This window comes from Prionailurus bengalensis, chromosome B1 (assembly GCF_016509475.1).
Source record: "Prionailurus bengalensis isolate Pbe53 chromosome B1, Fcat_Pben_1.1_paternal_pri, whole genome shotgun sequence".
Lineage (NCBI taxonomy): Eukaryota > Metazoa > Chordata > Mammalia > Carnivora > Felidae > Prionailurus > Prionailurus bengalensis.
The window spans coordinates 18580644-18652732 of NC_057344.1; the positions used below are offsets into that span (position 1 = coordinate 18580644).

At 38.5% G+C, this 72089-nt stretch overlaps 1 protein-coding gene and 2 pseudogenes across 1 annotated transcript; 1 reads left to right on the plus strand and 2 right to left on the minus strand.

Moving 5' to 3' along the window:
- Positions 1 to 4128: 4128 nt before the first annotated feature.
- On the minus strand, positions 4129 to 39740 carry LOC122468584 (annotated as a pseudogene).
- LOC122479322 lies at positions 14316 to 14407 on the plus strand (annotated as a pseudogene).
- Positions 39741 to 41736: 1996 nt separating the features above from the next.
- Positions 41737 to 57334, minus strand: TRIML2 (tripartite motif family like 2). Its single transcript, XM_043559450.1, has 7 exons — positions 56677 to 57334; positions 56306 to 56401; positions 53286 to 53474; positions 51559 to 51699; positions 49092 to 49114; positions 48822 to 48922; positions 41737 to 42411 (listed from the first exon to the last, which is right to left on the minus strand). Exons 1-7 carry the CDS (start codon positions 56863 to 56865, stop codon positions 41822 to 41824), a joined length of 1329 nt encoding a protein of 442 aa, XP_043415385.1. The 5' UTR covers positions 56866 to 57334; the 3' UTR covers positions 41737 to 41821.
- Positions 57335 to 72089: the final 14755 nt, after the last annotated feature.

Consider the following 72089-nt stretch of genomic DNA (forward strand, 5'->3'; position numbering starts at 1 on the left):
GGGAGTAGGGGTTCACTTCCTTACTGTTGCTGGAGTCTTGCTGGTATGAATTCAGGTATTCCTGCTAAAGGATGAGACCAGTGCAGGAGACCTGAGGTACCCTTACCTATAGACAGCCACTCCCAGAAAAGTGAGTGAGGCCACCTGGGTAAACCAGCCCCAAGCTAGTCCACTGACTGACCACAGAATGAGCAACTGACCACAAATGCATGAGTGAGCCCTTCCAAGGGCAAGAGAAAACTTGTCCTTATCAGCAGAGCCCAAAGTGATGATCCAAATTGTTTCCAAATGGTTTATTACACAGCAAGAGATAACTGATAAGAGTCACATATACCACCCAGAATGGTGACAGGAATCTAGTTAAGTATTCCAAGTTTCAGAGATAATGCTATATTTTTGTTTTTCTTTATTAGTGAGATTAGACTACAGTTTAAAATGAGAACAGTAATCCCAAGCAGTCCCTAACCTGTTCCCAAAAGCCTCTACCCTAGCCATCTAGCTTCCTACAAAATTCTGATGGTGATTTTCTGTCCAGTAATTATTCCATGTTATCTATTTTCCTATTATTGAACAATTGTGTATGTGCATGATCTGGGTAAAGAGTGCCTTCATACTACAAAGCCCCTTTTCAGGAGAAAAACTGATCTGGTTGTTCTTCCCCAGAGATGAGATGTTTTTGCTGATCCCAATCTAGAAAACAAGTGATTCTGACTTTGAAAGTGTCATATGTGATCACTGTAATTACAACAAGAGAATGCTGTGTTTTTTCTCTAAACAGTCAAGTTAACTTGTCCTGCAAAGCACAGATCTTTCCAATGAAAGGAAGGAGTGCAAGTTGGTGATTCCTAGCCCTAAGAATAACATGGATCCAGAAGGTAAATATGAGTCAGCATCACTGGGCCCCCACTGGGGATACAGCAATAACAACTACAAGCGGCCCAACACCAACTCCTCTGGAGTTAAATTGAGGGTACAGGGTACTAGTCCCATTGAAAATGGTAGTTGCGGCATGGCATGGCATGATAATAAATCTATGAACAGAATGGATGGGAAACAATACATCAAATGAGAGTTCAAAGGCTCCACAATAAGTGTCTCATGCTTATTCCAGTATGACTGCCATTGCTTAAAACGTTGAGCTCTTCATGGGGAATATTATGAGGAAGCTGTCTTATCATGATACAGGCAGGCATCATACTGGGAAGTACACTCGAGATGCAATGAGATGGGGTGCCTGTGGCTCAGTCAGTTAAGCGACCAGCTTCAGCTCAGGTCATAATCTCAAATTTCCCGAGTTTGAGCCCCAGGTCAGACTCTGTGCTGAAATTCAGAGCCTGGAGCCTGCTTCAGATTCTGTCTCCCTCTCTCTCTCTCTCTCTCTCTCTTTCTCTCTCTCTCTCTCTCTGCCCCTCCCCCACTCATGCTGTCTCTGTCTCTCAAAAATAAATAAACATTAACATTTTTAAAAAAAAAATAAAAGATTCAATGAGAAAGTCATTCTTGTAAAGATCAGTGGCAGAGAAAAGAGGTGAATTTTTTCACTCTCCTCCACCTTCAGGGGGAAAAAAAAGGAAGGAAATAATGACTATCCCATTAATAACTACCATAGATTACAGTCCTCCTGTCGACTACACTATTCATCATTACAGTTATTCAAAGTATGTTCCATATAATGGCAATAGATGCTACTTGAACAAACCCAATTTGTTTGCTTTGAGAGGTTCAACCTCTCAGAATAATTGCTTATGCACCTTCTCCCCCACCTCTTTTCTGCTACAAATACAAAATCACCCAACAACTACTCACAAATAAACATTACTGAGTTATTAGTTCATCAGTAAGATCAAATGGATCAATAGGGTGATAGGACTTAAAACTCCACTTTGATTCAGAAATCCAGTTATTCAATTATTACCATCCTATTGTGTGTCTACCCTTTGGGTGAGTTGTTTAGCTAAAACAGAATTTACTTGAACTAAAAGGAAGAGAGGGCTTTTCCCACCACATCATTTAAAATTGGTTAGAATTCATTATGTATCTCTAGAGATTAGGAAAAGCAATAAATTGGATATATGATCAGCTCTGGAAGCTAATGAGCTAGAGAGTGGGTGGGAATCCAATAGGTATAGATTAAGAATAGTTATGAATGTCAACCCTGTCCTGGGTGGTGACTATATCAATAGATTACATGCTAAAGACTGGTTGTTCTTTTTTCTAAACTGGCCTGACTCTATTTTCATTAAAATATACAACAAAAACACTTGTTAGAAAGGTATGGTTTTCAAGATGAGCCTAAATTTGAGACAGAACCCTTAAAAATAATGTTTGAAATATCAGATGTAGAATTTTATACTCACTACACAGGGGAAAAAAAACATTAATTTTTCAAGCACACATGAAGTATTAAAATTTGTGCGTGTAGTTAAGGACCCAAGAAAGCCTCAATACATTCTGAAGATCAACATCGTATACACTGCATCTGCTGATAAAGCAATCAATTCAAAATCACGAACAGGTAGGTAATTGATTTAAGATATTGCCTAGAAAATTAACAACATGCTATTAGAAAGCTCCGGAGGGGTTCCAATTCAAGATGGCGACACAAGAGGCCACTGAGCCCACATCTTCCCACCAACACACCTTATCCGTTCTCAGAAAAAAACCCTAGAACTGGTAGACCGACTCCTAAGCCAACAAGAGATACAACAACAACAAGAGAAGGTCCACATCTGAGCAGGTAGGAGAGGCTGGGGCACAATCAAGTCATAAACCCCCCCTATCCCCGCCGCGACGACTGGGAGGGAACGTAAACCCTGAGCTTCTCTCTGAGGAGCGAAGGCTTCAAAGACCACGACCATCACCCCAAGTTTTAAGACCTGCAACTAAATGCCCACCCCCCAAAACATCTAGGTTTGAAAAGCAAGCAGACTTTGTCCACGAGAGGAGAGCCAGGAGGCTATAATCTGAGCAAACAGCCCTTAAAGAGCTCGCGCGCTTGGACTCACCGGCCTCAGTGCCCAGCGCGGAAGCGGCTCATTGAGGAGCGAGGGGCGTGCAGGCTCCGTGTGGGAGACGCTCATTTGCTTTTTCCTTGTCTCGGAGCTTCGGCCTGAGCGACAGCCATAAGATTTCGCACACATTTGGAAGTCGCTGGGGCTGTCCCCAGGGAGGGAGGTCCTGGCGGGTCGCCGTCTTCGGCCTCCCGTCCTGGGCTCTGGAGCCAGTATCTCCCGCCGGAGCTCCCTCAAGGGTGTGGTGCGCAGGGCATTGCGGCTGCGCACAGAGAGTGCCCCTTGAGGGCCTGGCTCTGATGGCTGCCGGGTGGGAGCTTACGGTCCTGGGTCCCCGGGGGCTGTAACCATCAGAGAAATCATTCTGGGCAGGCTACCACCCCACCTCCCCACCCCACATTGCACAGACTGACATACCCCAATCTTTCCGTAAAAAAAGCCCTATTTGCTTGTCCAGGAGCTTATGCCTGAGAGGCGGACTTCAGGTTTGACTCACTGGTAAACACCTGCAAATCTTTGTGCTCTCGTGCTCTCAGGAAACGCTAGGCTGGTGCCCCCCGTCTTTGTCTCTCCTGCCGCCTTGCTACAGCTTACCAGTATGTCCCAGACAGGAGCTTATACACTCATCCGGAGCCCCGAGGTCTGTGACTGTTGCCCAGGGGACAACTCTATTGCCCGGCACTGGTGGTTCGCAGGGTTCCAGTCCCACTGGGCTGTCTATATTGGCCTACTGTAAAAGGTGCTGCTTGAGGATCTGGCTCCCAGTCAGCCTGACTCTAGGTGCTGAGATCCTCCCCATTGGCACACTGACAGGCTTTGGTACATTCTCAACTCCTGGAAGCTATTAAAAATAAAATGGGCTGCTCCGACAATCACAGGGGTTTGAGAGACAACCAAGAGCTAGGGCAAGGTTGAACAGTAATGATCATCTCTTACATGAGGCCACCACTTCCACACGGGAAGACGTGGACATTTTATCTAATGCCTAGAAACCAACACAGTCAAGCCAAATGAAGAGAGAGAGAAATACGTTCCAACAGAAAGAATAAAGTAAGATCTTAGAAAGATCTCTTCCTCATGAGGATAGGCTACTAGGGACAGAAAAATGTATCAATAGTCACCTGGAAATTTCAATAAAACCATTTAGTGGTTTTATTTTTCTAACACCCGTAAGCTGACTGAATCCTCTCCTCATTGATGCCATCTCCATCTCTCTGTTCCTGAATGTGTAGATGTATAGATGACTGGGTTTAGAAAAGGAGTTAAAGCTACATCAAATATGGCTAGAAATTCATCCAGATGTGTTGAAGGAGAGGGCCACACATAGAAAAAAATCAGTAGGCAAAAAATAAAATCAGGACAGTACAGTGAGCTCATGATAGAGTAAAAGGAGCCTTGGCTGAACCTCCAGAGGTGGCCAAGATGAAGATGTAAAAGGATGAGAAAGCAACCAAGGAAACAAACCTACGATTAGCAGTGCCTGTGAACTTCAGTTATAAGTGTCTGTGAAGGCAAGTTTGATGAGCCAAGGTATGTCACAGTAAAAGCTGGTCTAATACATTAAGGGCTACAGACAGGCAAGTTTACCACAGAAGCCAATTGGCCCAATGAGTGAATGAGACCAATGGTCTAGGCAACCACTAAAATCAAAATGCACGTTCATGGGTAGAGAGGCTTACATATGGCCCTATAGCTGCCAAAGGCCATGGCTATGAGCAGCACATCTTGTTGCCTTCAAAACGGCATGGCTAAAGAAGACCCAAGCTATATAGTCCCCAAAGGAGATGACTTTCCATTTCTTAAAAAGATCACAAATCATCCTGGGTACTGCAATGGAGCAAGATATCAGATCAGTGATGGAGAAATTGGCTAAGAGAAAACACATGGGAAAATGTAAGTAAGGGTCAGAGGTCACAGTAACCATTATGAGGACATTTCCCATTAGATACAAAAGAGAAGGAAAGAAAAAAGAAGCTGGATCTCCTTAGAATTGGAGAGTTTCAGGAACACAAGCTCCGACACCACAGAGTGGTTGGCTCCATCCACTGGCTCATATGGTAGGTTCACTCTAAACCTTCGTTACCTTAACAAAGAAAATGACACAATTTTGGAAGGATGAAAATGAAATAATTCATATTAACACTATTACATTTTATATAATACCCTCTATGGAAAAGAATATACATTTTAGAAGTCAAATATTACCTGAGCATTTCACAAAAATCAAATAATTCTTTTGGATTATGTAGTTACATATGACAGTAACTGAGTTGCCAAATTGCCTTGCTAACACAGGGAATGGTGCCTAGGAAAATTTATTTAAATGACAAGTCTTTCATACCCTATATAAATTACTTTTTCTGATCACTTTTTGGGGGCAGCAGCTAACTCAAATGTAGGCGTTTAAGCAACTAGGAGTTTTGACAGTATAAAATGCCAAATAAATTTGGAACATCTGGTGCTATCCAAGTATAATGAGCCTAAATGAGATACATCGGAAGGAAGAAATGGACAAGGAAACTGGAGAAATAGGGAGTCTGGAAACGAGTCCAATAATCTAAAAAAGGAAAAGAAGCAAAGCAAAGAGCTGCATACCAGAAGAAAGTAACATGTATATGGTTTGTGTCTTCAAAGTTTCAAAGACAAGATTTGATCCTGGTTGAATACACAAAACCAGAGGAAGATATCCAATTGCCCCTGAAAGAATAATACTTGGTCATTTTGTGTTCTGAGCAAAGTAAGAATAATTTCAAACAATTTAGAATTAAACAAAAACATCCCATGTTAATATTTGTGGAACACAGAGCAGTATCTAGGGGGAAATAACTTGAAATATATTAATTAATATATAAGAAAGATTCACAACAAATAAATTAAGAATTAATTTTTTAGTTATCCTGTGCTGATAGAGTAATTCCTGAAGTACAATTCCTACAAAAAAAAGGATAAATGCTTCATTATTTTTCTTTATTTACTAGACAATAGAATAATATATTGATTAAATAATACTTCTCATCTCAGGATGGTAGGATTATGAATGAATTTTTATTTCATGTATACCTTTATTTATGAGATATTTTTAAATGAAAAATGTCTAACCTTAAAACCATGTAAAAAAAAGCATTCCTTTTGAAAAAGCAATCAGGCAATAAAGATATCTTTGCAACTCAGTAAAATTCCTCTCCTCTTCTGAAGTATTAAAACTTCTGTATATACATTTAAAAAAATTTAAGACTTCTCATGAAATCTGAAACTGAGGTCGTTCCTGGAGGTTTTTTATGAAAGAATCTCCTACTAAAGTTAAGACCTCTGTTTTATGTCATTTTCAAAAAGATAGCCCCTCTTGTGTGGGGGCATTGGGTCAATATTCACTCAGAGGAATGAACAGCACTTCCTGAATCACCATTGCCTTTTTCTACAGAACCTGGATTTTCCCCTAGAGATTTCCTATCCACACATACGCAACACTGACAATACTCAGAGGTTATAAAACCTGACAAATCACAGCTTGAGGTGAAAAAGCTTTAGGACTGAAAAATATCAAGAGGAATTAGAAATGAAAGATGAATGCAATTATATTCATTTATTTTATAGCTAAATTATAATTGGAAAAAAATAAATACTAATATGTTTTAAAATCTGAAGACTGATTATAACCATTAGCAGTATCATAATGTTGACCTGTGTTACATTAAGAATATCCTTTTTCAATGAGATGTTAAATTTAATAAGCTAATGAAGGAATGACTTTTCAGAAAAGGTAATAGGGGAGTTTTTCATTTTCAATTTCAAACCTGTGCTTCACTTTCTAGAATGCTTTTATTTAGAGGACAGAGGTGTTAGGAAGATTGTTGGTATGTTATTTTCCTTTCCCAGACAGGACTGACAAAACTTAACTAACATAGTCCAGCTTCTGGAAGAACAACAAAGTTCATTCTATATAGCATCTTATAAAGTTTGTATAAGTAATTTAGCTAACAGTACATATGAAAATGTTTCTCATTCTCAAAATAATTTGATTTTAGAGAAGTATATGGGAACCAGCTAGGTCCTCATTTTTCCACCAACTTTTTATTTTGAAAATGTTCAAATCTACAGGAAAGTAACCAGAACAATCCAGTGAATACCATCTCTATGGGCTGAATTGCATCCCTCCAAAATTTATGTATTGGAGACTTAACCCCTAGTACATCAGAATGTGGTTGTTTTTGAAGATAGAGTTTTAATTAGTGGGAGGGTGGAAAAAATAAGATAAAAACAGAGAGAGAGCAAACCATAAAAGACTCTTAAATACAGAGAACAAACTGAGGGTTGATGGGGGGGGGGTGGGAATAGGTGATGGGCATTAAGGAGGACACTTGTTAGGATGAGCACTGAGTGTTATATGTAAGTGATGAATCACTGGGTTCTACTCCTGAAGGCAAGACTAGGAAATACTGTATTTTAGCTAACTTGAGAATAAATAAATTAATTAATTAATTAATGAGCAAGTTAAGAGAAGGCCATTGGATGGGCCCTAATCCAATCTGACTGGTATCTTTATAAGAGGCAATTTGGACCCACAAAGACACCAAAGGTGTAAATGCACAGAAGGACAACCATGGGAAGAGGCAGAAAGGAGGCAGCCATCTACAAGCCAAAAAGAGAGGCCTCAGATGAAACTCACCCTGCTGACACCTTGATCTTGCACTTCAGCCTCCAGAACTGTGAGAAAATAGATCCTTGTTGTTTAAGCCATCCACTCTGTGGTTTTTTATTATGGCAGCTCTAGTGAACTCCTTATTTACTTTTCATAGAGAACTAATCGTTAATATCTTGCTCATTTGCATACTGTCTGTCTCTCTCTCTACACACACACACACACACACACACACACAGACACATTTATATATATATATACACATATATACATATATATAACCACATGTTTGGCAGAACCAGAGGAAGGGATGAACCATTTGAGTATTAATCACAGGCATCATGATACTTTTCTCTAAATACATCAGTGGGCACTTCCCAAGGATTATTATATTTTCTCATATAACCACATCACAGATTTCACATTCCGGAAATATAGATGTGGGGCACCTGGGTAGCTCAGTCAGTTAAGCGTCCAGCTCTTGAATTCGGCTCAGGTCATCATCTCACGGTTTGTGAGTTCAAGCCCCACATCAGGCTCTACGGTAATGGGTGCTGAGGCTGCTTGGGATTCTCTCTCTCCCTCTCTCTGCCCCTTCCCTGCTTGAGTACGTGTGCATGCGCGTGCTCTCTCTCTCTCAAAAATAAACTTGAAAAATATTTTAAAAAGGAAATATAAATGTAACATATTTATTAAATATACTGTTATATTTAAATATTCCCATTTGCCCTAACATAACTAGGTTTTTTTGTTGTTGTTTTCTCTAACCCAAAATTTAATCAAAGCACACACATTACATGTAGTTGCCCCATCTCTTTAATCTAGGGTTGTTAGTTTGTTTTTTGGGGGGAGATGTTTTTTTGTTTTTTAGGTCTTTTATGACCTCAGTCTTTTAAAAGAGCAGTTGTTTTGGAAAATACCTCTCAGTTTGAATTTGTCTGATGGTTTCTTCATAATTAGATTCAGGATAAACATTTCAGGCAGGAATACCACTCATGTGATATGTCCTTCTCAATTTGTCACATGAGGAAGCTTATATCAGTTTGTCCTATTATTGAGGATGTTAAATTTGACTATTTGGTTAAAATTATGTCTTCTGACTTTCATCATTGAGAAATATTCTTTTATCTTTGTAAATGATAAGCTCTCTTTTGTCTGATAATTTGACACTAGGTGACTATCATGTTCCCCAGTAATCTTTCACTCGTAGGTTTTAGCTCATTGATGGTTGTTGTCAGAATAAATTATTATGATGGTGGTTATAATATCATGATTAAACACTCTGATTTCTCTTCAAATTGTATGATTATTGAAATATATATCATTAGTTGGAATTTTTCTTCAAAAAAGGACTCTTTTTCCCTCTTTCCCTTTAATTTTTTTTTCCTGCCAGAGGGGAGTCATGAATTTTTTACTTTATTTTATTTATTTTTAAATTGAAGTATAATTAACATACAAGTTATCTTAGTTTCAGGTGTACAACATATTGATTCAACAATTCTATCCATGACTCAGTGCTCACCATGACAAATGTAGCCACCATCTGTCACATAATAACATTATCACAATATTACTGACGACACTCCCTATGCTGTATTTTCAACTCTGTGACTTACTTATTTTGTAACTAGAAGTTTGTATATCTTAATTCCCTTGACTTGAATTTATTTTATTCACTTTTTCTGATATATTTCTGTCATTATTCATTTGGATGTTCAAATCGTCCCAAATTTCACAAGCAAGAGTGTTTTCAAGTTGACTCCTCCTAGCTCCTTGGTTTTTGAGCATGACTTTGTTTTCTGGCATAAGAAGATATTTGTTTAAACCAAAACACAGTAAAAGACAAGCTTTCCCATTTTGTTGTTAAGTCTCTCAGGGTATATTTTAATCTAGAAGAGTTCCCTTCTCTTTACTCTAAAATCATATTGACATATTGAAGAATCTTATCTAGTTGCTATAGTTTTCCACCTTCTAGATTTTGTCTAATTGTTTCCTTGTGATATCATTCAACTTTCTTTATCACGTGTATTTCTATAATGTGAGCAAGAGATGGAAAGATTTCATTAGCTACAGGGTAAATATTTTTGGCAAGTGCATTTTATAAGTCTTACTATATATTATATCACATTAGGAGCCATATAATATTTAGTTGCCCTACTATTAAATTTAATAGACACCCTATTATTAAATTGAGATGTAATTTCATCATCCGTGTGTATAATAAAATGTTTTTACCACATTCACAAAACTCATGTTTTATTTTTTATTGAAATAAGAGATTATTACCTAATGATTGTAAATGAGATTTTATTGATTCCAATAAATGTAGTTAATAGCTTCTTGAGGCTATATCTTTAAATATCAGAAAATTGCAAGTAGAGTAAAATATCAACACATTTCAAAACTTAGATTCTAAAATTGGCATTTTCCTTTGTGGCCTCACCAATTCTACAACTAGAGATATTCTACAGTCACTTGTCAAGTTCATAAATATGATATAGAAGGATATTCAAAACAGGAATATTTATAGTCACAAAAATGTAAAAACAACCAAGGATTCATTCTCAGGCACCTGGGTGACTCATTCAGCTGAGTGGCCGATTCTTGATTTCAGCTCAGGATGTGACTCTGTGTCAGTCTCTGTGCTGAATGTGGAGCCAGTTTGGGATTCTCTCAATCTCTTTCTCTCTTTCTCTCTCTCTCTCTCTCTCTCTCTCTCTCTCTCTCCCTCTCCCTCTGCCTCTCTCTCCTGCCCATGTTCTCTCTCTAAAAAAAAATAAAATTAAAATAAAATTAAATAAATAAAACAATAAAAAATGTATATAAATATATACCTTTTTTTAAAAAAGAGAGGATTTGCTCAATTTACTGTGAAACATTTAAAATATAAATACTATGCAGGCATTAAAGTCCATTAAGTAGATCTCTTCGTATGCATACAGAATCCTGGGCAAGATTTATTTAGAAAAGAAAGCAAGTTTCAGAACCCTTTATATAGTGTAATTCCATTTATGTTAAAAAAAAGTTTTTAAATAACTCATTAAATAATTAGAGAATATTTGAAAACATACACAATGAACTTTTACCTAACAAGAAAATGTTAGGTAATAACTTTGATAAGGTTAAACGAGGATTTCTTTTTTAAAAATATCTATTTTAGGGTGCCTGGGTGACTCAGTGGGTTAAGTGTCCAAATTTGGCTCAGGTCATGATCTCACAGTTCATGGGTTGGAACCTTGTGTTGGGCTCTGCACTGACAGCTCAGAGCTTAGAGCCTGCTTTGGATTCTGTGTCTCCCTCTCTCTCTGCCCCTCTGCCTCTCGTGATCTGTCTCTCTCTCTCTCTCAAAAATAAATAAACATTACAATGAATAAATAAAAATATCCATTTTAGGGGCATCTGGGTGGTTCAGTTAAACATTGGACTTCGGCTCAAGTCATGATCTTATGGTTCATGATTTCAAGCCCCCATATAGAGCTCCACATTAGCAATGTGGAGCCTGCTTGGGATTCTCGCTCTCTCCTCGCTCTCTGCCCCTCCCCCTCTTGTGCTTTCTCTCTCTCAAAATTAATTTAAAAACTTTAAAAATAAATAAAACTAAAACTATCCATTTTGAATAAAGATTTATTCAGGTTGACTTACTTCTGACTCTTTAAATTTTTCTGGATTACTTTTCAAGTATATATGGCATCAAGTCTCTATATCTAACACTCCTCAAATTTGTAAGAATACAAAATTGACTGTCTTTTGCAGAAGTCAATACTATTTATTCAGTATAAGAAAAGCAAACAAGTTGTGTTGAGTTTATATGTGAGCAGGCCAACCTTAGGGCACTCTCTGGCTAGTCTATCTAACCACAAATATGACTTCAAAGCTGAAGATTGACCAAAGATCCCTGATCTTGTTACAGAAAAACTGAAGCCAGAAGAAATCAGAATTTATAGATGTGAAAACCCGGATTTCATGAAAATAAAAATCACAATAATAACAACCAGAGCAAATAATGGGAAACAATTCTCTTGATAAATAGGAGAGTAAATAAGCAGACCACCATAACCAAATGATTGTACTTCCTTAGATTTGAATTGAATGACCACCGCCAGCAACAACAACAAAATTAGTTAAATTAGTAGCATACCTCTAGCTAAAGGAAGGTTCTGATTTCAAACAAACAAACAAACAAACAAACAAACAAACAGAACCATTATCTACAGAAAGGATATATACACAGAGAGAGAGACTGACAATTCTGATTTCAAGAGAATACGCTTTCCAGTTTGTACATTCTTGTAAATGACATGTTCTGCTAGCCTGCAGGAACTACTAGCTCTTTATATTTCCCAGCAATGGTCTGTCCCTTTCTCTTTGGGAAGCACTTAATGAGCCATGTACTCCTGGAAGTGAAAAGAGAGCACACAAGGGCTCTGGTTCTGCTGACAGAGTCATTTCCACTGCTCCTGACGGTTTTTGGGTTTCACATTGTATTCACTTCACCTTTAATTACAGAAAGTGAGACTTGTTTCTTTGTTTCCCTTTGATTTTGGTCATCTTCTCCAAATTAACTTGAGGCTCTGTCTCTCAAATAGGAGGTTAACATTCATTCAAGTCAAGAACGTGGGAGTAAGCTTTTTTTTTTCTCTCCTTACAGATATTCTTAAGCTATTCAGCAAAACCTGTACCCACATTCAAAGCCTGTAGATTTAATTATATAGTTGAAAAAAATTAACAGCTAAGTAATCGCTGGTCACCTTCAGATATGGCTAACAAAGCCATCTTTCTTGCTTATAGATGTGATCCTTCAAGCTAGCAATGGACAAAACTGAACCCTCCTTTTATATCAGATCAATTGTACAGACACCCAATGCCCCCAAGCTTTCCAAGAACTGTAATGTTCAAGGACACTGCAATGACTCAGGCCACCTCCTGGCACTTCCCCAAAGAAATTTTGCTAAGCATCTCTCCTCTCAGATTTCAGGACACAACTGGAAAGTCACCTAACAAACATTCCCTCCATCCATATTCATGTAAGTTCTCTGTGGTCTAATTTAATAGAATTCATCTCCCTATTCAATCTAATTTTAACACAAAAACAAATACATTTCTACTTCAAGTAAAGGAAGGATAATATGCCTATGCTTTGCTTATCTCCGTGGGCTATTGCATTGTATTCTATCATAAGGAAACTAGTCTTTTGGGGAATACATAGAAATTATAATGGAGCAATTAGACAGCTCAATAAAATAGAAAGGAATTTAATTCAATCAACAGAACAAGGAGAATAATCACATTAAATACAGTACTAGTGTATAGTGTGTGGAATATTATCCCAGTAATTACAAGCCTCTTGATACACCACAAAGCACATTCAAGTTAAGATACTTTAGCTCAGCTAACTGATCTGCAAGAAATGTATGAAACAAACATTCCTTAGGTCATTTCTATTTTAACCTCATAAAAATCTATATTTCTACTTTACTTTCTTTCTGTCTTCCCCGGTAGCTCACTGTGTAACTTCTAATAAAATGCCTCCTATTCTCAGAGCCCTTCCAAAATGTGCCTTTCTAAAGCAAATATCTCAGATGGCACAACTAGTGACTGATTTTCCTTTTATCTATCCCCTCTTCACCCTGCACAATGACCCCATTAACTGTATTTATCCTTACAAAACTCACCTCCCTGGTTTCTTTGTCTCTCAAGTCCTTGTTTTCTCCCTAATCCATTTGTTGCTGTTCTATCTTCATTGGCTTCTCTTGTAGGTTTTATCCCAAAAGGAGCATCTTCTTCCTGTGGGCCTGACCTTGGTGATCACATAGTCACCTTGTGTGTGAGTGAAACACCAACCAAATTTCAAACCCCAATCCATCTGCTTTCCCCCATCCTTGATTCTCATTCTCAGCTATTTCTAATTATAAATCTTAAAATCATCTGGAACTGAACATATCCCAAATGGAGCTCCACATTTGATTCTCCCTCCCATTCTAGCACATTCTACCACAGAGTCAAGAAGACCCAAATCTTTATGATCATGATTGAGATCTTGCTCTTGAAACCTCTACACCCAAAGGTTGGATGACTCTATTCGGGTTATCTCTCTTTGCTCCTGCTTCATCTACACTATCTCCTTTGTTCTCTTGGGTTCATAAAACCTGTTGAAAACTCTACTATGATAATTTTTAAATTAATCCATCAAATTTGAGATTTTTATTCTTAAATTTCTAAATCTACTATCCATACTCTAGCATTTTTATTTGAGCCCTAACTTCTTGACTTAACTCTAAGGTTTGGCTCTCTAACTATTTTTTAATTTACAATAAAAATAATTTCAAATATGCAGCCTTATTTGCATTTAAAATTGATGTGAGGGGCACCTGGGTAGCTTAGTTGGTTAAGAGTCTGACTTCGGCTCAGGTCATGATCTCACGGTTCATGGGTTTGAGGCCTGCATTGGGCTCTGTGCTGACAGCTTGGAGCCTGGAGCCTGCTTCAGATCGGATTCTGTGTCTCCCTCTCTCTCTGCCCCTCCCCTGCTCACGCTCTGTCTCTCTGTGTCTCTCAAAAATAAGTAAACATTTTAAAAATTTTAATTAAAATTGATGTGAAAAAAACAATTTTTTAATGCTTGTATTTTATTATAAAAACAAAAACAGTTTTAGATTTGAAAAAGAAAGACTATACTTTCGGGAATCATTTCTATAGTTTGTTACTAGATTTGAAAAAGAGCAAGGGCTGAAACAACTATTTTATTTATGTACATAGATGAAATAAAAAATAAGTGCTATTTATTTTAGCCAATTGATATTTGTCCTATGAGCTTTGAATGTTTTTATAATGTCTTTATGTACAATGTAAACTCCACAAAAGGAAGTGCTTTATCTCCAGCAACTACCTAAGTGCCAGGCATTTAGTAGACACTCAATAAATATTTGCTTCCTCAATAATTATAAATTTCAACAGCTATGAGTGGAATTAAAGTGTACAGTAATTTTCCCTTCTATTTCTCCATGTACTTAGTTTCTATTAGCACTTTGGCAATTTCTTTTGTATTTTTATCAGAAATATTATAAGCCCAACTAAGTATGTGTCCATTTACGTAGATAGGCAGATATATGTGTGTTTGTGTTTGTGTGTGTGTGTGTGTGTGTGTGTGTACACACTATAACCATCTTTTTTCTTGTCTCAAATGGGAATGATCTATACACATTTCCTTTATCTTACCTTTTGTATTTAAATATTTTGGTGGTCATTCATATTAATTTTTGGAAAACTCTCTTCTTTATAAAGATGACATAGTATTCCTAGAATTAAAACATACTCAATTTATTCGGCCAGCCTGTTATTGGGGGCATTTAGACTACCAGGGTTTTGTGATTTTTAAACAATGTTGCAATAAATATTCTTGCGTGGATATCATTACTCATATGTGTGAGTATCTGGAGGATAAAGTCTTAGAATTGGAATTTCTGGATCAGAGTAAATGCATTTAAAATGCTAATCATCTGTGTACCTGGGTGGCTCTGTCAGTTAAGTGTCCAACTCTTGATTTTGGCTCAGGGCTTGTTCCCATGCTTTCATGGATTCAAGCCCTGCATCAGGCTCTGTGCTGACAGTGCAGAGCTTGCTTGGGAGTCTCTCTCTCCCTCTCTCTTACCCTCCCCTGCTTGCTCTCTCTCTCAATCTCTCTCTCTCTCTCTCAAAATAAATAAACATTTTTTAAAAATAAAAAGGGGCAGCTGGGTGGCTCAGTTAGTTACGTGTCCTACTTCAGCTCAGATCATAATCTCATGGTTCATGGGTTCAGGCCCTGCATGGGGCTCTTTGCTGTCAGCACAGAGCCTGCTTCAGATCCTCTATCCCCACCTCTCTCTACCCCTCCCCAATTCATGTTCTGTCTCTGTCTCTCAAAAATAAATAAATGTTTTAAAAAATTATTAAAAAATAAAAATAAATAAATAATATCCTAATTTTTATTGGCAAATTTCCTTCTGTAGACATACCAATTTATACTTCCAACAAAGTATAAGAGCACCATTTTCCTTCATAGTGGCCAAAACAAGACCATGATTTTTTTTTGTTTCTTTTCTTCTTTTCATGTTTTCATCATTTGAGTATTTCTTTTTTTAAAGATTTTTAAAATGTTTTTTATTTATTTTGAGAGAGACAGAGAGAGGGATTGAGAGAGAGTGAGTGGGGGAGGGGCAGAGAGAGGGAGAGAGAATCCCAAGCAGGCTCTGCACCATCAGCTCAGAACCCAATGAGGGGTTCAATCCCATGAGCCCATGAGACCATGACCTGAGCTGAAATCAAGAGTTGGATGCTTAACAGACTGAGCCACCCTGAGTATTTCCATTTTTATTTTAATTCCAGTGTAGTTAACATACAGTGTTATATTTATATCAGATGTACAAATAGTGATTCAACAATTCTATGTGTGACTCACTGCTTGTCATGGTAAGTGTGTTCTTAATGTCCATCACCTATTTCACTCATCCCCTACCCACCTTTCCTCCAGTAACCACTAGTTTGTTCTCTATAGTTAAGAGTCTGATTTTTGGTTTCTTTCTTCTTTTATCCCTTTCTTTGTTTTGTTTATTAAATTTCACATATGAGTGAAATCATATGGTATTTGTCTTTCTCTTACTGACTTATTTCACTTAGCATTACACTCTAGATTCATCCATGTTGTTGCAAATACCAAGATTTTGTTTCTTTTTTATGGCTGAATGATATAAATTTGTTAAGATAATTTTCTTTTTCCTGATACCAGAATAAAATTATATTATGCCCAAGCTCAAAAAAGAAAAAGAAAAAAGAAATGTAAATGAAATAAATATGTCTTATTAATTATCCTCATATTTTAAAAACATTTGTATTGCCATTTCTATGAATTTCCAGGAACAGTACACACCATCAACTTATTTTCACTATTTTCTATTCTATTCTAATTTCAGTCATTACCTTTTTCTCACTTTCCCACCTTCTTGGCTTTGCATTTACAATCCTCTCTTCCTGAAATGCCTTTTACCAGCATTTCCTTATACCTTAAATCAGAGTCTTAATTCTGTATGCATAGAATATCTCCAGGTGGTGGTGCCCTGGAGAAACTGGTACCATATTATTTCTGGGTAGACAAACTGGGAGAACAGAAACAGAGATTAGATTTACTTGTCATTGCAACCATGTCGGTACTTTTGAGTTTTATACAAAGCATATACATAACCTATATGCCAGAAAATACAAGCATTAACACACACCTGTTAATAATTCACACCTTGTTTTTTAAGGTATAGCTTGAGTGTAATTTTGAACTGAATGTTATTTATCTTTACTATTATTAACACTCATGAAAATTAACTATATACTCATAATATATTCTTTGAATTCTGCCAACACTCTAGCACATTCCTTAATCAATGTAGGTACTCAAAAGCTGTTTAATTCATTTAGCAAACCTTTACTGAGCTGCTGTTCTGGGAAAGTATCTTGGTAATCACTGGCAACAGGATTTACAGTCACAGTTCCTGCCCTTAGAGATCCCAGTTAATGATGAAGATAAACACAGAGATAAATAACTTTCATAGGTGCAATTGAGACATGCATAGAAAGAAAATAATAAACATGAAGCGATTATCTATCTCAGCAATTTCCAAAGACTGAGTCAAATAGCCCCTTCTCATGATGATTTTAGTTGGTCACCAAAAACATTTTTTTATTAGATAATGATTTATTGCAAAAAATATATTACAAAAACTAATAATTTGTGGAGATTAATTTGGTATGAGGTTAAAACAGACAGTTAATTTTAAGAAGTCAGTCATAGTAAAGAAATATTAAGGAAATAAGAGTTTCGAGAGAGCAAAGCTCTTGGAACACTAGTGAGGCAGAGATAAGGATAACTGATGTTTGGCAACTATTGACCAATCAGATGTCAACCAGAAACATGCTGCACTGGTAATGATATCATAATTAAATTTGGAATATCTTCCCTTTTTTGAGGGTTTACTCTGGATCCAGGTTTATGTGCTTTAGAGTATCAATAGTCACAATATCCCAAAGACATGTATTTTCTTGAGGAAACAGAGACTAAGAGAAGTGAATTAAATGGTGCACACAAGTAAAAGTGTATTCTTTAATTTCAGTACAATTGTACCAAGTAGGTGGCTAGTATTGGAGGAGATGATAGCTAATTTTACTCATCTCATAAATCTTGGATTTGAATGGGGAAAAAAATCCTAGGTTAATAAATACCATTTATGAGAGGTGCTATGAAAGGGGATTATGAGCACTTATGGCAGAACAATTAGGGGTGGGAGGTAAGGCTAGAGAAGACTTCCTTCTGAAGGTGATGTTAAATTTGGCTCTCACGAATAAAATAGGAGTTCCTGGGCATGGCACAAAGAAAACTTCAAGGGAAGTTCCTAAGGAAGGACATGAAAGAAGTCTAGTCTGGCTGGGTATAAAGAATTCCCCACAAACAGTGATGGAAGAATGTGTTTCCACGGTCCTGCCAAGAGTAGTTGTCAAAGTTTTGGATTTTTGCCAATCTCATGGGTCAGAAATGGTATCTTAAGATAGATTTAGTTTCCATTTCCCTTATTATGAACCTCTCTGCTTTCTTTCTTTTTTTTTAGAATTTTCTTTATTTGTTCTTATTTTGTATTTGAGAGAGAGTGCTTGAGTGGGAGAGAGGGGCAGAGGGGAGAGAGAGAGAGAGAGAGAGAGAGAGAGAGAGAGAGAGAGAGAGAGAATCCTAAGCAGGCTCCGTGATCAGCACAGAGCCCAATATGGGGTTCAATCCCAAGACCCTGGAATCATGATCTAAGCCAAAACCAAGAGTCCAATGCTCAACCTGCTGAGCCACCCAGGCGTCCCTATGAACCTCTTATTTTAAGCTTAAGAACAGTTTACATTTCTTTTCCTATAAACTATTATATTATTGACATATTTTATTTTTCTATATATTTTTCTATTTTCATCTTTTGTCTATGATGTGAGGTATTTATTTGTTTTCTAATTTGACACATACCTTTCAATTTTATTATTTTAATTTGTGATGAGGAAAGTTTCAATTACATTTGAAGCCAAATAAATCTGTATTTTATGTGGTTTTGAGTTTAGTGTCATATTGAGGAGCATTATGTAATCCCAGATTATAAATGTATTTTTCTGTGTCTTCTTTTGTATTTTTCTGATATCAAGTGCTTTGCTTGTTTTCAGACGTTTGCTAAATGTTTGCTAAATACATGATCATTGGGATTTATTTTGGCACAAAGTGTGAGGTATGGATACAATTAGATTTTTTTTAAATTATTTCCATTGTTGACTAATCTATCTTTTCCTAATTGATTTGAACACTGCCTTTATCTAATACTTGATTCTTATAGCATTTGAGTACTTTATTGGACTTTTTTTTTTTTTGGATGTTTATTTACTTATTTTGAGAGAGAAAGAGAGAGAGCAAGCAGGGGAGGGGCAGAGAGAGAGAGAGAGAGAGAGAGAGAGAGAGAGAGAGAATCCCAAGCAGACTCTACATTGTCAGCACAAAGCCCAACGCTGGGCTCAATCCTAAGAACCATGAGATCATGACTTGAGCTGAAATCAAGAATGGGACACCCAGCTCACTGAGCCACCCAGTCACCCCTACTGGACTCTATTCTATTGTATTGATGAGGCTATATATTCATCCAGTAGTGATGTCATGATTTAATTACTATTGTTTAATTGTTTTATTATCTTTTTTTTTTTTTGAGAGAGAGAGTGCAAACATGAGAGACGGGGGACAGAGAGAATGTTAAGCAAGCTCTATGCCTTGCACAGAGCCCAATGCGGGACTCGATCCCACAACACTGGGATCATGACCTAAGGCAAAATCAAGAGTCCTACGCTTAATTGAGCCACCCAGGCACCCCAGGAAGATATATTTGTTTTTTTTTTAATTATTTATTTTGAGAGAGAGAGAACACACATGTGCCAGTGCATGTGCAGGGGAGGGGCAGAGAACAAGAGGATTCCAAGCAGGCTCTGTCAGTGCAGTGCTCAATCCCATGAACTGTGAGATCATGACCTGATCCGAAATGAAGAGTTGGATGCTTAACTGACTGAGCCACCGAGTCACCCTGAAGGAAAATATCTTTGTAATAAATGTTTTGATATACTAAATGATCAGTGTTCTGAAGATTAAATGAGATGATCCATGTAAATTGTTTAGCCCAGAATTCACAATACATATAAACCTAGAAGTTTTTCTGGAAGTTGCTTTTATCTTTTCCATCTATCTATCCAGCTCCTGTCTAACAGTCACATAATGTTTATTTATTTAGCTATTTCCCCTTATTAACATTCCCCCCTCTTATAACTATGTTATAACATTTGTTAGAATGTTACATGGGGTAAGTCCCAGAAGTGGATTTGCTCTATCTGAACCAATGCATTTAAATAGATTTTTTCAGGTTACCCTACAGAGAGATTGTACTCAAATACATTATCTCCAAGTAATTATCAGTCTCTGTTTCCTATAACCTTGGCAAGAAAGTGTTATAAATATTTGTACATGTAAAAAATAAATCATTGTCTTCTTAATGCCTGAATTTGTATTCCATGCATTATTAGTGAGGGTAAATGTATATCTATTGTCTACTTTAACTCTGCCATTGTAAAATACATTTTCATGCTTGTTTGTTTTTTCAACTTATTTTTCTTTTGGATTCTTTGTCTTTTCTTTATTGATTTGTTGGAGCTCTTTATATTAAGACTATTAATACTTTGTCATATGTGTTGCAGAACATTTTCCCTAGTTTGCCATTTGTCTTTATGTAGTTTTAAATATTTTAACCTTTGTTTTATGGTATTCAGGATTTATGGCATGCTTGGAAAAGCCTTTCCTATTCCAAAATTATAAAGCTACATTTTTCTGTAGTCTTTCACACTCTTGGATTAATATGTTTGCATTTGTATCTTTAATCCATCTGGAATTTATTGTTGAGTTTGAGGTAAGGCTATCACATTTTATTCCTAACTGCAGAGCCAAATGTTTCAAACTATTTACTGGATAATTTATTGTTTATATCCAGCTGGGAGTTCCCATCTCATTATTATTATTTTTTGGATACTATTTATTGGCTCTTTTCACACATTTGTTACTCCACATACACTTTAGAACCATTTGCTGTGTTTCAAGAACATTCTGAAGGGATGATATTTGAAATCATTTTAGAAATTAGGTGATAATTGCCATTTGTATGACATGAAGTGTTCCAGTTAAAAGCACAGTGTGTCTTCCCACTTTTAAGGTCTTTACATAAACTTTATCATGAACTTCTCCATAAGTCTTTCATTTCTTATTAGTTCCTATATATTGAATCATTTTGAGGGTTTTATTTTCTTTCAATGAGATTATTCTCGCTTTGCCTTATTTTAGTTATTGATAAAGTTATCTCTGCAAAATACTATGAATGTGTGCACACACACACACACACACACATGTCATGAGATTAATAATAAAGCACCAAGATGTGAGATGTATATGAACCTTTGGGTGCATCACTCTAATTGTACATGTTTCATGAGTCTATGGGTCAAGAATTACACTATCAGATATATACCTAAGTGAAATCAGTTCATGTGTCCACCAAAAAATGTGTATATGAACATTTATAGCAGTTTTGTTCACAATAGGTAAAAATTGGAAACAATCCAAATGTCTGCCAATAGGAGAGTAGATAAGTTGTGATTTGTTTATACTATGGGGTACTACACAGCAATACCAACAATAATAAAATAACTGCTGATACAAGAAACAGCATGGAAAATCTCATGACCACCAATACTATGTCATTCTATTTATGTGAACTTCAGTTACTGGTAAAACTAATCCTGTAGTAGAAGTCAGGATAGTGGTTGGGGTGTCTAGGTGGCTCAGTCAGTTAAGCCTCTGACTTCAGCTCAGATTATGATCTCAGCTGTGTGAGTTCAAGCCCCGTATGAGGCTCTGTGCTGACAGCTCAGAGCCTGGAGCTTTCTTCAGATTCTCTGTCTCCTTCTCTTTGCCCCTCCCCAGCTCACACTCTGTCTTTCTCTCTCTCTCAAAAATAAATAAACATTAAAAAAAAAAAAAAAGAAGTCAGGATAATGGTTACTTTGGGGAAGGTTAGGTATTGTCTAGGAAGGTGTACTGGATGATCCTGAGGTATGATGGAAATCTTTTGAATCTAAACTTAAGTGGTAGCATCAGTAGTCCACAAATGTGTACAAGATAATTGATTTATACACTTAAGATTTGTTGAGTTTACTCAACTAAAGTTTATCCACTTTTTTAAAAGTAAGCTTCCTAATAGGCTTGTGCATATCTAGTCAGTGAAATAAAAATGATATTGAAAAACAAACAGGGGCATCTGGGTGGCTCAGTCGGTTAAGTGTCCGACTTCAGCTCAGGTCATGATCTCTGGTTGGTGAGTTCAAGCCCCACAATGGGCTCTCAGCTGACAGCTCAGTGCCTGGAGCCTGCTTCGGATACTGTGTCTCCCTCTCTCTCTGCCCCTCCTCTCCTTGCACTCTCTCTCTCTCTCTCAAAAATAAATAATAAACATTAAAAAATTAGAAAAAAAAAAGAAAAACAAATAAGAGAATCATTGTCTCAAAAATCCACTTGTGACCATAAGACTCATTCTAAGCACCAACACTTTGTTCTGCTTTATCCGGAGAGCCCCCAATATTCAATGCAGCATGCCCCTGGAGGATCTTTCCTCCTACACCTGCTGTTCCTTATGTGTCCTATATTTCTCTTCATGACATTTCTATCTCCCAGTCTCCCAAGTTAAAAGTTATGGCATCATGTTTTACACCCTATAATAACTGAACATCATCTCATATAAATCTCTTTTCCCCTTTTTACTAACACTATCTTCAAATGGAGTACAAAAATGCCTTTGGATGGGATCTTGCCCACACAATCCCTGATTCCAGTGTATTTTGCAAAATGCTCTCAGCTTAATTTTCTAGAACAGTACTTTCTGCTATGATGGATATAGTCTATAGATGCACTGTCTTAATGGGTTAGCCACCAACCACAAGTACTGGGCACTTGAAATGTGGCCAGTTTGGCTGAAAAACTACGTTTTAAATTTCATTTCATTTTAAGTAATTTAAATTTAAATAGCCACATGTGGCTAGTGTATCGTGTGTTGAACAGCACAGCTGTAGAGATACAGCCCCACAAATGGGATTCAATTGTACATATTCACTGATTGTAGTTCCTGCACCAATATCAGTTCAGTTCTTGTTCGTCATAACGAACAGGTCGGGATGCCCGGGTGGCTCAGTTGCATGAACGTCTGACTCTTGATTTCTGCTCATCTCAAGATCTTGCAGTTAGTGAGACTGAGCCCCACATCTGCTTGGGATTCTTTCTCTCTCTCTGCCCCTGCCCCGCTCTCTCCCTCTCAAAATAAATAAATAAACTTCAAACAAACAAACAAACAAACAAGTCATTTAGCATAATGTACTTCTCCAGGCTGGATATGATCTATTAACATGGCTCAAGTAATCGAAGAGGAACACTTTTTAATGCTAAAGCTTTTCTCACCATTGTCCATAAATACTAGATTATTTTTAAGTGGTTTGACTCTGTTCTGCAGGTATGCCAAAAGGTTTCCATTCTCTACTTATCAACCTCATTTGAAAAGCATCTTATTGGAGTCTCCATCCCAAATAATAAAACTATGTGTGGCTGAAGCCAGGCGGTATTGTCTATTATATGTACAGATAACCAAAAATTATAAACAACTTAATTGGATTCAGTCAAAACTTGGGTAATTCATTTACAGTAAACCAATAGGATATAACCATATAGCGATTAAAATGATTTAGATTTGTACTGACACAGAATGATATTTATATCAAACTATAATATAAAATCAGCAGGATATAAAATACTAAACATCCCAATCCTAATTTATTTTTAATATAAAAATATGTATACATTCACAGAGGAATAAATTGAAAGGAAATACATTAAAATGTTAACAGCAGTGGTTTATCTCCAGGTGGTAGAATTTTTTGTAGTCAATCAAAATTGTCTATGTTAATTGGCATTAATGCTCTTTAAAAATGAAAACAGCATATTCAAATCCAGCAGTGTATTTCCACACGAGATTTAATTTCTGAGTTTTCTTCATAATCCATGCATAGCTACAATAGTAGGCAAAATGGAAATCCCAAGGTTAGCTTTGTTAATTCTTCAACAATGGGCATCTACTGATGGAGATTCTGAAAAGGGAAAATTTAAGACTCCATATATGGCCCCAGACAATGTCAAGTATAGTTCTATAATGGGAGCAGTATTGTAAGAAATACTTACCAATTCCAAAATTTGGAAATCTATTCAAAGATTCTAAATGAAAAGAGGAAAAGAAAACTAATCCTTAAAAAGGGGATTTGGGGTGCCTAGTGGCTTGGTTGGTTAAGCATCTGACTCTTGATTTCAGCTCAGGTCATGATTTCATGAACTGTGAGATAGAGCCCTGTGTCATCAGGCTCTGCACTGACAGCCACAGCCTACTTGGGATTCTCTCTCTCTCTCTCTCTCTCTCTCTCTCTCTCTCTCTCTCCCTACCTCTCCCTCTCTCTCTCAAGAAAATAAACACTAAAAATTGGATTGAAAAATAATATCTAGTGGAGAGGATTTTTCTAAACATAGCACATAACCCAGATACTACAGAAGATTCACCTGCATGGTAAAAACTACAAAAAGCAACATCAAAACAAACAACTATTGGGAAGTCTTCACCTAATATCACACAGGGGAAACTTTCTTAATACATAGATGCTTTGTATAAATCCAGAAATCAGAAACCAAAAATACATATGAGATATAAATGCAAAATTCAAAATAGTCATTGGGGCCCCTGGGTGGCTCAGGCGGTTAAGTGTCTGACTTCAGCTCAGGTAATGATCTCATGGTTTGTGAGTTCAAGCCCCATGTCAGGCTCTGTGCTGACAGCTCAGAAGCTGGAGCCTGCTTCTGATTCTGTCTCTCTCTCTCTCTCTCTGCCCTCCCCTGCTCACTCACTCTTTCTCTCTCTCTCTCTCTCAAAACTAAATAAACATAAAAATTTTTTTTTTCAAACAAAATAGTCATTATTTTTGGGAGGAAGGAAAAGAGAAACAATCAGGGAGGAGCCCATAGAAAGCTTCTAAGATACTAGTAATCTACTTTTTTCTTTCAACTAGGTGATGGGTTCACAGTGCTTTTGTTACTCTTTAGTAACTGTGTGTGTGTGTGTGTGTGTGTGTGTGTGTGTGTATAGTTTACTTATCTACACACATATATATTCTGTATGTATATTTCCAAAAAAATGCATTAAACAAGGTTTGATTACACTACAGGTCAGAAAAAAGGGAGAGAGACAATTGTGAGTTAAAATGTATGTTGGCATCTCTGTGAAGAACTAGGACATACATAAAAATGATAAGGCACATACTTTTTGACCCAATATTTCTACTCCCAGGAAATTCACTCCAAATATATATACTTGAACATGTATTATACGAAACTATATTATATGAGTCTGTTTATTGTAACATCATGAGTTGCGGTACAACTGTGAAAACATTTTGGGACAGGGAGCCTAGTATATAAAACACAGTAGTGTTTTTAGTACATATGCAGCTGTAACAAAGAATAAAGAAAAAATAGATAGATAGATACACAGATAGATAGATAGATAAAAGGAATTCCATGACATATTATTTTGTGAAAAGCTATGTGGACAAGTATGCTATATTTAGTTTATTAAAAGAAATACATACATGCTTGTATCTTTACAGACTCTCTGGAAAGAGATACTTGGTTGGATAGAAGGGCAAATGTAGGGAAGTGTGAGTATTATCTATATAAAGACTACATTGAAAATTTTTTCACATGGCTTTGTAATTAGTCATCAAAGCAAATTAAGTGCATTTGTAATTATATATCCTATGATTCCAGTTACACAAACTAAAACCTTAACAGAGGAAGGGGAATTGCAAGAAACATTCCGTATCACATTAATTACAGTTGTATTTGTGTGGCAGAGCTCAGGGGCTAGTTCACATTTCTCCATTTTCTTTAAAATTTTTTTTAATGTTTACTTATTTTTGAGAAACTGAGAGAGACAAAGCATGAGCAGGGGAGGGGCAGAGACAGAGGGAGACACAGAATCCAAAACAGGCTCCAGACTCTGAGCTGTCAACACAGAGCCCGACGCCAGACTCGAACCCATGAACCCTGAGATCATGACCTGACCAAAGCTGGATGTCCAACCGACTGAGCCACCCAGGTACTCCTTCTCCATTTTCATATTGACAGCTCACAGACTTAGCAACACAACCTTCCAGTGTTTCTTATAAGCTATCATAAGGAGTTGGTCCTGACAAAATGTGAAAAAAGATAACATATTAGTTCCTTCCTCTTGTGTAAGGAAAATGTTCAGTTACTCTCTCACACCATTCAATAAGGGCTGGAGTAACAGCGAATTATCAAAAAGATACCTGCTCAGCTTCACTGGAACAATTCTGTCCCGACCCTTCTCTGGGAGAGCAGAACAGATGCAAACTTCTCCGGTGAATTGCTTCCTTCTTTGCAGAGAGGGAAGAGGTGAGAAGGAGGAAGTGTTAGAACTATTCTTTCAGTCAACACCTGGAACTAGGCCAGTATCCGACACTGCCCTGCGAGAATACCATGAATGCAGCCCCCCAAGGACTACAGAAAGTTATTTGATTTTACTGAATCAAAACTAGAGTCTGAATGTGTATGTGTCTCTGAGCGGAGAGAGAGGGTGATAAAACAAATGTGGCCAAATGTGAAGGAATGTAGATATTCATTGGAATTCTTGTCCCACTTTCCTACAGGTCAACTTTTTTTAAAAAGTTGAGGTAAAAAGGAAAGAAAAAGTCGGTTACAAAGTCTTTCCTAACGCTGAAAATGTAAGATAGAAAGTTGTCTAGTCTCAGCCAGTTTCTAATATGGGAGTGGAGGATAAGGATGTGATCGAGTGGGCAGTGTCTAAACCTTTGTTGGAGGGGTAATGCTGTAATATAAAAGATGCTCCTATTCCTTACCTTCGTCTTCCTTTTAACACATTAATATCATCATGGTCTTTAAGAACTATCACGACAATGTATAGCCTACATTAGTTATTTATTGCCATATAACAACATTTGTCATATCACAGGTCAGGAGTTGGGAAGGGCTCAGCTCAGTGTTCTGCAATGCTACAATCAAGATGTCACTCAGGGCTCAGTCATCTTTTGAAAGCTTTACTGGATAGAGATTCATTTCCAAATTCTTGTGGTTGTTGGAAGCATTAACTTCCTGGATGGCTCTTGGACTGAGAGACTCAGTTTCTTGCTGGCTGTTGGCCACAGGCTTCTCACGGTTCCTTGACATATTGACCACCCAAAAGGCTACTTGCTTCATCAAAGCCAGCAAGGGAGAAAGTCTCTCAGAAAGACAAATGTTACAATCTTACATCACATAATGACAGATGCAACATCTCGTCACCTTTGCTGTTTTCTATGGTTAGAAGCAAATCCCATATTCCACCTACACCCCAAGGGGGTGGATTACACAGACATGAATACCAGGAGGTGAGGTCACGAGGCTCCTTTATAGACTGTCCACCACACCACCTTAACAAGGGCAAGTGTTTTCTTTTTTTATTTTAAGAATGTTCAAACTGGTCTTCCTTATAGTTTCAGAGATCATGTGTATCAATTGTCATCATCCCTAAGACCCTCCCTTACCTTTCTCACTTTATATAGTTGAAGCCAAGTCCTCCTAGAGGATATTTGTATCATTTTTACTATTTATTTCTAGTTTGGATGTTTCCAAATATAGGATATGAAATATTCTAAGAGACTCTTTTATTCTATTTTATACTATTATTATGCTTACATAATCATCATAGAGGCCAACTTAAAAATATCTTTAGAAATTGTTATAACTTTATAAATTATAAGTTGGAAAGCTGTCTGAAAGTTTACATCATTTTTCATAGACCATAATTTTGCAGGGAGATCTATAGTCCATGGCATGGTCTCTTACTAAGTTGCTTCTGCTATAATCTTTTCTTTCTCCAGGAATAGGTACTACTCCCAATGTCTTAATCTCCAAAACATTCTATACTTTTTCACTCCTTTCTGAAAGTGAAAATATTTGTTATGATATCCCCAGATACTAATATACATTATCAAATGGATAGAGGTATAAAACTTCCTTCAAGTCACTGATTACAATATATTTGTAAAAACATTTTATATTCTGACTAAACAGAGATAAACCTTAAATGAAAGGGGTTTGCAGATATTATAAATCATTCATTAGTCCAGGCATTTTTACTAAATGCCTCCAAGATGCCATGCACTGGGATATTTTTGGGACAGACTTTACCTCCTAGGAACACATATTCCGGTGGTAAGAGACCATCCTTTTATATGATGTAGCCAAGTTTATGAAGATGCAACTATGGCTACAGTTTATCTGAGTAAACCTGTACAACAGAGAAAAAGATGAAACCAGACACGAACCTTCCTCTGAGGGAAACTCTTCCTCTTATTAGTCAGCCTCTAGTCCTCAAGTCCCTTTTTTAAGATTATCTAGAATAGCCTCAATCTCCTGGAAATGAAATACGTGTGTTCTCTATGGCTTTGACCCTACAAAAGAGCTCAATCCATATTGAGCTGCCAATACTCAATCAGCAGTTGGTATTCATCAAACCAGGACCCTCATGGGTTCCCCTGTCTGTGGTATTAATGGTGTTAGTGGCTAGGAGACCCATCAGGGGATGTTTATTCTTTTTATGTGCCTCCTATGTGTCAAGCACAAAAAGCTTTAGATTTATTGGCTCATTTAATACTTTCTAACAACCCAGGGAGGTTCATACTATTATTCCCTATTTTATAGATGAGGAAGTAATAACAAGAGAGGTTATGTAATTCATTCAGTGATTCGTATCTAACGAAGAGGATGCTATAGACTTTGAGACCAAGCAGGCCATCTAACCCAAATTCTTCTGCAGCTTTAGTATCAATTCACTACTCGTCCCCCTCTTCCTGAGAATGGTAGTAGGACATGCAAAAGAGTGGATCCCTGATTATGCCAACAGCATAGCTTCAGCTGCTCCAGAAAGTGATGCTTGGCTTTACACTTAAACCCTTCTTTGATGCTTTCTCCACTGATTATCGTGTAGAAGAAAAGCCATTTGTCAAGAACCTCCCAAAGCCAAATTATGCCTGGGGGAAACCTTGAGAAAGCTACTTTTTACCCAATGCTGGCCATTCTAAAACCTCATGGTTTCATTTTTCTACAGTTATATTATGAAACCCAGAGGGGTTTTTTTCCTCCTCTTTTTTGATCCTAAGTAATGTTCATGGGTCATTCTATCTCCTCAGACCGAAGTCACCATCTTAATCAACTGGAATTTGCTCCAGGATACTTGCAATTCTGCCATTTTTGTTGTGACAATCCCAGGTGTTCCAAGACTTAACAACAGGTCTCAGTGCCCTCAGGTCATCCCTATCCCAGCTTCCCAGATGTAAGGATTCCTGAAAAGATCCAAAGTTCCTCACAGGGGTCAAAAGCTAGCAGATCAATTTTTTGGGGGGCGGTGGGGGTTGTTATCATGTAATTTGAATGACTTCAAATAGAAATGCTGATTCATATTTTTCTTGGAAAATAGCAGGAAGATCTGGCAGTAATGGACCCTTTGTTTCCTACTGGCAATACTCTTATGGAGTAGAAAGGCTCTCTAGTCTGCCCTGGTCAGCACTGCCCTGCTTCATTCCTTCTTTTCAAGATTTCTTCAAGATTTCAATTCGCTGCTCTAAATCTGTGCTATTCAGGATGCTCTGCAGCTAAGCAGCACCAGCATTACCTAAGGCTTTCAGAAATGCAGAATTTCAGGCCCATTTCATACCTGTTTAATCGCTCTGCTTAATCAGAGTCAGCATTTTAATGAGAGGCTTAGATGATTTCATTGCACATTAATGTCTGAGTGGCCCCGATCACTTCCTGTTTCACCTTTACTCGCCACCTGCTAATGTGCAATTTTACATTCCAGCAATACTGAGCTCCTTGTAATTTTCCTACTCAAACCAGCTACTTTTCTTCTCCTTGACTTAATGGTGCTATTCGCTTTGCCTAAATGGCCTTCTCCAAGTCACCCGCATTGCCCTACAAAACTCAAACTCATCTTTAAATTTCTGCTCAGAGGCCCCTTGGTTCTAAGTCACCCACCCATCCCCATCCCAAGTGTAATGAAGTAAGGCGTTCCTCCTCTGTGTTCTGCTAATGCCCTGTATATGATTCCTCAAGACTATAGCTGTCTAGTTATGTGGTTGTCTAGACTGTAAACTTCTGGTGAGATCAGTGAATGTTCTATCCATTTTTCTATCCATTTTTTCTAGGTCTAGGTCCTATAAGTGGGTTGAATGGTGGTCCTCAAAAAGATATTTTCATGCTCTAATTCCCAGAACCTGTGACCTTGACCTTATTTGGTGAAAGGGTCTTTGATAGTGTAATTACATTAAGTATCCTGAAGTGAGATCATCACCGGCATCCAGTGGGCAGCAAATCCAGAAATAAGTGTCCTTATAAGAGGCACACAGAGAAGAAGGAGGGCAAGAAGGCCATGTGGAGGTGGAGGCAGAGACTGGAATGACGCTACCAGAAGAAAAGGAACATCTGGAGCCACCAAGAGTTGGAAAAGGCAAGATTCTTCCCTGGAAGAATCCTTCCTTCAGAAGGAATGTGGCCCTGGTACCATCATGATTTCCATCTTCTGATCTCCAGAATGGCAAGAGAAGAAATTTCTGTTGTTTTAAGCCAATGAGTTTGTAATAATCTGTTATAGCAGGCAGTCCTAGGAAACTAAGAAAGTGCCTAATATATTTGATAATTTTCTAATTGTATAACAATGGCTGCCATTACGAGCTCCTACTAGCTACCAGGCATTTTTTTCAGGTGCTTTTCAGATATGTGGAAAGATAAACCACAGGATGGGTGGAAAGGGTATGCAGACGTACTACATACAAGGTATTCAGAGGAGGAGAGTGTTTGTTATCACACACATTCTCACCTAAAGAACTGGACTACAGATGATGCTTTTAATAATCAACTGAAGATGATTCACCTGTAGGAGTTCATCAACTCTTTTTACCAGCCATCCAGCTTGCTCAAGGGCCCTTGAAATCTTAAAATTTTTTTTTAACATTTCTTTATTTTTGAGACAGAGCAAGACAGAGCATGAACAGGGAAGGGTCAGAGAGAGGGAGACACAGAATCTGAAACAGGCTCCAGGCTCTGAGCTGTCAGCACAGAGCCCGACTCGGGGCTCGAACTCACGGACTGTGAGATCATGACCCGAGCCGAAGTCAGACGCTTAACTGATCAAGCCACCCAGGGGCCCCAAGGGCCCTTGAAATCTTGAAAACAACAATATAACTAATGAAAAAGAGCAACACATAAAGGATAGATAGGTCAAAGAGTCAAAGAATACCCAAACCTAGTTGAGCTCAGTTTCCAAATGCATAAAAACTTAAGCACTTTTATGTGTTTTATAACTTTTTCTCCCCCTCATAACCATAGAGGGCTTACAGGAAATGCTGTTCCTTATAGCAAATGAATATTTAAGTTAAATAATTCTGTTTTTTTCTGAAAAATTATAGTAATTATGAAATCAAATACTTGGTTAAAGAGTGGCACCTATAGGCAGTGCTGTGCCAGGAAGTGTTTAACAACCAGCTGAAGTGAGCAGCATGAATCTCCAGCATTCACTGATTGCCATGGTGTAAATACATTCACCATGATGGACTTAAGGTTCGAATGTGATGTCAACTGGCTGGCATTGTTCCTAAGAATGTAACAGTTGGCTCTCGTGGGCTTTATCACAGCAATAAGTAGGGGCGACTAACACAAAAGAATTATCAGGGTTCAGATTAAAGAAGTCTACTTACTTGAACAGGGGAGAAACAGGAACTGGAAGAGGCTGAAGAATGCTTGCAAACTACCTGAGTGACACAAAGCGAGAACAAAACCTAAAAAGCAGGGTCTCTAATGTGATCCAATTTTTATGACACTTTATCTTTCCACACACCCAGAGATACACAGAGAAACACGCTAGACTGTTTTATCTAATTCTGTACATGACCCAGTTAAGGTAAGGAAAGGTAAGGAAGGAAAGGTAAGTTAAGGAAACTACTATGAAAAATTATGCCTCACTGTATGTTAACTAACTTGGATTTAAATGTTTTTAAAAAGGGAAAAATAAATAGAAATAAATTTTCTGGCAACTTTTATGAATGATTAAACATATTTAAAGGAAAATAGAGGATAAAAGCATGGATTCTTGAATCATAATACTGGGATTTGAATCCTGACTTTATGCCTGATTATTGCTAATATTGAACTTGTCAGAGCTTCAATTTCCTTACCTGTATAGTGGAAAATAATAGGGAAAATAACCTACTTCACTGGGATACTATGACATTAAATGAGATAATGCAAAAGAAAAAAGAAGGAGGAGGAGGAGGAGGAGGAGGAGGAGGAGAAGAAGAAGAAGAAGAAGAAGAAGAAGAAGAAGAAGAAGAAAGAAAAAATTATGCCCAAGAAATGAGGGAAATTGAGATCAACATAATGTTCCACCCCTTTGTTAAAACAATACTAAGACTGAAGGTAATTTAGCAACTAACTTTAGGCAATTTACTCCTGAAAGATAACTATGAATCACCTAAAATGGTTTGATTGGTAAGCCATGCTCATCAATACTTAATCAATACCTAGTTTACTAGGCTCAATATCTGCCAGTTCTCTGCCCCGCAAAACCCACCTTAGAAATTATCTGACACAGACCTTTAAAACCCTATAAATATTCTTCATTAATTTCCCCTTTTGAGACCCTACATATAGCCTGGTAACCTTAAAGATAAAACTATCGACTATTTTACCAGCAAAATGGGTTTAGTTGGGAATAGTAGGGAATTGCAATTTAGGACATGTAAACTCCAGCAAAATCTTACACTATACCAGAGAACAAAGGAGGGGAAAACTCTCTTGCAGAGGAGAGAAGGGAGTTGGGATGGGCTGTTATAAACAAAAAATGCATTGAAGTAAACTGGGAGTATGAAGGATAGTGGCTTTTCATTGGCTGAATGTGACAGTTTCTCATTGGCTAAGCCGTTGCCAGGGGAAGAGAAAATCTTTCTTCCTTATGCTGGGGTACTATAGGCTTCTTCCCCATGGGTCTGCAGAAGGCTTCAGGAGAGGTGCTTGCTGTGTGAGCCCCTTCTGGCCTCAGGACTCCACTTCAAATGAGGCTTTCTTTATTTAGATCCACACTCCCATGTGTCTTCCCTTAATGCATGAGGTCTAATGAACACAACTTTGCTTTCTGGGAGTCTAATTGTGTGGGTAGGTCTTTGTAATCCTGAGAGAATCTCAGAAATAGATACCTTCCCTCCACCCCCCACCCCCCCCCCCCCCCACTTTGGATGCTCTTGTTTGGATGCATACCTAGAACTACAACCACCATCTGGATAGGTGAAAAACCCCGCTTATGACAAAAGGCAACATGTTGAGAAAGAAAGGGAGGGGAGAATGGATGGAGTGTGGCAAAGGGTGGAAAGAACATGATCTAGTCTTCAGGTTGCTGGGCAGCAAATCAGTCTCAGATTCCCACTCTGTTTATGGGGGTTGCAGAGGGTTCAGAGCTTCCGGTTACTCATGTAGTTATGGCAGAGAGAGGGCATTGCACACACAGAAACAGAGGCACAAACCCCTCGAAAGATCAGATGACATTCCCCGATTGCTTTTATCCGTGGTAGATAAACTTCACTGAAGTAAGAGGGCTGCACAGAGCAAGAGCAGGTATCTTGGTGCATCTTCTAGTTGCTACTGACATTCTTTGTACAAGTCTCATGATAGATCCCAAAAGTGTAGTTTGAAGTTGAATCACAGACACTTTATATGCAATGCTTACATCACCATTCAAAGGTAGTACACAATTTGGTTGCAATATTTCCACTTCTAGAAATTCTACAAACCTTGGGACCTACCTGGTACAGAAAGGATCAGAACACATCCTTACCCTGGGGGAAAGGAAAAGCCAGTCAGCACTCAGATTTATTGGTCTCAGTCGCCTGTTATTCTGAGGGTCTGGCAGACCCTGGCATTCCCACCATTGTCAGTTTATTAATTTATGACATATTAGTTAATTGTTGCTATTCACTTAATATAAGTAACATTAGGTTGCATGAATATGTTGCATCATATTAATTAAGATTAATAAGTTCATTTGATTAATTTTAAATATTTAAAACAATTCCCATGCATCCAGGATTCAAACCAGGGCTTACTACTCTGGGACAGCTACCGAACTTGGAAAACGTTAGCCTAAAAAGCACAAGTTTTTTTGTTAGACACAGGTTTAAGGGCACACTGCAGTGTTGGTGGAGGACAAAATCACTCAAAAAGTAACCAGTAGCTAGCTGAACACTGGTCTCTGCACCAAATCCTAGCTGGAACATCTCCATATGTTTTTTTTGTTGTTGTTGTTTGTTTGTTTTTTTCTTTAGATATGTTCTTACAAGGATGATTTTCTGTTAGACTTTAATGTTATTATGTTTGTCCTAAGTGTGGACTTTTGCATTCCTGCAGCAGTTGATAGTTGGTTTATCTTTACCAAATTTTTACTTTATCTTCCAGCATTCGGTCTTGCTCAGGGATTTCCCTGGGTCTTCACCGCCTAGCCTCCTTACTCTTATTGGCTTGTTTCTTATTTTCCTCCTTAAATTGGGAAATTGAAGTGTGCACGTTTTGCCTTGTTTTGGAATTATACATATTTTTCTCGTGAGCTCCAAAGGTCTTGATAACACTGCAGACAGAATACTTTAAAAAATCCCTCCTTTTATAAATGTCATAGAAATAATCTGATATTCCAGGTAACCTGTGAGATTAAATTTCTGGTTGTTTAAAGGAATTATAGTATACCACTGAATAAGTGGAGAATATCCAGCGTTTTACATTTTCTTTTGCGAATAAATACTGTAGTTCATAAGATCAAGAAGAGCCACAAGGATTATAATTTTAAAAAATCAACATGAAAATTATAGGTCTAACACCTCTACTTCCCTCCATTCCTGCTACCTAGATACACTCAACTCAGGACTTATAGAATTTACATAGTTCTTTAAAAATTTTTTTTAATGTTTATTTTTAAGAGAGACAGAGACAGAATGCAAGTGGGTTAGGGGCAGAGAGAGAAGGACACACAGAATCCAAAGCAGGCTCCAGGTTCTGAGCTGTCAGCACAGAGCCTGACGCGGGGCTCAAACTCACAAGCTGTGAGATCATGACCTGAGCCGAAGTCGGAAGCTCAACTGACTGAGCCACCCAGGTGCCCCAGAATTTACATAGTTCTTAATGTTTCATTTTTAGGCATTATCAGTAGCTCCCTACCCTAAGAAATCAGAATTTACATTACCCCCATCCCCACAGATAAACTTTCCCTCCCTCATCATTCTAATATAATCATACCGACATTTGATTATATCAATTTTCATTGTGTACTTTGTGACCCAAGAAATATCCTTCAGCTGAGCAAACATACTCTTCATTAATCAACACTATTTTCTTTAGACTTACCTGCCTCATTTTCCCTATGTTTTCTTTCCTTACTTTTCAAATGTACCAGTCACTAACTCATCCCTTAAACTTTCCTATGGAGGTATAAAGCTCTTAATAGTCAAACATCTATTAAATAATCAGTTCTAGGGGCGCCTGGGTGGCGCAGTCAGTTAAGCGTCCGACTTCAGCCAGGTCACGATCTCGCGGTCCGTGAGTTCGAGCCCCGCATCAGGCTCTGGGCTGATGGCTCGGAGCCTGGAGCCTGTTTCCGATTCTGTGTCTCCCTCTCTCTCTGCCCCTCCCCCGTTCATGCTCTGTCTCTCTCTGTCCCAAAAATAAAAAATAAACGTTGAAAAAAAAAATTAAAAAAAAAATCAGTTCTAATGATTTTTTCCACATCTTTCTGTGAATCTTCTGTTCTACTTTCGGCAAGCTGTTGCTGATATTCTGGGAATTTTCTCCTTCACCAGCATTTTGGTAATTCCCTTACCTCTTTCCTATGTTGCATCTACCACTTGTGAAATTCTTTCTTTCACAGTATACTCCCTCATTGTAATGGAGCACATTCTATGATGGCTTAGCAAGCAAAGAGCTAAGCTCAACTGATAATTTGGCTAGGTATGGAATGTAAGTTGGAAGCATTTCTCTGCAGAACTGGGAAAGGCATTACTCCTTTGACTTCTATTTTCCAGTATTGATATTAAGTACGAAGCCATTCTGATTTTGATTTTGTGTTACCTATTTTCTCTCCTCCTGGAAGTGGTTAGACTCATCTCTTTATCTCTGATATTCAGAGATATCCCTGATAATGTTCCACGGTGCTGTGGATGCCTTCATTCATCACGTTGGTATAAGGGACTCTTTCGATGTAAAATCCATCAATTTAAAATGTGTTTGAAATTCTCCTCCCCTCCATTTTCTCTGTTCTCTTAATCCTGGATTACATTTATCCTTTTCAACTATTTTTCATCTTCTTGCTTTCCTCTCTGGAATCTTTCCATCTTTTTTTCTTCCAAACTTCTTACTGAATTTCATTACTGTAAGAACTATAAAGTTCATTTTTTTTTGTTTAAATGTACATAGTATTTCTAGAATATCTTTTCATTTCTGAGGCAATTAATCGTTTTAGGTTTTCCTCCAAATTCCACTTTCTTACTGTTGGTCTTTGTCTACCACATTCCAGATTTTTCTTAAATCATTTGTGGTTCATTTTTATCTATGATTAGGGTACTTAAAAGATGACTGGGAAACTAGGTGGGACAACAAATACCAGGTCTTGCCTCTTAGTTTAACAGTCTTTCTTGGGACAAGGGATAAACCTGATCCCAGCATTCTAGAAGCCATCTAGGGGCCTGGGTTTCACTATTCAGTATTCAAGCTTTAACTTCTTTTCTCTCTTTTCAATAAGGTGTTCACCACAACCAACACATTAAAAGTCCATTCATTTTTTAACAAGAAGTCCATTCACCAATATTTAATGAGAGGCTCCTGTGGGACATTCACAGTGTTTAAGGTGAGACAGCAGTAAATAAGACAACTTTTCCAAAGGGAAAATGTATTAATTGTGTTATATTCTATAAAAGTATGGCTGTATTGTCAAAAAGAAGCCACAAACCTTCTACTGAGGGAATAAAATCACTCAGATATGAAGTAGCTTGTGATCATACGTCCGTCTTTATATATGTGTATACGCATATATGTATATCTTCTCTTCAACCTAGTTTTTAAAATGAAAGGAGAGTTTTAAACCTTGTATAGGAATGCTAATTTAGAGAAACATACCAAAGAGAGGAACTGCAAATGCTTCAAGAGAGAGAAACCATTAGCCAAACAGGACTCTGGAGAATGCCTTGTTCTTTGAGACTCATGTTAAAGCTACAGGGGAATTTCTCAGAGCAGCCATCATGAGCTAAAGGGATTTCCAGTTTTTACAAAAATCTTAACCTACAATTATCTATTTTTTTGTTAAATTTTTTAAAAATGTTTATTTATTTTTGAGGCAGAGAGAGACAGAGCATGAACAAGGGAGGGGCAGAGAGAGGGAGACACAGAATCTGAAACAGGCTCCAGGCTCTGAGCAATCAGCACAGAGCCTGACGCGGGGCTCAAACTCACAGACCGTGAGATCATGACCTGAGCCGAAGTCGGACGCTTAACCGACAGGGCCACCCAGGCGCCCTACAATGATCTATTTTTATGAGTAGCTATAGCCTTCTCTCTTGCAGACCCTTTTTGTGACCTTTGCCCTCCTAAGGCCAGAATTACTATATTCCATCAGTGCCACAAGAATAAACTGTTGTGCAAAGATCTGTTCTTAGTGATTGAAAAGATTTAACCCCAGTGGATTCTTTTATTTGAATCAAGTATCCAACTCCCCATACCGCATATTCATCTCAGGCTTTATATCTGAGCTGGAAAGTTAGTCTACTATTGGGTCAGAAAAAAATTGAGCTCTGATTTTTTAAATCATATTCAGAAACCTGCCTGGAAAAACCAGATGGTCACTGGATCATGATGAAAGGATCTTAGAGAACTCTGTTTCATTACTAGCTATCCTATTGAGAAAACAAAATAAAAGCCATTTTTAGAGAGTTCCTTAGACAACATTATATTCTAAAGCTCCAATGTCAAACTGTCTTATTTGCCCATCGATGTCAGGGATCTGTGTTTTGTTCTCTCATGTAAAGTACCTGGAATATAGTGATATATGTTGATTGTACTGTTCTCCATTCATTCAAAGCCCTTGCCATTGTGGAGATTACATTCCTGAGAGAGAAGATAGATAAATTAAAGAAGAATCCAGGGAATTACTGTTGCTATAAAGGAAGTAATGTAAGAGGAAGAGTGAGGATTGGATAGAATGTTCAGGGAAGGTCTTTTTTTGTGGAGTGTAGACCGAGGAAGATAAGAGGGGAAGGAATGTGTCAGAAGGCCACCACAGTAGTTTAAATGAAAGACAAGCCACAAGAACTAGTGTGGAAAGAGGAAAGATGGTTAAAAAAAAAAAAGTTTGAATTAGGATATATATAGAAGTACTTGGTGATGGATTGAATGTAGAATGGGAACAAAGTAAAAGAGTCAGTGATGACCCCTAAGCAATTTGAAACAAAGTGAAGCGTGAAGCTTACATGAAGCATGGGATGCCTAAGAAGTTGGCCCATTTGGGAATGTAGTGGGCTGGGAAGGTGGGGAAGATATTCTTGATGGATATTCACCTGTCTTTTTCTCAAGTTTTTGAAAAGAGGCTTTGGTCTTAAAGAGGTGAAGCATGTCACACACCTTCTCCAATTCCCTAAATTACTCAACCCAGGAAAGTAGTATCTCTCCCTCTCTCTCTAAAACAAGCCACCAAACTCCATAATGAAGAATAGGATAGGGGCACCTGCATGGCTCAGTCGGTTTATTGTCCGACTTCAGCTCAGGTCATGATCTCACATCTGTGAGTTCGAGCCCCGCATTAGGCTCTGTGCTGACAGCTCTGAGCCTGGAGCCTGCTTCGGATTCTGTGCCTCCCTCTCTTTCTGCCCCTCCCCTGCTCATGCTCTCTCTGTGTCTCAAAAATAAATAAAAACATTAAATTTTTTTTTAAAAAGACTAGGATATTCTCAAAGAAAATTCACATGTACAGTTCCTGGACTAAAATTCACTCACCTCTGAAGTTCTGAATTTCAACATCGAACGTAGGAATAGCTTTTAACTTCAGAAATTTCGCAGGCCAAAGAACAAGAGTTAAGGAGATTGCAACAAGTACCCTTTGACCCTGAGGTCCACCCTCTTTTTCAAACAGAAAATCCACTGGTTTCTGGAATGACCACATAGTTCTATCTGAAACAGGAAACACAATGCAGGGTATCTTTAGCTGACCGGAGAGTGTTCATTAGAATAAACACAAAGCTCATAAAAATACTCAGAAACAAAAATATTCACCTAAATCATAATCTATTTTTTAATTAAAAAATTTACTATACAAATACATAAGGTAAAATTATTTTGAGAAATGTGAATTTCACTTTTTACATCTTATCAGGCTTTAACTTCCCCCACCTTCCCTTCCAGTCAATCCTAGTTATCTGACTGAATACCTTTAAGGAGAGACAAACTGAGTAGGTGGAAAGATTAAATAGCCTGTTTAAGAGATTGTGTTACTATTTGGTGATTTCTAGCAAATTTTTGTCTCTGTAAATTAAAAATAAAAGCATCTACCTCTTAGAGTCAAAAGATCCAGATGATACATACAAAATATTTGGAACCTTACCTTGCAGATAGCATATTAGAAACTTAAATTATTTTAATATGTAATATTTAAATTCAATATCCTTTTTGTCATCCTACCACATTCATCATCTATTGCTGGAGAGAATTCTTTCCTCTCCTGTGGGCATAAATTTCCAATGTCACACTTAGTGCTTTTCAGGGCAAATTTCCCATTCTCTTGCATACTTTCAATTTGTCAGGACACAACTAAAATGTGACCTCAGTCTTTTTACATCCCCCGTCTATGTGCTTTTTACCTTCCATGTACTACTGATGGACGATGTTTATCACACAATAAGCAGGAAACCCAAGAAATCAGAACCTTCCCCATGACTTCCCCATGAATTCTTTATCTTCTCTTTATCCTTTTCTTGCTTTATACAAGATCAAGAAAATTAACTGCAGTGAGGTCACTTACCTTTCCTTCTTTTAGCCCCTTATAGATTATTTCAAGCAGCCTGACCTGACTCTCAACTGAAGGTAGGAGTAGGTCTAGATTGGTAGCAGCTGTGAGCCTTCCCTTAATTCTTAACCCAGAAAGGTATCAGTAGTTCAGCTATAAAGAGCCTCACAGCTTGATTTTTGCTACACATTGTAGAGCACTATTTCTAAGCTATAACTACAGAATGAAACTGGATTTTTAACTTAAATGTACCCTGGGCAAAAAACTTAACCATATGCAAAGTGTTTTAAGGGTAGCGATATCGTTCCGGTGTGGTGGGATAATCCTAGGTGTTTCAAATCACTGGAGGCTCCTCTGATGACCCAAGATAGCCTTCCTCTCACTTAGCCCAGGATCCAAGACATTCAGTTTCTTAAAGCAACTGCTAATTATATCTTACCAGCCAACAATTTTCCTAAAACAGCAGTATGGTTGGCAATCCCAGTCACATGAACCGTGCACACTCACTTGTCACTAGATGCCATGCAAAGCTCTCTCATCTGTAAACCAAATACCTACCTCCCCAGTATTATCACCATGTCTTTACATTTTAAGACTTGGAATTGCAAGCCACACAAAAGGCTATAGCCACCGACCAAACCAGCTGTTTTGTTTCTTGCTTTTACTAATTTTCTTCTTAATCTTGGCTGCATATTGTAACCGCCCAGACAGCTCTGGAAAAATGATGCCTGGGTTCCAACCCAAGATGTTGATGTAATTAGTGTTTCAGGAGGGGTGGCTTATTCATATTTTTTATTTTATTTTATTTATCTTAGAGACAGAGGGAGGCAGAGAGAATCCCAAGTAGTTGCTCTACTGTCAGTGCAGAGCCCAGTGCAGCGCTCTAGCTTATAAACCGTGAGATCATAACCTGAGCCAAAGTCCAGTCAGGCACTTAACTGACTGAGCCACCCAGGTGTCCCAGATAATTTTAAAAAACTCCTCAGGTGATTTTAGGATAAATCAAATTTGTAAACCTGCTACTGTACATGAACCATAATTTTTTTCTTTTTTTAATGTTTGTTTGAGAGAGAGAGAGAGAGAGAGAGAGAGCATGATGGGATGGGGAAGGCAGGGAGGGGAACATCATATCCAAAGTGGCTTGAACTGATAAACCCTGAGACAATGACCCGAGTTGAAGTTGGATGCTTAACCACCCATGTGCCTCCTCCCCCAAGACTTATTGTGATTTGCTGTGAAGATGTGCAAAGACTTTTCTTGTCTTGACTTTACTTGTATATCTTGAAGCATTGAATTATCAGGCTTCTTATAAGAAATCTAATTATCCTTGTAAGAAAGTAGAATACTTGCAAAAATAATTTTAAAATATTCACATTTTCTGCAATACCTCCTCCCCACCCAGATAAAGTACCCGGGGAAATCGAGTTCTCTGTTTAGAACGATGTCAGGAAGTCTTGACACTGCCAGTAATAGGATCAAAGGATGTCTTCATTTCACCTGTCACTGTGATGATGTCCTCAAATCTAAAGTCTTGATTATATCTAATTGTGTTTTCAGAAGTCGCTAGAGTCCTTAACTTAGTCCTATAGAGTCCAGGCTCTATAGGTATTACTTCTCTAAGTTCCCAATTTTATGCTGCATATGCATTTACTGTTCTAATTAGTAGTGCCCTTCCGTTATTATCATTCATGACTCAGTTTCAATGTAACCTCTGCCACTAAATAGGTGTTGAAAGCCACATGAATATAACCTCTGGGATAATGAACTAGATTCCAACTCAAGTGTGAGAAATCTTTTATTGGATTACTTTATGTAGATTCTTTTACAAAGTCAAACTCTTTACTTCTGCCCCCTCTTAGATTTCATGCCAAGGAAGACTGTGGGCTAACAGTAACATCACAAGAAGAAACGGGAGGAAGACAAATGCTAAGTGAGTCTGAATTTGTGACTCCACTTGGGATACAAAGAGAAAATATGGGCCTGAGAGCTCCTTGGAAGGTGAGGGAAGAGAAATTATAAATGAGGGATCTGTTTGCCACATCATAGAAGGATATCTGCCCAGACTCACAGTCCAGGAAGACTCCAACTTTGTGCATCTGCTCTCCTCTCAAGGAGACCCTCTTCAGAGGGGGAAAGGCCCAGAAGGTATAATTGGTTCCCATCAAAGAACCCATGAGCAAGACTTTATTTCCTGAAGTGGTGGGTAGATCACCATGTCTGCTGGCAGAATCTTCAGATACCCCCAACTGCCACTTGGTGGCCTTCTCCACATCCACCTCCCAGTAGTGCCTCCCTGAGGTGAAGCTTTCCACACCCAACACGGTGGCACTGAAGACAAATCTTCCTGGGCTGCGAGGCAAGTCCTGCTGGACATTTCTGAGATGCATGCTTCTCAGATCCTCAGATAAGACCAAACAGGGATTAGCTGTTTTAGGATCCAAAGTGACAGCTCCTGCAGGGAGAGAGAAACTCAGTTAAATTCAGTGACAGTTGTCCATGCCCACACCACAGACTATTTCTAACATGCAGAGGCTTGCCAATGAGTGGGCTCGTGTCAGAGGCACAGATATGGAAGAGGCAATCCAAGAGTTCAGGACAGGTAACCTCTGAGCTTTGTTTCAAGAAGTGGACACCAGAGAAGAAAGTGAGATAATGGAAGGAGATGCAATCTGAGGAGGAAGAACAAAGAATAATGGAGCACACAGAGGTTTGGAAGTACCTGTCAAACCAGAAAGGAATTTGAGCAGGCTGTAAAAATGGCATCCAATCCTACTTAGGTATCACCTGGGACCCATCTCTACTCCTCTGAAGATCTCCAAGCCTGGAACTCCAAGATCTATTCCCCTACAGAAGCATCAGAATCTCCTAACAGATCAGGCTTTTCCCTGTGACCGGCTGTGATTCCCTGTAACTGAATTGCTCTCATCTTAAATATCACCAGAGTGTGACCCGGATGCCTATAAATTGTTGCCAGCAGGCCCTTGATATTGAGTAAATCAAAAGAACATATTAGCAGAGGCTAGAAGACCTGAAGGAATCCTCCAGGAAAAAAAAAAAAAAAATCAAGCTGAGAACAAGAAAGCTCAATGTGATTTCTTATACTTGGATGAAAGTAACACTTGCCTTCATACCTCAAAATGTTCCTTCTCTTTATCTCTTTCTCCTCAACAGTTTCTCAGGGCTAAATGGTGGGTCGTCCTTTTCATTACATGCACTCTTTCTCCCCAGGTTACTTCACCTAGCCTCAGTTTTAAATATCTTCTATATGTTCATGGCTTACTTCATGGAGAAGTTGTGAAATACCAGTTCAAAATAACACAGGCATTTAACACATACTGTGCCCAAAATGGAACTTCAAAACTACCCCTTTCTAGTTTCTACTTCAGTTAACAGCATACTTACTTCTTCAGTTGCTAAAGCATAAACCTGGAGTAGTTCCTTATTTCTTACTCTAATTTCTAATCCAGCAGAAAGTTTTGATGCCAAATGCACTTAAATTTCTGGAGTTTAGGCCTCATTCATATTATTAGGTGGTCTTAAAAGCCATAAGACTTTACATTTAAATACAAGTTGTCCCAAACTTTTAGTATTTCCAGAAGATGGGCAGAAACATATGCGGACTCTCTCTACAATAACGCATATATTCATTTTTGAACTCAAAGAATTTCTAAAAATAATATCCAAGGAAAAAAGCAAAACTTTCTGTTTAAAAAAATCAAACACATACTCAAAGTAAGAAAGCGCTATTTTTTTTTTAATTTGTTTTTAATGTTTATTTTTGAGACAATGCGAGAGACAGAGTGCAATCAGCAGAGGGGCAGACAAAGGGAGACACAGAATCTGAAGCTGGCTCCAGGCTCTGAGCTGTCAGCCCAGAGCCTGACGCAGGGCTCGAACTCACAAACCGTGAGATCATGACCTGAGCCAAAGTCGGACGCTTAACCAACTGAGCCACTCAGGCGCCCCAAGAAAGCACTATTGAGATTAGCAGAAATAAACCTGAATAACTTTAGATATTGGAATTACCAGGCACTGAACTAAAATAATTTTTGCTTACAAGTTTGAAGACAAAAGAAAAGCTTAAAAATATCTACAGGATATAGAAAAGCTAAAAAGCAAGACCAAATGGATTTGACAAAGAACAAAACAGATTATCTAGAAATGAAAATTAAAGTGTCTATGACTCCACCAAAAGTCTGCTAGAACTGATATATGAATTTAGCAAAGTCGCAGGGTACAAAATTAATGTACAGAAATTGGTTGCATTTTTATACACGAATAATGAAGCAACAGAAAGAGAAATAAAGAAACTGATCCCATTCACAATTGCACCAAGAACCATAAAATACCTGGGAATAAACCTAACCAAGGATGTAAAAGATCTGTATGCTGAAAACTATAGAAAGCTTATGAAGGAAATTGAAGAAGATACAAAGAAATGGAAAAACATTCCATGCTTATGGATTGGAAGAATAAATTTTGCTAAAATGTCAATACTACCCAAAGCAATCTACACATTCAATGCAATCCCAATCAAAATTGCACCAGCATTCTTCTCAAAGCTAGAACAAACAATCCTAAAATTTGTATGGAACCACAAAAGACCCCGAATAGCCAAAGTAATGTTGAAAAAGAAAACCAAAGTGGGAGGCATCACAAACTTTAGCCTCTACCACAAAGTTGTAATCATCAAGACAGTATGGTACTGGCACAAAAACAAACACATAGACCAACGGAATCAAATAGAGAACCCAGAATTGAACCCATAAATGTATGGCCAACTAATCTTTAACAAAGCAGGTAACAGTATCTGATGGAAAAAAAAGTCTCTTTAACAAATGGTGCTTGGAAAACTGGACAGCAACATGCAGAAGAATGAAACTAGACCACTTTCTTACACCATACACAAAAATAAACTCAAAATGGATGAAGGGCCTAAATATGAGACAGGAAACCATCAAAACCCTAGAGAAGAAAGCAGGGAAAAAACCTCTCTGACCTCAGCCGCAGCAATTTCTCACTTGACACGTCTCCAAAGGCAAGAGAATTAAAAGCAAATATGAACTACTGGGACGTCAAGATAAAAAACTTCTGCACTGCCAAGGAAACAATCAACAAAACTAAAAGCCAACCAACGGAATGGGAAAAGATATTTGCAAATGACATATTAGATAAAGGGCTAGTATCTAAAATCTATAAAGAACTCACCAAACTCCACATCCAAAAAACAAATAATCCAGTGAAGAAATGGGCAGAAGACATGAATAGACACTTCCCTAAAGAAGACATCCAGATGGCCAACGGGCACATGAAAAGATGCTCAATGTCACTCCTCATCAGGAAAATACAAATCAAAACCACACTGAAATACCACCTCACACCAGTCAGAGTGGCTAAAATGAACAAATCAGGAGACTATAGATGCTGGAGAGGATGTGGAGAAACGGGAACCCTCTTGCACTGTTGGTGGGAATGCAAACTGGTGCAGCCGCTCTGGAAAACAGTGTGGAGGTTCCTCAAAAAATTAAAAATAGATCTACCTTATGAGCCAGCAATAGCACCGCTAGGAATTTACCCAAGGGATACAGGAATACTGATGCAATGGGGCACTTGTACCCCAATGTTTATAGCAGCCAAATTATGGAAAGGGCCTAAATGTCCATCAACTGATGAATGGATAAAGAAGATGTGGTATATATAGACAATGGAGTATTACTCGGCAATCAAAAAGAATGAATTCTTGCCATTTGCAGCAACGTGGATGGAATTGGAGGGTATTATGCTAAGTGAAATAAGTCAGTCAGAGAAAGCCAGATACCATACGTTTTCACTCATATGTGGATCTTGAGCAACTTAACAGAAGACCATGGGAGGGGAAGGAAGGGGAAAAAAAAGTTACAGAGAGGGAGGGAGGCAAACCATAAGAGACTCTTAAGTACTGAGAAAAAACTGAGGGTTGATGGGGGAAAGGGGAAAGTGGGTGATGGGCACTGAGGAAGGCACTTGTTGGGATGAGCACTGGGTGTTGTATAAATAAACTGAAGTGTCTATGGACGATTATAAGAAAGCTATATATCAATATGCCTCATTAACCTAAATACCAAAATTCTTTAAAGTATTAGCACATTGAATCCAGCAATATATAAAATGGATGAAACATCATAACCAGGTTTACTCCTGGAATGCAAGGCTGGGCCAACATATGAAAAAATATATTTACCCTATTAATATATGAAGAAAAAATATGCATCTAATAAATTCAACATTTGTTCATGATACAAAGTTTTAGCAAACCAGGAATAGAGGGAGAACTTCCTTAACTTGATGAAAGGCAACTACAAAAACCTACAGCTAATGAAAAGTTCAAGGTGAAAGACTTAATGCTTTCTTTCACCCTAAGATCAAGAACAAGGCAAATGTTTCTCAGTGCTCCTATGTGATATTATATTTGAGGTCATAGCACCAGTACAAGGTGAGAAAAATACAGAAAGGATTACATATTGGAAAGAAATAAAACTGCCTGTGTTAATAGAGCACCTGACTCTCTTTGCAGAAAATCCCAAAGAATCTATAAAAAAGCCACCAGCTCAGAATGAGTTTAGCATAGCCATAGATGCAATGTCAATATATACAAATTATTTTTATATATAAGCAATAAACTAGAAATGAATCAAATTTCAATTAGAAGTGTGTATAAGAACTAAAAACTATAAAATACTTAGAGACCCATCTAATATGCATGAAATTTGTTTGCTGAAAACTTCAAAACATTGCTGAGTGAAGCAAACCTAAAAATAAATATGTCATCTTATCCCTAAATTAATCTATACTTTCAATATAACACCATTTAAAATCTCGGGGTTTTTTTTGTAGAACCCAACAAGCTGATTTTAAAATTTATGTGAAAAAGCAAAGGATCTAGAGTAGGCAAAATTATTTTTATAGGAACAAACTTGGAAAACTCACATGCCAATTTTAAGACTTCCTATAGAGTACACATTCAAGACAGTGTTGTATTAGCCAAAGGAAAAACACAGTGATCAATGGACCTATTAGAGTCAATATAGACCTGCTTAAACGTGCCAGCTGATTTTCAACAAAGGTGCTAAGTAAATTTAATGAATAATATCTTCACCAAATAATGCTGGAACAACATGAACAAAAAAGGATACATACATGAACAAAAAAGGAGCGGGTGGGGAGTTTTACCAGATCCTGAGTCACACACACATATGACTCCAAAAGAATAACAGACATAAATGTAAGAGCTAAAGCTTCAAGATAAAAAAAAATCTTTATTTGGATACTAAAATACTTCTTAGCACACAAATAGCACAAACCATAACAGAAAAAAAAGTTGGTAAGCTGAATTTCAAAATTATTTGCAATAATCAAGATATACAAGCCACCCAAGTGTCCACCAACAGATGAATGGGTAAAGAAGAAGTGGTAGATATACACAATGGAATATCAGTCAGCCACACAAAAGGATGAAATCTTGCTATTTGCAACAACATGGATGTAAATAAAGACTATAATGCTAAGTGAAATAAGCGAGTCAAAGAAATACAAATACCGTGATTTCATTCATGTGGAATTTAAGAAACAGAACAAATGAACAAAAAGAAGACAAACTGAAAAACAGACTCTTAACTATGAGAACCAAACTGATGGTTACCGGAGGGACGCAGGTTGGGGAAGGGGTATAACAAGCAATGGGGAATAAGAATACACTTCTCATGATGAGCACTGAGTAATGTACAGGCTTGTTGGATCACTACTTGTGCACCTGAAACTAATAAAACACTGTGCACTAACAACATTGGAATTAAAATTAAAAATTTAATAAAAAAAGAAAATATAAATCACAGAGTGGAATAAATATTTGCAAAACGTGTCTGATAAAGAACTGGTAAATATTTATCAGAAAATATAAAGAAATCACAAAACTCAATAATATACAACAAAATTTTAAAAATAGGCAAAATGTTTATAAATATACTTCAAATAGATATAATAAAGTACAAATAAACATGAAAATATGCCCGACATCCCTAGTCATTTCAGAAATGCAAATTAAAATTTAAAGTGATACATAACTACGTATCTATTAGGTCAGCTTTAATTAAAGAAAAAAAAAGTGACACTACCAAATGCTTATGACGATGTAGAGCAACTGAATCTCATACATTAACAGTGGGAATGCAAAATGGCACAGCCAATTTGGAAAACAAATTTTACAGTCCCTCTCCTAGATATGCAACCAAGAGAAATGAAGTCATGTCCACTTAAAACTCCCTAAGCAAATATTTATAGCATATATTTAGAAATAACTCAAGTGGCCATGGAACTGCAAGAGAATAAATTGTGGTCTATTCACACAATGGAGTACAACACAACAACAAAAAAGAATAAACTACTGATACACACAACAAACTTGGATATGCCTCTCATGCTTTACACTAAGTGAAAAAAGCCAGACTCAAAAGGCTACCTACCGTATGAATCCACCTGCAGGACATTCCAGAAAAGGCAGTGGGGCAGGAGATAGAAATCTTTCATTATACGTATATGTTGACATTTTTTCCCCTAGAAGTTTAATTTTTTTTTTTAATTGAAATCTTCTTGCAATCATGTTTCAGGGTTGAAAACTGGGAAAGGATTTGCACAGGAGAGCCTTTCAACATAAGAGCATACAATTATTTTCTTGATAACTATCCAATGTGCGTAGCATTATTAAACTCTCCAGTCTTTTTAAATCCTTAAGCTCTTTGGAATCTACTTGTATTTATGGTAGGATGTTCGCTGGATTTTCCAATACAAAGTCAAGTGCCCTGTAATCATGGAGGTGTGTCGACTTACTTTGCAGAACTTTGAGCATTCTGCTCATTCCTGTTACTTGGCATAAACTCAGGTCCGTGATTTGGGCTTGCTCTAGACACTGAAGCAGTAGTGACTCACTCCTATTAAAAAAAGGACAGCCTGTTATCTGTGCAGACGCCAAGCCCCCCACTATTCAGAGGATGGATCTTGTTACATGACCTCCCGACCCTTACCCCAACATCCCTACTCCTGGGTGCTCGTGTATCAGACCTTGACTCCCACCCCAATGTTTCCAAAATGAAAACTTACCGTTTCAAAGAAGATCCTGCATTCTGCAGGGTGAAAAAGAGATAAGGTTAGTATCTGAGCCACGCCTCTTGTGAGTTGTACCCCTGAAAATATCTTCTCATAATGAAACTCGATTTCTACATAATTTCCTCAGCTTCATGGTACTAATTATCAGATACCAAATTTTAACACTGAATGGTAGAAGTCAGAAAAAATACTTAAAATCACAGTTATATTCCCAAGGTAACTATTTGGGTTTTTTGTTTTAATATTCTTAGTTTTATTATTCAGGGACTATATAGTCATTTTACATGGAATTTAGAACCTGCTGAGTCAGATGATGTCTTGACAAGATTTATATTTAACCTGGATGTCTTTCTTTCCTTCTTTTAAAACTTTTTTTTAAGGTTTATTTATTTTGAAAGAGAGAGAGAGAGAGAGACAGAGACAGAGACAGAGACAGAGGGAGAGAGAGAATTCCAAGCAGGCTCTGCACTGTCAGCGCAGAACCTGATGTGGGTCTTGAACTCACAAACCATGAGATCATGACCCGAGCCGAGATGGAGAGTCCAGATGCTTGGGGTGCCTGTGTGGTTAAGTGTCCGACTTTGGCTCAGGTCATGATGTAATGACTGCAAAATTTATCACATCATACACTTACAATACAATATTGTTTTATATATTCATTATACCATGCATTAGATCTCTATTGTTTATTACTATTTATTACAAGTTTGTGCCCTTAAACACCATCACTCTTATCAACCATCTGCCACCCTATTCCATTCTCCAGTAAGTACCCTTTTACTTTTGTTTTTTTAAATAGGTTTAACATTTTTAGATTCCATATATAAGCAATATTGTACAATAGTTGTATTTCTGACTTATCTTGCTTAAGCACAATGTGTTCACACTCTATCCATGTTATCACAGATGGGAGGATATTTTCCTTTCTCATGGCTCAGTAATATTCCATCATGTATACGTACCACACCTTTTTCATTCATTTATCTGTTAATGGACATTTGGGTTGTTTCCAAACATGAGTATGTGTATCCCTTTGAAATTCTGTTTTCATTTCCTTTGGGTATAGGCACACAAAGGGAATTGCTGGATCATATGGTAGATCTATTTCTCATTTTTTGAAATACTTCCATATTGTTTTCCACAGCGGTTGGACCAATTTACATTCCCACCAACAATGTTTAAGTACTCCCTTTTCACCACATCCTCACCAGCACCCATTGTCTTTTATTGATGATAGTCATTCTAATAGTTGAGAGGGTCTATCTCATTGTAGTTTTTTATTTAAATGTTTATTTTTGAGAGAGGAGAAAGGGAGGGAGGGAGAGGGAGACAGGGGGAGAGGGGGAGATGGAGTGGGGGGAGAGGGAGAGAGGGAGAGAGGGAGAGAGAGAGAGAGAGAGAGAGAGAGAGAGAGAGAGAGTGAGAGAATCCCAAGCAGGCTCTGCACTGACAGCATGGCTCGATCCCATGAACCATGAGACCATGACCTGAGCTGAAATCAAGAGGTAGACACTTAAATGACTGAGCCATCCAGGTGTCCCTCACTGTGGTTTTGATTTACCTTTCCCAAGGGACATATTTTCCATTCCTCACCTCAGTCATCTTATCCAGAATAGTCATCATTTCAAACTCTGCCCATCTACTTGCTTTCTATACTGTCAATGGCAAGAGTTGAGCAGGTGCAAGGGCTTGCTAAACTGGGGACGGTGGGGGAAGCTGGGTCAGAAGCTGAGCATAACTGAGCCACGCCTACTTTAACTGTCTGGGACTGGGCTCTAGAATAGAACCCAACAGTTTACCAGCAAGTGTTTCTCAAATAAGAGCACTCCCATTGCAAATCTGAGTCCAGCAGCAGCAGGATATGGATAAAGTCTTAAAAAGATAGTAATTTACTAGTTGAAAGGTGATGCATTTAAAATATACAATACTATGCAAATAAATCTCACCCTTGTTTCTCCAAGGTTACTGCTCAATGTTTGTGTTACAATCTCTGCGTTTATTTTGCCAAAGTCAGTCCGTGAATGTTAACGAACATATGTCTATACATATATACGTATCCACAAAACCGAACAAAAAAGCAGTTCCGTATGTTTCCACTCCAATCAAATACCCTGAAAATACCTTTTACCACTATAGAGTTGCTTCATTCTTTTTTTCTGGTTGCAAACTATTCTATTGTATTGATGTGTCATTATTTGACTAACCAATTATTCACCCTAATAAGGGATATCTCAATTCAAACTAATTACTGATAGTCTTAAGGTGAGAATTCATACCATGAAGTAACTCTCCCCTGTACCAGGGTTTTAGATAATTCATAATGCTTTTGGTGACTGCCAAAGGCTACACAGCCTTCATGTATGTTTGCAAATTATAGAATATTCTAGAATTGACACTTAATGAGCACGGTCCACTTCTCATTTCTCAAATACTGCAATGAAGATCATTTCTGGAATCTTACCTGGAGCACCATTAGGGTGTATTTCCCACACTTCTTCTCCAGCTCTACAGTCATCTTTTGGAGGCTGCAGATGTGTCCTGAAAGCCGGCCTTCACTCTCCTTCAGTTTATTCATGTTCTCTTTCCCCAAATCGTTCAGTCTCTGCAGAATCATCTCCTTATTATTATTTTACAAGTGATAATCTCATTTACTCACTAATTCAACTACCTCTTGAATGCACTTTTCTTCCTGCCATTTCAGAAATACATATAAGGAGATATGGCCCGACAACTCCTCTGTATCAAGAAGGACACCTCACTAGAAGCTAGATTCTTTGACACAATATATTTGTTTTGTTTTGTTTTTAAATTTTTTTTTCAACATTTATTTATTTTTGGGACAGAGAGAGACAGAGCATGAACGGGGAGGGGCAAAGAGAGAGGGAGACACAGAATCGGAAACAGGCTCCAGGCTCTGAGCCATCAGCCCAGAGCCTGACGCGGGGCTCGAACTCACGGGCCGCGAGATCGTGACCTGGCTGAAGTCGGACGCTTAACCGACTGTGCCACCCAGGCGCCCCGACACAATATATTTGTGTTGATGTGGAAGGTATGCACATAGTCCACTTATACAGAGGACAACCTGACTCTAAAACAGATCACGTTATTTTGCTGTACAGTTTTGTCCAGAAAGTCTCCTATTACCTTCATTAAATTAAGATTTGAAATTAAAAATATAATCAATTAATAATAAGAAAGAATGAATCAAGCTACTGACATTTTTTATCCTTGCAAAGATGCTTTATCTAGGCATAAGAGCACATGCTCATGTTATTTTTCTTAACACAAATGATGCATATTATACCCTACTTTAAAAAAAATTTTTAATGTTTATTTTTGAGAGAGACAGAGAGTGAGCAGGGGAGGGGCAAAGAGAGAGGGAGACACAGAATCTGAAGCAGGCTCCAGACTCTGAGCTGTCAGGACAGAGCCCGAAGTGGGGCTCGAACCCACGAACTGTGAGATCATGACTTGAGCTGAAGTTGGTCGCTTAACCTACTGAGCCACCCAGGCGCCCCTACTTGTTTTTTATTAATAAATAATATGTTCTTGGAGAGCATTTCTTATCCATACACATGCGGCTGTGTTATCTTTTCTAACTGCTGAAGAGCATTCCATTTTAAGTACATAATACAATCTATTTTGAGAGTCCTGTATTGATGGATATAGGTTGTACTTAATCTCTTGCTATCATAAACATTACAGTTAATAATAATGCCTAATAGTCTCCACTGCATAATACGTACAAACACTATTTAAAGAGCTTTATGTAGATTATCACATTCAATCTTCACAATAGCATAAAAACTACAGGTATTTTCTCCATTTTATAGCTAAGGAAACTGAGTCTCAGGTTAAACATGTATAGGTTAGACTAGCCACTTAGAGACTAGTAAATAGCAGAAGCCAGGTAGGAATTTCACCAGTCTGGCTTCAAACATGACCTCTAAACCATGGCTCTATACTGGAATAATTTTACAGCATTCCCTTATCCTTGTATCTTTTTATATGCATGTAAGTATATCTGTAAGATAAGTGACCGGAAATAGAATGGCTGGCTGAATACATACATTCTTTTAATGTATGTGTGGCTGTCACTGGATGTCTCATACTAGAATTGGCATAATGTTCAGCTCCCCTTTCCCTCATTTCCCAAATACTGTGAGCGTGCTGTTTTCCACCTCTCACCTGTAGCGTTTCCTGGGACTGCCCCTTCAGCTCTGTGGCAAACGCCAGCACTTGATTCAGATGGTCTTCCCTCAACTTTGGGTTGAATACGCAGTCTTGTAGGCTCCGGAAGTTCATCTCTTCAACCATCAACCGGAACCTTATTCTATATTCAGACTCAATCATCTCTTTAAAATCCTGCTCTTCTCCCTTCATCACAGATATAGATAAGAGACTTCAAGTTAAACAGCAGAGATAAATATTCATGGTCACTTTCCATCTCTAACTCCAATATAAAGACAAGGGAATATCAAGTACAGGGGAAGAAACAAAATGCATACATACAGAGGGCAAAGAAAGTTTCAAGATCAACCAACATCAACATAATCTTAGAACATGCAATGCAGATGAACACGCTAACTGACTTAGAAAACTGAGGAATCTACAATCACAGTGACAAAGAGGGGGAGATGAGGAAAATTGGAAGGTGGGGCAAATGGATTTGGCTGATGCTTTGGATAGTGAGTATCAGGAAAGGGAAATGGTAGGGTGACACCAAAGTTGTTAGATAAAGCAACTGGAAGAAGGAAGTTGCCAAAACAGGAAAACAAGAGAGGGATAGATTGTAGAGGCAGGGAGTGTATCAGCAGCTCAGTTTTTGGATATGCTGGTTTTGATTAGTCAATCAGTCATCCAAAAGAGATGTTGAATAGAAGTTGGATGTGAAAGCCTGTATCACTTGGAAGTTGGAGCTACAGACTGGCACTGGGAGTGGCCAGCTTAATGATATTTCATCTCATGAGACTCCGCAGTCAATACTTATCAAGAACCGAACCACTGCTCACCACCTCTACCACTAACCCCTGGTTCACCATCACCTGTCCCTGATAACTACAACAGTCCCCTGTCAAGTATCCCACCTCTGCTCTCACCCTCCTACAGTCTTGTCTTATCTCAGCAGTCAGTGTTTCTGTGAGAATGAAAGTTCAATCAAGCCACCCCTCTCTTCAAAACTTTCCTCTTGTTTCCCTATTTCATTAAAAAAAATTTTTTTATTTATTTATTTTGAGAGATTAAGACAGAGAGCAGGAGAAGGGCAGAGAGAGAGAGTGAGAGAATCCCAAGCAGGCTCTGCACTGCCAGCACAGATCCTGATATGGGGCTGGAAACCAAGAACTTTGACATCATGACGTGAGCTGAAATGAAGTCAGATGCTTAACAGACTAAGCCACCAAGGCGCCCTTCCCTATTTCATTTAAAGTCATCTGCCCTAGGGGTGCCTGGGTGGCTCATTCGGTTAAGTGGACTTTAGCTCAGGTCATGATCTCTCAAGGTTAGGTTTGTGAGTTTGAGCCCCACTTCCTGCTCTGTGCAGACAGCTCAGTCTGGAGCCTGCTTCAGATTTTGTGTCTTCCTCTCTCTCTGACCCTCCCCTGCTGGCACTGTCTCTCTCCCCCTCAAAAATAAATAAACATAAAAAAAAAAGTCAGCTGCCCTACAGATTTGGCCCCTTTATCTTCTAATCTCACCTATCAGCTTCCACTGCCTTTCCAGCCCCAACTAAGAACCTACCAGATTCTTCCCAAAACAGTATAACTCAATCCCTCAACAGCTTGAGTTTTCTCAAATGCCACTTTCTGAACAAGGTCCTGATCACTTTATTTCAAAGTATATCCCATCATGCTTCCCTCCGCCCACTCCTCCCTGAATGTATAGCATTTACCATGTAACATTCATTTTACTTATTTGGTTTACTTCCATGAGAATGTCAGTTGCACAAGGGCAATTTTTTTTTTCCCTCTCCTACTACTGAATCTCCAACACCTGGTATAGTCCCTGGCAAAGAGTGGGACCCCAATATTTTATTTTATTTTATTTTTTTTTTAATTTTTTTTTTCAACGTTTATTTATTTTTGGGACAGAGAGAGACAGAGCATGAACAGGGGAGGGGCAGAGAGAGAAGGAGACACAGAATCAGAAACAGGCTCCAGGCTCTGAACCATCAGCCCAGAGCCTGACGCGGGGCTCGAACTCACGGACCGTGAGATCGTGACCTGGCTGAAGTCGGACGCTTAACCGACTGCGCCACCCAGGCGCCCCCCCAATATTTTATTTTTGAATATATGGTGGTTAAGGCTGAAAAAAATGGGGATCAGTTGAAAAGTTCTTGCAGAGTCAGTCAATTTTTCTCTATCATCTTCAACTAGCCATTTATTTTCTTTAAAATTGAAAGAGAGAAGAGTCAGAATCTGGATATCTGGCACAGAGTAGAGTTAAAGGCTTGAGTTAGAAGGTTTGAAATCAGAAGTGAAACATGGGCATAACAGACAGCAAGCCCTCATTCTGGACAGTAATTCTCAAACTGCCTTTTAAATGGTTTTAGGATTCAAATTTAAAAAAAGGGGGGAGGGGCACCTGGGTAGCTCAGTTGGTTAAGCATCTGACTTTGGCTCAGGTCATGATCTCACGGTCCGTGAGTTTGAGCCCCGCATCAGGCTCTGTGCTGACAGCTCAGAGCCTGGAGCCTGCTTCAGATTCTGTCTCCCTCTCTCTCTGCCCCTCCCCCACTCACACTCTGTGTCTCTCTCCTTCAAAAATAAATAAACTTAAAAAAAATAATAAATGATTTCAGGATTTACATGGCCACCAACACTACATGAGATGCTCACTCGCCCATGGCACTGTTATAAAATGTTATCAATCATTAGTATCTTCCAATAAGGGTTACAAATGTCATTTCACAAATTTAAGAGTTAATTTGTATTCTTCTTACCATAAAAAAAGTTCAGGATCTTCTTATTCAAAAGGTAGTTGCATTTCCTTTTCTGCAAAATCTCATTTCTTTGATCGTTTTTCTATTGAATTTCTAGTCTTCTGCTTATTGATGTTAGAGAGTTCTTTATTCATAAAGAAATTAACACTTTTCCTACCAATGGATTTCAAATATTTTTCCTGGTTTGTCATTCATCTTTTGACTTTGTTTATGTTATTTGCTGTCCAACGTTATAGGTAATTCCCTAAGACTCGAGATAAGCACTGACCTGAATCATCACCATTCTTTCTTGCTCATCAGCCAATATGCTTTTAGCTACTTCAAGTTTCTCCTTCAATGTGTTCAATATCTCCTGGAATAACTTCTGCAGAGAAATAGATCACAAAACTCTAGGTAAAGTAATTGCTTTAGAATAGTTAGATTTTTCACCTTGGACAACTGAAAAAGGGCCAATACACCTATGTTTTCTTAGCCTTTACGTTTAAGGTCTAAATATAGTACCTGTCTAGAATTCTCTGATAAACACTGCCTAAGGGAAGTGGCCTTGCGGGATCAGAATATCGCCTCCCCTCCCCCAAATAAGTTAGTAAGAGGAGGCGGCCAGTGTTAAGAGTGCTCTGGGATCTGCAGGAGGCTCACCCTATAAACGCCAGCAGCCTCTTGTACTCCACACACCAAGTGATTCTCGTGCTCCTGAGAGTGGAAGCACTGGCCACACAGCAGGATTTGGTCATCAACACAGAACAACTGCACTAGTTCCAGGTGTTTCTCACAGTAGACATCTTCCGGGAATTTTTGCTGTAACTGGGAGCTGAGCCTCCTGGACATCCTGGCAGGTGTCCCTAGGTGAACTTTCTGCCGTGGAATACCTCCCTGCACACTGAACCATAAAAGAGTGGCGGTGATTTGGGGGAGTCACACTTGCCAACCGCGGTGTCCACCCTCAGCCAAGCATCAGATCCCCTCAGCGCATCCGCGGCTCCTCGAACCCGCAGGTCTTCCTCGAACCCGCAGGTCTTCCGCAGCCAGCAGCCACGTGCTCGGGGGAGGACACACGGGACTCACACCCGTATCCTGAGATTGAGGGGGCTTCCAAGTTTTCTCAAAATTTAGCACCGGGCTGAAAATTAGTTACAAGTGAGGACACAGGACACCACTTCCCTGTAAGGCACTAGGAAAAAAAAAAAAGCAGCTGAAGAAGAAAGAAAAAGAAAAGGCACTTACTAGAAGGCAGAGAGTATTAAAGCTCTGGAGGAACATCCGGGACTAGAGTGCCTCAAAGACTGGCTTCAGGCATTTAAGGACGCTCTCCCTTTCCCAGGGCTTGCACAAGCCGGAAAATGCAGCCAGCTTCCCGGGCCTCCTTAAAGGGGAGTGGCACTTGGGTGCCAAATTTAAGGGAGAACCCGCTTTCTAAGTACGCATGCGCCTAAGTGTGAGGCACCTCAAGTTTTGTGGGCAAAGCCGAAGACGTCTGTCATCTAAGAGCTGGCCAATAAAGATATCGATTAAAAAAAATAAAAAGGCACCCCCAAAAGAAAAACTTAACAAAATTTAAGGGAAACTAGATTTTTCACCTTGGACAACTGAAAAAGGGCCAATACACCTAAAGGGAAACTGCTTTTAAGGAAAGAGAGAAAGGGATCTATAATCTCTTCCATCCCCATTTCCAGACGATTCTGATTACCTTTGAGCAACAATTCTGATACTCGAGGAACATTTTAATTCTATTCCTAAAAGGGATTGCCCACTGAATTTGGGTAGCTTTTCACCAACGAATTGCCTTGCCTTACTTCTCTTTTCTAACTCCATCTCCAGCCATTGTTACGGTGGTGACACTGTAACACCCAAGTATTAATTTCTCAAAAAAAAAAAAAAATCCTCTATCCTGTTTACATTTGTCCCCATTCCATCTTATTAACCAGCTCTTTTGACAAACTCTTGGAACAAATCTGACAGACCTCAGAAGTCCCAGACTTCCATTTGTGGACTTATTAGCTTCCCCCTCGCCCGCCCACCATGATGCTCTCACTGTCACCCAAACCCTGCCATCAACTAGACCTCCTGTCTTTTCATTCCTTCTCATTTTTAATTTAAGACATGCAAAACACTTTTATAGTTATGAAGTTGATTAATTGCGTATGTATGATAACTTTGTATTTTGTGAGGATAAATATTAAAGCAGCAGTTTTCAAAGTGTGGTTCCCAAGACTTGGTTTGCCTTTTTTACTGTGCTAACATTTGTGCTGATAGTAGATAAAACTTCTGGCATCTTACCATTCATCAAGTAAGTAGCACCAAGTATGGTCATTTATCGTGTTTTTCAAACTCTTGCATACTCCCAGTTAATTTTTTTTTTTTTTTACTTAATAACCTTACTTTCTTGATGAAACAAAATAATAAGTGAGCTGTTAAGTACAGGATTTAATTAATATTTTGGGTGACAAAATGAAAACTGCATAGAGCATTTATGCTGCATTTGGGAATACAGGCGTTGTCTCAAGAAAAAAACACTTTCTATAACTGAGTTACAAGCCATACGAGCCATGTTTTTTCCAGCACGTTTTTGTTGAAAGAACAAATGAGACAAATGTGGTCATTCAGATGTAGCACTTTGGAAGATATTTTCTCAAACACTAACAGAGTGACCCTGTCATTTCAAGAAAACCAAGTGAGTGTATTAGTTGTCAATGATAAAATTCTGGCTTTGGAGAACTTGTATCCACTGTTGTAAGCTTGACAGCTTCCCAAGACTTTGACAGCTTCTTTTCTGATAAAAATTGGTGGTGATATTAACAAATGTGACTTGGATATTGTATAGTGAAATATGTCAACATTTGGAAAGTCTGAAAACTCAGTGAACTAATGTGTTCCAAAAGACCAATGCCTGATGTTAAGATTATGCAAGGATAAAATGTAGATGCAAAGTATCAGACAGAACAATGGATTTTAATACAATAGAAAACATTCATTGGTAAATTCAGGAAGAAAAGTCCTAATTATCTGAAAAAAGCTATTAGAATGTGCTCTCCTTTCCCAACAATGTATTTGTATGAGGACAGATTTTCTTCATATATTTCAACTAAAATAGCACTGCAGTGGGTGGAATGTTGGAGCAGATATACTAGCTGTCTGATAAACGAGAAATTAAAGAGATTTGCAAAACTGTAAAACCATGCCACTTTTTTTCAATTAATTGTTCAGAAGAGGATCCTCATAAAAATGTTTACTTTTAATAGTTTAATATATATATATATATTTTAAACTCAGTTTTAATTTCTAGATCAGTGACTACAGATAGACATGACACACAAAAAACGTTTTAAGGTCTTCACCAATAATTTGGGTACAAAGGAGTCCTGAGACCAAAGTTCTGAACCATGGTCTTAGAGGGCATATTCCTGAGAAATGGGATTCCTGATAAATACACCTATAATTTTGGTACATTTTGCTGGAATCCCAACCACAAAAGTTGCACAGTTTTGTGTTCCAAGCAACATATGAGAAAGGTGTCAAACTTTTTGCTTGCTTGATAGGTGAGAAATGGTATCTTTATATATTGTCAGTTTACATTTTATTTTCACATGCTAAAAGCCATTTTCATTTCTTTTTCTATGAACCATTTGTTTAAGCCGTTACTCAAAAACATTTTTTTTAAGTGTTTATTTATTTTTGAGAGAGAGAGAGAGACAGAGCATGAGTGGGGGCAGAGACAGAGGGAGACACAGAATCCAAAGCAGGTCAGCATAGAGCCTTATGTGGGGATCAAACCCACAAACATGAGATCACCTGAGCTGAAGTCTGAGGCTTACCCGACTGAGTTACGCAGGCGCCCCACCCTTTACTTTTTTTAAACCAGGCTTTTGGGGGCTTTTTCCTTAATTTTAAGAGATATTTATACATTGAAAAGATTGATCCCTTGTTACTACACAAACTGCAAATATTTCTCTCTACTTTGAGATTCTTCAACCTTCTTGTGGTTTCCCTTGTTTTGCTTCCCTGACGTCCTAGACCACTCAACTTCACAAAATGAACACAAGTTTACAATTCAGCAGCCACTCCTGGCTTTATCTTACCTGACTTCTCAGCAGCAGTTACAGATGACCATGACCCTCCTCTCAGAACCTTTCCTTTTGCAATCAAGATCTTAGGTCTGACATGCCTCTACTTTCCTGGTCTGCTTCTCAGCATCCTTTTTTTGACCTTACATCCTCTTGAGATTCTAAGTTTTGGGGTGCTTCGAGGGTCAATTCTAGTTCCTTATTCTAGTTCCAGTGACTCCCTAGATAATCACATTTCCAAAAATTTAAGTACCTCTCTCCAATTTAATCTTCTACCTACACAGACCACTTCCAACTCATTGGCAATTAAATGCCTAATAAGCACCCCACATTAGCATATCTAAAGCACTATCCAGGATTTCAAACAATACCTTCCTTTCCCCAGCTCACTTTAAAACGGATTCATTTAGAAGCATAATTTAAACCGCCATCATCTCAACTACTTTGTGTTCAGCCCTGCCCCCACTCCCATCCCCAACTCCTCAGCTCAACCAGAATACTTTTTTAAACCTAAATCAAGGTTTCTGACAACTTCCCTTTGCACTTAGGCTAAAATCCAAATGGCTAAGCAAGTTCTAGATGGTTTCCCTGCCTACATATAATCTCACCTTTATCTTCCCCCAGCCATTGTCCATTCCAGTTATGATAAATTCATCTGTGCCCTTTCTGCTTCCTCACTTGGCAATGCTTTTCTGTCATATTTTTATACTTCTAATTCTTCTTTCTTCCCTTCAGTTCTCAGCTCAAATATCACTTCAGAGAGGCCCTTTTAGAACTACGCAATTGGAAATACCCTCCCACTATTTATATCCTTTCGTTTTCTTTGTTATCTAATTTTATGCATGAACAAATATATTTGTTGTTCACTCTCCATCCACAAGAAATTACAATTCCTTAGAGGCCCTATATCTGCACCTGACTTACTAGATGCTCAATAAATATTTTGAAGAAATGTTTAGAATCAAACCAGCACAAAGTTAAAGAGAAACCAGAGAAAGAGAGAATAGAGATTAAATATTTTTACAGGAAAAAAAGAAAGGAAAGTTGGAGAATACTTTGTTTTCCTAGAATGTTGACTATGTGCTAAACTGTTACCAACATTTATCTCATTTTTCCTAATTTCATCTTTCCCCCTCTGCCCTCGCTTTCTTATTTATTCTTTTATAAGGTTACATTTCATATATACACTAAAACTTTCACAATATTAAGATCAAGTCTAGATATTTAAAGAAAACCATAAGGAAGGAAATGGTCTTCAGGAAAAAAATCTCACCTTTCTTTGTAATCCTGAGTATTTCCCTTCAGGGAAAAAGCCAGAATAGTGGTGACTGAAGGGCTTTTATCTGTTCAGCTGCTCCCAGGACCTCACCTCTCACCATCTTGTAGGAAACCTGTGAAGTTTCAAATTCTATCCATATAATAAATCTAGGATAGTGGTTATCAAACTTCAGTGAGCATTAGAATCATAGGAGTTTATTAAACCAGATTTGTGGGCTCCACCCCCAGTCTGATTTGATAGATCTGGGTGGAGTGCTAATTCATATTTTAATGTGCCAGTGACGTTGGTCAGGAGGTTTAATCTCTTTGGGTGGGTCAGTATTTTGTTCTGTCTCCAAGGTCTGAAATGGTGATACTACATTAGTAGCCTCTTATTATTATTATTTTTTAAATTAGTGATATAGGTATATAGATATAGATACTTTCCACAGGAAGAAATCCTCCTAGAAGCCATTACCCTAGAATCTCATTGTGTTTATGCCTTAGCCATACCATTTCATCTTAAATCATTAAGTATTTTCACTAAAGAATAATACCAGAGTTCGTTGTTAGTTTTCAGGATATTTACTAAAGAAGGTGATCATGGCATTAGTTGTGGATAGAAAAGTCAAGAGTAGAAATAACAGCTTGAGGAACGTGTCACAGGTGGGAAGTCAGGGGACAATCCAATAGTTCATAGTTGGTCTCAGTGGAGAGGAAATCTGCACGACTTCGCAAGTTTTACAGTTCTACCTCTGGAAGATGTTCACTGCATCAGTCAATTCCCTGCTAACCACACTAGAGTGATTTATTTATTTTTTAAAATGCTGACAGGACAATGAGAAATTCTACTACTTGCTATCTGATTTTCCAAAACCAGGCTCCACCCTTTGGAATTTTAAGTACATCTTTTTCCTTATCTCAACACTCCCATCCACTCCCTCTTCTAAATCCACATTCCCCAGGTAGACCCCACTCATTTTTGTGTGCCCCTCCCCTTCTCAACCAGAACAATCTCCTTCTCTATTCAATATTTTTCTTACCCCCTCCTCCTTTCTAAGCTTTGATGCAGCCAACTTCTGTGAAGATTATATCAATTACTCTGTCATTTATTCTCATCATCCCAAGCTTCATAATTCATAAGATTTTATTCTTACAGGAAACCTTCACAATCTTTGTCTCGAAAGGTAAAACAACAAGCAAAATTCTCATGTCTTGTAGTCTCTTAAAACCTATTTTAGGTTTTAAGTAATTAGTAAGTTATTAATCCTAGAAGATTACACATTTTAACTTAAGATAATACTAGTCATTGTGTTATATAGTGTGCTAAAGAATTTTTTATAGTGTGCTAAGGAAAGTTTATATATCCCACAGTCCTGTGAGGCAGGTGGTATCAGAATACATTTTACAGCTGATAAAGCTGATGATTTAGAGGTTAAGTAATTGACCCAAAGCAGTAACAGAAATTACAGATCTAGGGTTTGAGTCACAGCCTGCCTGATGGCAAATTTCATGATACTTCATTACCTCTATTAAGCATTAATCAAGTACCTTGCCAGTTTAAAAGAGAAAATGCCTCAAGTTTGCATTACAATTTACCACAAGATTCTTCTATAGGCCAGCAGTAACAACATTTATAGAGAGCACAGATCATTTTAAAGTGTTAAATTTTTACGTAGGAATGCTCTTGATTAAAAAATAAAAGGTTCCTGGGATTGCCTGGGTGGCTCAGTTAAGTGTCCCACTTTGGCTCAGGTCATGATCTCACAGCTCATGGGTTTGAGCCCCGCATGGAGCTCTGTGCTGACATCTCAGAGCCTGGAGCTTGCTTCAGATTCTGTGTCTCCTTCTCTCTCTGCTCCTCCCCAACTTGCACTCCATCTCTCTCTCAAAAACAAAATAAAAACGTTAAAAGAAAAAAGTTCCTGAAGAAATTTTTTTTTTACTCTCTGTCTCTCCATTGTTAGAGAACAAAATGATCAAGTCATGGTCCTCACAGCTCATTTCATGAGCGATCCTATCACATGCGTTAGCCACTGGTCCCCTCACCTCAGGCCCCAAGTATCACACTCTCAGCTTCTGGGGAGGGTGAAGATGCCTGCTGCCAATCAGGATGTTATTTGTTACTCCTGGGCTCATTTCTGCTACAGTAGAACCACTTTGCCCCATTTCAGAAAGGAGCGGGGATGTGGTTTAAGATCAGCCACCTTGTTATTCTTCAGAATAAGCTACTCTCTGGCTTCTCTTCCAAGGCTGTTCTATCAGAAGCAGGGGCTTAACTTTCATTGGCCTGCTCCCCACAACTCCCAAGAGGTTCAGAAGTCTATGCTCAACTGTTTCTTTATTATTTAGGAATAAACAATCGCTTCTCGGCCTTTTGGCTAAGATCAAGTGTAGGAATAAACATTCATGGCAGACTCCTGTGGTAGTACAGCTGCCTTTCTGTTGTAGACCAATGGTGATCTAAACCCAACCCATCAGGTTTTTACTCTTGGAAAGGAAGATAATCCTCCTAGATAAGATTAAGAGGTCACCTTTACCTCACCTAGTCCAACACAGGACAAGCAAGCCCTCTCTGTTTTGACAATAGAGTATCTTCAACAAAACAAATGGGCTGGCTACAGTTGGGGTCAGTTAAGATTCTGAGCAAATGAAAGTCAGATTTTTGCCAGAGGCCACACATTAAGAAGACTGTCATATCTAACTGATGAAGTTAGACTAAAGTGGATTTTGATTCCAGCTCTGCCATTTAACTGCCATGGGCTTCAGCAAGCCCCTGAACACTGAACATCATCTGCAAAATAAGAATCATTATAACCATCTTTTGTGTACACGTGAGCATATGAGAGGCTGTATGAAATGCAAGAACAAGGTGGTAACAAGAAATTTCTCTCTGTAGGAGTATCCTTCCCTTCTTCCGCGCATCCACAGTTGTGCTCCATGGGCAGAGTCAAGGCATCGCCTTCCTGAAGAAGGGAGTGTGCAACTGGTAGTGGTAGAAGAGATACAGAGTGGTTACAGGGAAATGAGAAAGAGTATTTTTATGCCCCTTTCATTTCTTTCAATACACATTAGATTGGTAACTAATTTATATCGAGGCACACATATTCAGCCTTTAAAAACGTAATTGTATTAATTTTTAACTTTTATTTAATTTGTTAATTTTATTAATTTTTTATTACCGAGATGCTTATTCTAGAACTTGAAGACCTCTTGTCTCTATCATGTCCCTACTCAGGAAGGAAACATTTTTTCAATAACATCTCCATCATCAAGATATTAAGACCTACTTGCTCACTATCACTAGAAGATATGCATTTTTGAGCCTTCACATGGAATGGGGACTCAAAAAGCCTGTTCTATACATTAAAGTCATACCTAAGACATCTTTCAGGACCAGGAAGTATACTTGTTAAAAGACTGGCATCGGGGTGCCTGGGTGGCTCAGTCGGTTAAGCAGCTGACTTCGGCTCAGGTCATGATCTCGTGGTCTGTGAGTTGGAGCCCCACATCGGGCTCTGTGCTGACAGCTCAGAGCCCGGAGACTGTTTCGGATTCTGTGTCTCCCTCTCTCTGACCCTCCCCTGTTCATGCTCTGTCTCTCCCTGTCTCAAAAATAAATAAAACGTTAAAAAAGAAAAAAAAAAAGACTGTCATCAACTGCTATAAAGGATTGCCCAAACTATTGGCTTTGAGAAAAAGGCAACTTTATAAATAGCTGTGCCCAGAGCTATGTGAACGTAATCAGCTCCAGCAGCTGTCTTGAGTCAGATATTCTATAGGACAAAAGCTATACATGTCAGAGAAACAAAAAATAGGAGTCTAGGTCTCTGAACCCGTTGTGCCTTCCAGATGTTAAATGAGTAAAAGAAGTTCTACCTTATTTAACCTGCCATTATTTTGTTTTTTACTGTTACTCATGGCTGAAGCTAACTCCAATACATTGATTGTCCCAAAGTTAAGGTCTGGAAGGCCCAACATAAAGGGCTTGATATGGGATTTATAGTGATCATCCTGCTTGTTTTTGTTTTTGTCTTCTTTTTGGGGAAGTGCTGGGGGATGGGAGTTGAAGCTAGGAAGGAAAGACCTCTGTGGAATAACTACAAGAACTTTTACATGAACTGGGAATGAAATCTGTCTTTTATGCCCAGCATTTCAGAGACCCAGATGAAGAATTATTTTCTTCTGTTTTGAAAGACTGTATCCTACAGTCAGGTCCAGGGGTATAACATTAGTATGTATCCTCGCTAGGGACAGAAGCTAGGAAGGAGCTTAGGCAATGAAAGAGCGGACCTAGACTGGCCGACTCCATTTTATTCTGTGTCCTCCATCTTGAGTGACTATGTCCCCAACATGGCCCCCTTTCCGGGAAAACCGCAGAAAGAAATTCCCGTTCAAACTTCCCATTCAAACCACGCCTGGCAACCTGCGCAACGGGACTCTGACCCTTCCCCAGCCAATCGGCTAAGGCCACGACCTTTACCCTACCAACTGCCCTTAGATCCCTATAAAACCTTTGTGCTTTTGAAACTCGCCCCCCCTCCCCCCGGCATCGGTGCAGGTAGGGGATTGAGCTTGAGCTATCTCGAATAAAGGCTCTTTGCTTTTGCATCGGACTCGGCTCCCTGGTGGTCTTTGGGGATCACGAATTCTGGGTGTAACAGCAAGAAAAAGTGGTAAAGAATGCAGATTATCTGTGCTTTCTAAACTACTTGGCTTGGGGGACCTGAATGGCCCAGTCAGTTAAGCATCTGACTATTGATTTTGGCTCAGGTCATGATCTCATGGTTCATGAGATTGAGCCCTGCGTCAGGCTCTGTGCTGACAATGTGGAGACTGCTTGCGATTCTCTGTCTCCCTCCCTCTCTGTCTTTCTGTCTCTCTCTCTCATAAATAAATAAATAAACATTAAAAAAAAGAAACTACTTGGATTTAAGAACAAAAAAGGACTGTTATATATTGGTAAGCTGCAAATCCAAACAATTCTCTCAAAACTGCCAGTACCTAGAAAGAGAGGGCAGTAAAAACACCACTATTTATATCTAGGCTCTATGTGTCAGGAATAGTTCCATTTGATCTTAGTCCTATTTGGATAAGCCTTGGTCTTTATTAATTGGTTCAAACTTGGAGAAGTAGTAAAATGATAGAACTACAGAGAATCCAGGCCTATGTTCTTGTTAGGATAGCTCAATTTTACCATTGCTGAACCTCACCTGAAAATCCTTATCCATTCTAACTATCTTTGTGGTAAAGTCAAGACTGAAAGTCAACTTGGGAAAGTTAATAATCTTAAAATGGTGTCTGTGAACAAAGATGGAGTTACAAAGATGTTTAGGCAATGCCAGGAAGTTATTTTTCCTAAATACCTTCCCTCATTAGACTCCCTCACTAAGTCTTGCTTGAAATAAGATATAGAATGGATGGTGTGGTAGGCAGAACTCTGAAAAGGCTCCTAAAATCCTACCCCCCCCCCCCCATACATTCTCCTAGTTTTTCAAACACTAATCTGGATGCTGATGTGAAGGGATTTTGCACATATAATTGAGGTCCCAAATCAGCAGACCTTAGAAGTTTACCCTAAATGGGCCTGAGTTAATCAAGAGAGCCCTTAAACAGGGATGGGCTCTTTGTGGGGAGAAAGATTCTACACGAGGGATGGGTGGCTTAGGAGATGGATAGGGCATATATGGCATGGATCTAGGAATGGCTTCTAGGTACTGAGAGCCATCCTTCACTTGATAAGAAAATGGGGTCCTCAGTCATACAACAGAAAGTAACCGAATTCTGCCCACAATCTAAATGCATTTGGAAGAAAATCTCAAACTTCAGGTGAGAGCACGTCCCTGCCAACACCTTAATTCCAGCCTCATGAGATCCTGAGCAGAGAACCCGGACATGACATGCTAGATTTCTGACCTACAGAATTGTAAGCCCATAAATAGGTGTTTTCAAGCTGCTAAATTTGGGGCAATTTGCTATACAGCAGTGTAAGACTAATATAGACACCAGTGCACTGCTACTTGGTGCCTGGGAGGAGAAATAGGGTTAGAAATGAACTTTTCAGGCAATTTCTACATCTTAAGTTGGATATGGAGGACACATCAAGAATTCTGCTTTAACAAGGTTTTGTTAGACTGTTAGCAGTTAACTGTGAAATTCCAATGACAACCTACAGTAGAGTCACTAAATTTGGATCCTAAGTAGAGATCTAAATATATACAAAGAATTGTAATATTTAAGAACTTGAGGTTCTAACTTCCATGCTGGTTGAAGTTAGTGGCATGTCTCAATCTTATGATTAGTAACAAGTACATATTCTTAGCAATGATTTTCTACTTTAAGAAGTGAAATCCTTCAGGGTGCGCGGGTGGCTCAGTCGGTTGAGCATCTGACTTCAGCTCAGGCCATGATCTCACTGCTTGTGAGTTTGAGCCCCCTGCATCAGGCTCTGTGCTGACAGCTTGGAGCCTGGAGCCTGCTTCAGATTCTGTGTCTCCCTCTCTTTCTGCCCCTCCCCTGCTTGTGTGCACGCGCGGGCATGCTCTCTCTCTCTGTCTAATATAAATAAACATTAAAAAATTTTTTTAAAGTATATAAAAAAAGAAGTGAAATCCTTCAAATGGAGCCTTACAAGGAATTATAACATACAGATAAAAGTTGAACTTATCCACCCATTTTTTTTAAATCCAACTATTAAATTATCTGCTTCCAGACACATGGAGCTGTTACACTGCAATGGTTTAAGAAAACAAACATTTCTCATGGTCATGGGTTAGTTTTCTAGCCTGCAGGTTGCTATGTATCAGTTTACTGAATCATGACCACAATTAAAAAATAATGACTGAGTACCTTCTCCATGGAAAAGTTAATTTGGGACTCACAGCTTATGAAACATTTTCATCAAACTCTTTCTTCCAGTGTGTCAGGAACAAGAGTTTAAAAAAAAAATGACATAAGGAGAGTAGAGTCTAAAGCAAGAGACAACTTAAAAAATAAGCTGCAACACGAAGGAGAGGTACAAAGGACTAAGAGATGAGGAACTTGGTTATCCAAGGAGGTCAGGAAATCGTTCCCCAAGGAAGCTGAAGCTGCGAAGACAGGAAGTAGGGGAGGTGCAGGGAAAGCCAGGATGCCCTGTACCCCCTGAGGAATCTGTCATTCATCTATTGGACTCATTTTCAAGGCACTGGTTGTTGGGCAAACAGTTAAACAAATGTTTGAATTCTTCTTTAAAGTGATTGGTGTTTGAAGGGAAAGCTATTATCAAGTAGAGAACAAACACATTCTTTGTGTTTCTCTTTCTCCCTATCATCTAGATGTGCTTGGTCTCAATCTTTCAAAACCTTTTATTAGTCTTTTTCACATGGTGTTGTCTATGGCTCCACAAGGCCTTCATATATAACACAAGTTGGGGGTAGATTGTGCCTCAAGGGCACTTAGGGTATTTGGTTTTATAAATACAAAATCTCCAAACTCAAGAAGTTCTACTTTTTAGGTTAGTCTTGTTATATAATTCTAGCAAACTTTACTACACAAAGAGCCTTATGTTTGGTCCCACTTGTAGAGTTTCTATTTCATGGAAACAGGCTATAGTTATCAATTTAATCTAGTCAGTATCTTTGACTACTTCAGTGGTTTGACTTAAAACCTCCCTAAGCATGAAATTCTTGTGGGAAGTTAAGCTTATTAAGAATAGTGAACCTAGGGGCACTTGGGTGGCTCAGTTGGTGGAGCAAACATCCGACTTCGGCTCAGGTTGTGATCTAGCTGTTTGTGAGTTCGAGCCCCATGTTGGACTCTGTGCTGTCAGCACAGAGCCTGGAGCCTGCTTCAAATTCTGTGTCTCCCTCCCTCTCTGCCCTCCCCCACTTGCACTTTCCCCAAAATTAATAAACATAAAAAAATAAATAAAATAAAAATAATAAAAAAATAAAACTAGTGAACCTCAAGTTCTTAAATATTACAATTCTTTGTATATATTTAGATCCAAATTTAGTGACTCTCCTGTAGGTTGTGATTGGAATTACATGGCGACTACTCCAAGCCACATTCTCTTGCACAATTAATCTACACTGAGTAGATTTCCTATGTTCAATACAAAAATGCTAAAGTCTTTGGTTAAAAAGGTACAAACCCACTAGGAAATAATTAGTTTCTTGGTTAGATGAAGTTACATTGGGCCAAGAACTTCAGTGGGTATGAGTGTAGAGGCTGCAGGTATCCAGGGGCCTTCGTCAGGGCCACCCAGGAACCAGAGATCATACCATGATTGATAAATCCCATCCTATGCATGTTTTTAGTTTATTTATTTTTTGCAGTTCCTTTGCAGCCTGCTTCAAATGGCAAAATAGCCAGATATGTACACCAAGATACTTGCTGAGAGCTTGTCAGACACCCTGGTAGAACTCTAAAGTTTCCTACATTAGTGCCCTGGTAGCCCTTCCAGTTTTCTGTTCCTGAAGACGAAGATGTACCTCCCTGCTCTTCACATACACCTATCGCTTGACAGATTTTTACACGACTTTTTCCCTTGATTCTTTAAGCATCCTTTTCATTGAAATCTAGCTTGATCTTGATGGAATGATGTATTTTCTATATACAGGCATTTGTTATGTGACGTGTTTTCCTAAAAAAACCACAACCCATCACTCTGCAAATCATACACTAATAGCACTTTTATAAGTGTTGGAGCAGGGCACTCAATCCCTATACAACTTGAACCAGATGTTTATAAAAATATTAACCATCCTTAAAAGAAAAAAACTCATGGATGAACAGCCACAAAAAAATCTTAACAGCTTTTTCAAGGAGTAAAAATATCTGACAGGCTTGGGAAGGGTTGAGGCTGAGGAGGTAGGATGGCAAGGACAAAATGCACATAGAACCAAATAAACATCTGCAAGACAGTACCTGGTTGAACTGAGCCAGGAAGAATATAGGGTGAACTGTCATCATGGCAGTGGGTAGGTTATCTATCATATTGGTGGCTTTTTCTGCATTTGTCTGTGTTAGTGTACTTAGCCTTCAACTGATTTTACTTGGAGTAAAACTTCAATGTGCTAGCAGAGTCTTATTGGAACCAATGTGACTTTCATGTTACAACTCTCTAATTTTGCATTACAGAGCATGTGGTTTCTAGCCCGACAGTTGATGTCTAGTCGTCTTGTCATTCCAAGGATGCCTGATAGCTAGTTTAATTTTGAATTTTACCTATCTTCAGTAATCATTCCATTGAGGCAGAACTTTACCAGCCTTGAGTACAGTTCAGGTGCTGACTTTTGAGCAAACTGTTGTTTGAATGCTCGGGTAAATGTGGAGCTAGAGCATATTTAAAAAGAATGAGTCTCTGGAATTTTGAAAGATAAGACGATCTTACCTTGAAGATTCCTGTTGCCTTCTCCATGGTAAACACTGTGAGACTCATGTGCCCAAGAGAGAAAAACAAATCTCACAAAGGAGCATCTGATCTATCACATAGAACCTCTTCAGTTTCTCTTGGTTAGGATCACATATTATTAGTCTAAAAGTTCATGTCGTGAGGACTTTTCTATCTCAGCCGTCATCTCTAGCTGCAAGTTACATCTCTCACCTCATAAATATCCTTGACCTTGAGGCAGGTTCAATGTGGGCTTTCCTTCCAACTTCTTAAGAGAACCTCATAGCAAGACTTGTAACCACCTTCAATTGCAGGTGGTTCAAGTAGCATAAGGGGATGGAACAGCTCAGCTCTTCAGCAAGGTAGATAAGAGGCAGCTGTTGTACTTTTCCATGAGGTAGAGAAAGATTAAGAATGGAAAAAACAATCACTCATTCCAACCTACTCTTTTGCAGGATCAGATTTGTCTTCACAATCAGCTCATGGTCACATTCTTTCATCTTCTTAGTCACTCATTCTTATTCCATTGAGAGGTTGTCTGGGGCTTTAAATCCCCTGCTCTAGACTTCTCTTAGATGCTATTCACCATCCATGTTCATACTGTGAACTCTTGTTTCTAACCCGGGGGTACAAAGATGGTTTTGATAAGAGGAAGAGTGAAAACATGACCGATTGGTCAGCCTTCAGCTGCCCTGGAACCCCATCTTTGCAGTGTAGTTTTATTAACGGTGTGGTTCTCAAACTTCATTGCGTATCAGAATTATCTGGAGACCTGTAACCATTGTGATGCCTTCATCTGTGGCCTCCTAACTTTAGAATCCAAGCGTCAGAATCACCTGGAGATCTTGTTAATGCACAGACTGCTGGGCTTCACTTCCAAAAACTCTGATTCAGTAGGACTGGGCTGGGCCCAGGAGTTGACATTTCCAACAAATTCTAGGTGATGCTGAGTCCATATACTCTATTCCAATTAGGACACTAACAATTCAATCAGAACCACTAGGAAAAGGTCATGGACTTCAGGTGTCTAACTCATCAGGTGATTCACATATGCAGCTAAGTTTGAGGACTACAACTCTAAGGCTGGGAGGATTTAAAGAAGGCATGAAGGCTCGCCGTCCGGGAGTTCGAGCCCCGCATCAGGCTCTGGGCTGATGGCTCACAGCCTGGAGCCTGTTTCCGATTCTGTGTCTCCCTCTCTCTCTCTGCCCCTCCCCCGTTCATGCTCTGTCTCTCTCTGTCCCAAAAATAAAATAAACGTTGAAAAAAAAATTTAAAGGAGGCATGAAGGTACACCTAGAAGGAAGCTTATGTAAAACCTAAATCCTAGCCCAGCCGGTGACCACAAAATAGGTTTT

Excerpts from the sequence above, each read along its gene's own strand:
- TRIML2 (XM_043559450.1), bottom strand. The coding sequence starts at position 56,865 with ATGTCCAGGAGGCTCAGCTCCCAGTTACAGCAAAAATTCCCGGAAGAT. Across the intron at positions 53,475-56,305 it reads AAAGAATGGTGATGATTCAG|GGAGAAGAGCAGGATTTTAA; the intron begins GTCAGTGCTTAT and ends TCTGTGATGAAG. Across the intron at positions 42,412-48,821 it reads AATGCTCAAAGTTCTGCAAA|GAGCTGTCACTTTGGATCCT; the intron begins GTAAGTCGACAC and ends CTCTCCCTGCAG.